This window comes from Lycium barbarum, chromosome 11 (genome assembly GCF_019175385.1).
Source record: "Lycium barbarum isolate Lr01 chromosome 11, ASM1917538v2, whole genome shotgun sequence".
In the NCBI taxonomy this organism is placed as follows: Eukaryota; Viridiplantae; Streptophyta; class Magnoliopsida; order Solanales; family Solanaceae; genus Lycium; species Lycium barbarum.
The window spans coordinates 40360979-40433067 of record NC_083347.1 but is presented as its reverse complement, the minus strand read 5'-3'; the positions used below and the strand labels follow the sequence as shown (position 1 = coordinate 40433067).

The window sequence follows — 72089 nt, the reverse complement described above, 5'->3', positions numbered from 1 at the left end:
GATCGGGCCGAACGTTCCTCGGCAATACTATAATACGTTTATGGATCGGGCTGCACGTTCCGCAGCAATACAATGTACGATGTTCCACGAGTATGCGTGCATGAATCTGTTATATGTATATATAGATGATATATGATGTCGGCATGATGTCCAAAGACCTATTTGATATGTTCCTGAATTGGCATTTAAGAGATAAGTGATATGATTAATGTCTTGATCTTCGAATGATAGCACGTCCGACTATTCCGTTAAGTTTTGATATACTTTGATATGTACGTACGGTTCCAAAAGCTATATTTGATTTTATCCATCACGAGATCCGAAAGGTACTTAACATGATTGCTCCAAAATCTGTTATATGTATATATGATGATTGCTTCGGTTTTCCAAAAATGGCTTCTGAAATGTCCGTAAAGGTTCTGTGGTAAAATATCCGTAACTTTCCTATACTAGCTCCGATTGGTTTGAAACTTGTTCTGAACCTTCAGGTGTCGATAAGTATACCTATCTATCGGGTCTAGATTTATGTGTATATGGTTTCGCACTACTCTGTTCATGCAGCTTCAGTATGTCCTTCACTGAGCCCGGGCCAGGATATGTTCTCGTGCGTACTCCTCTGCATTATTCACCGCGTCCTTCTCACTTGCGGACCGGGGCACGTTATATATGATATGTTGACATGATGATATGATGACGGGGTGGTGGCCAGGATGGCATATGATGACTCTATTCACCGCGTTCCGCAAAAGAGGGCCGGGGCACGTTACATGCATATATGATACATGATATTGACATACATGATATATGATTCACCGCGTCCCTCACGGGAGGGCCGGGGCACGTTATATGCATCTATGATATATGATTCTGTCATGCATGATCCGTGTCTGGAAAGTGAGCTCGTTTGGTACTCTGGAAGATCCACTTAGTTTCTGTACTTTTCTGACATATGACATCGGTATACGTGATTTGTGTCTAGAAGGTAAGTATCTTGGTATTCTGGACGGTGTACCTAGTTCTGTACTGTTATTCCGGTTATGATTCTGTTTTCTGTATTTCATGCCTTACATACTCAGTACATACTCCGCACTGACCCCCTTTCTTCGGGGGCTACGTTTCATGCCCGCAGGTACAGACGCTTATTGTGGTGATCCGCCAGCCTAGGGTGCCCATTCTGCCACTTGAGAGTGCTCCTTTGATTCGGAGCCCGCACTTTTGGTACCGATCTTTCCATTGTACATATTTATGTATATATGACTATTCAGGGGTTCGGCGGGGCCCTGTCCCGCCATATGATTCGGTTATCTTTGTTAGAGGCCTGTAGACATGTACGTGGGTCATGGGTCGTTATGATTCTGTTATGTCTGTGTAGTTTGCATCTAAGTGGCTCTAGTTGCGGTGACAGCCTTAATAGCTGGTGCGTGTATATATATATATATATATGTGTGTGTGTGTGTGTGTGTGTGTGTGTGTGTGTGTGTGCGTGTGTTTATACGATACGTTTGTTATCGGCGACCGCTTAAGACTATGTCCGATCTTAGCATCTATATGAACTAATATATGTTGGACAAGAATAAGTTATGGATCTGTCGATCGGTTGGGTAAGTGTGTATGGGTGTCCAGCTCGGGCACTAGTCACAGCCTACGGGGTTGGGTCGTGACACTCTACCTTGAAACTCATAAATTATACACATAGACATATATAGGCATACGTGCAAAGGATGACAACGCAGTCCGACATGACCACTACATGTACTGTACATAAAATAAGAAACTACAAAGCTACATGATGTTCCCACTATATACAACTGTCTACAGACCTCTAGGGGATATAAACTATAGAAAAGACAGGACAAGGCCCTGTCATACCCACACATCTACCTATCAAATTATCATACCAAAAAGGGCTACAGCTCCGGACCAATGGAGCGCACTGACTACGGCTGAGGGGAGATCCTACTGGTCTTGATCGTCTGGCTGCCTACCTGATCCTGCTGTCATAAACGCAGCGTCCCCAAGAAAGGACATCAGTACGAACAGTGTACTGAGTATGCAAGGCATGACTAACAACATAATAAGAGGTACGGAACATAACATGAGATGAGGATAACTTGTATGTCTGATTGTCTCTTAGGGCGAATATCATGCATGCTTAGTCTTTTCATAAAAATATTTTTCTCACTTATATAACATAATTGTGTTGCGGAACGTGCAGCCCGATCCGTAAATATTTATTATATTGCTACGAAACATGCAGCCCGATTCATATATATATATATATATATATGCATGAGCGCCCAAATAAAAATTACCACTTTATTGGAGTGACGTAAGGTCGGTAACCTCCGATTTATATTATGGAGCAATCATCATCACTTTAGCTCACCTTGAAGGAACAATGATTATATAGTGGGATAAACAACAATGAATAAAATCAAGGAAATCATGAAATAAGCTCAATAATCTCATCATATCATTTAAAATCATAAACTTTAAAACTTATAGAAATAGGATTATCATCCTCATCATCATTATCATCATGAAAACATAATCATCTTTAGCGTCATAAGAAACTTTAAGAATCATGAATCTCTAGATTGTGGGAATAAGGACATCATGAAAAATATGTATGAGTTCACAAGAAGGGAGTCATCATTTTCATCATGGTCATCATAGAAAACATCTTGTCATTAATATCATAAAAACCTTGAGAACCAGGAACTTCTAGCTTTTCGGGAACCAAGATGTTATGGAAGACATGTATGGAATCGTAACATAGGAATCATGCCTTTAGAAAGAACAAGGCTAGCCTTAACATATATTTTGGTCTCCTTGGCGATTCAAATTTTATCCTTCCAAGCCCGTAAATTTACGTATAAACCATTTGTACTATTGTTAGGCTCAAAGTCATACGCTTATCCTAAGTTTTTGATTTAATTCCGTTTAGGTGTTACACCTCAGAAAATTTCATGTCATCGCATAGTAGATAGACCAACGGAGGGTGAGGAGTTTATGATGTTTCTATAAGTAAGAATTAGTACTAAAGCGTTCTAATTAAGATTACAAAGACGGTTGAGGTAAGCGAAGAAAGTTCGTTGAAGAATGTAAAGTATAAGTCGTGTTTGAAAAAGGGTTTGCAAAGTACCGAGCTAATGCTGATTTAATAATGTCTTGTGGAAACGTTATAACACTCCTTAGATGGTTAATGAAGTGTTAAGCAAGTGTTGAGAAGGTTCCATAAGGATTGGAAATCAAACCAAACGACGGAAACAATTTCGGAAAAGTGGAGTTATACGACCAGTTATACGGTCCGTATAACATTATACGACCCGTATAAGAGTCCGTATAACCCAACAGGAAGGAGTTTTTCCATGATGGTGAACCACGGACACTTATACAGACCGTACAATGTTATACGGACCATATAAGTGGTCTGTATAAGTCCCGACGGGCTGAGTATTTCCATGTATTTAAATGTGTTCCCACTTCATTATTTTCATTCTCCTCACTTCTCCACTTCTCTCCAAGTCTCTATGTTATATCCCGTATTTTTATACATTGAGATATTTTAAGCTAAACGCGACAAGTTAAAGACAAGACTATTTTAAGGTACGAGGTAGAGGCTTTAACTTCCGATTTTGTTTCGGTGCACAAGTTGCCTATAAATTTCGTTTGGTATAAAAATATTAATGGGAATTTGGGATTAATCTACCATGATTAGATTATTAAGTGGGGTTAAAATTTAATCACCTCACTAATCAAGCCATGAGTGGCCGTGTGGGCCCCACCCGTGAGTCGGCCAAATGTGATTGGCTTAAACCTTGGGTGGGACACATGTCCAACCCGTGGAACTCATATATATAGTAAAGTGCTGAATCATTTACCACTAACCAAGTCATATTCCATCTTTCAACTTAAGAAAAGATAGAGATAGAAAGAGAGCATGGCTCTCGGCCATGACCAAGCTTTTGCAAGCTTGTGATTTTGATTCTAAAGTTAATTTGCAAGGTGTTCTAGCTGAATTAGAAGGACAATTGTGATGTGGAAGTATTCATTAAGACAACAAGAACAAGTGCTATCTCAATTATAGGTCCTAGCCGATTGAAGGATTGAGCATTCAAGGTAAGAATTGATCACTTCTTTTACGTTTTAGAATGAGTTTGGATGTATTGTGAACATGTATAGATGGTGAATTGAATGTATAAAAATTATGCATGTTGGTATTGGATTGTTGTTGTTGAAATCTAAGTGAGCCGTGTGATAAGCTTGTGTGAAGTAATGCTTAATCTTCTTGTACATGTATTGGGAATGAATTGAATGTGTTGTAGTATGGATAAATGGATGAAAATCATGAAGTTGTTGTAGTTGTGTTGAAGTCGTGTAGGGGACTGCTTTAGGAGAAGTTATGGATTGTTTTGTGTCATGTTTTAATTGTTGTTGTTATGGACATTGTGGTGAATTGTATGCATTATGGAAAGATGAATTGGGATGTAAAAGAAATGAATTATGTTGAAGTAGGAAAACAGTCCCAAACCGTGGACTGTTTTAATGATAGGAGTGGATTAGTGCGTTTTGAATGTTGATTGTTGTTATGAACGTATAGTGAAAGTGAAGCTTAATGATTGAAGTTGAAATTGAAATGGTTTGTGGGCTGTTGTAAGAATAAATATGATGCTAAAACAGTTCCAATAATCGTATAAGTAATGTTGTAAACGTGTTGTTGTCGTTGTAGTTGAAATTGGAAAACTGCGAATTGAAAATGGTAATGTTGTGCGTGCTGTTTGGCCGTGAATAGGGGACTGTTTTGAATGATGTACGGACTGTCCAAAGTTCCCTTAAGTCATGTTTAACCAAGTTCGGATTGATACTTGAAAGTATGATTAGCAATATTAGTTTGTAGGACTAGTTGGTTTGAATACGAACGAAACGTCCTCTAAATGTTAGAAAGGGATTGTTAACGTTAAAATATATATTGAATTCCCTCGTAGACTAATCGTAGCTCTTGATATCTTGATATAGGATAAGTACCATTGGGCAGCAAGTACAAGTTATAATACGACTAAACGCTAAAGGTATGTAAAGCCTATTCCTTCTTTTTCTTGGCATGTCCTAGACGTAAGTAAGAAATGATATGAACCTTGGGGTAAATTCTACTCTCTAGTTCCAAGCATGACTTATGATTCTATTCATTCCTTAATGTTATTATCACGAGCCTACTATATGATTGACTAACAAATGATGTATGGAAATTCCTACTCTTAAAGAATTGCATAATTAGAGTCATATTTGACTTTCAAAAGCCATGTCATGTTAGATTGATACAAGTATATGAATCCTGAAACGTTCCTTGCTATGGTTTGTAATAAGATTTAGAAAGAACTAAATATGATTATTATCCTAACACTTGAAAGCTGATTAGTTACTTATCTATTGAGTCTCCAAAGATGATTTGCATGTATGTGGTTGCTTATTATTCTGCTCATGCGTACCGTTACATCCTTCACTGAGTCCCGGGCCAGGACACGTTTTCGTGCGCATATTTATTACATTATTCACCGAGTCCCTTACTAGAGGGTCGGGACACGTTATATATATATGATGATATGATGATATGATGACATGATGATATGGGGATGGCGGCCAGGAGGGCATATGTTCATTATTCACCGAGTCCCTCACTAAAGGGCCGGGACACGTATATGTATATGTTTATGATGCTATGATTGTAATTACCGAGTCCCTCACTAAAGGGCCGGGACACGTTATATATGTTATATACAGAATGATTATTCATCTTTGATTACAAAACTCTATATTGATATTGATATGAGAACGATGCCGATGAAATATGTTCAAAGGCAAGTTTTATGAAATTCTGTTTGTTGCATTGGGTCCTACACACCTTGTCTCAGTATGAGTCTATTACTATAGTTCATGCTTTACATGCTCAGTACATATTTCGTACTGACCCCCTTTCTTCGGGGGGCTGCGTTCATGCCCGCAGGTGCAGACGTTCGTTTCGAAGATCCGCCAGCCTAGGATATCTATTCAGCTACTTTGAAGTGCTCCTTTGTTCCGGAGCCTAGCTTGTGGCATAACTCCCTTTTGTTGTATATGTATTTGTTTATTTGGGGTACGTCGGGGCCCTGTCCCGTCATATGATACTGTCTGTACTCTTAGAGGTCTGTGGACATTTGTGTGGGTCTGTATATAGTTGTTGTTGCGTTGTATGAATACGACTTATGTTTGGGGCGTACCCATTCGTAATGGCAGCCTTGTCGGCTTGCATATATATATATATATATATATATATATATATATATATATATATATATATATATATATATATATATATATATATATATATATATATGTTTGGGATGTTGCGTGTAGTGGCAGCCTTGTCGGCTTGCGTAGATATATATATATGTTGTTGTTGAAGATCGTAACTCCTCAGGAGACAGGTGCCTACAACATACAGAATTGTTACAGCTTTAAAATAACGTCCTGCCTTTGTATACAAATAAGTTCATAATATGCTGGTTATAAAAGATTATAGTTAACAGGGGATATGAGTGTCCAACTCGGGCACTAGTCACGGCCTACGGGGTTGGGTCGTGACACTCTAGAACATTCCATACATTTCATTTTCAAGAATACAAGGGAAATCAAAGGTTCATACCATAAATTCAAGTGAATCAAGTGCAAGGAAGCTATTGGGGTTACTAGAGTCAAGAAATCCGTTGAAAGTTAAAGCTAGGGTTTTTCTTCAAGTGAAGCATTTTCATCCAAAACTTGCTCCTACACAATCAAAGGTGAGTTTCATTATCATTACATGTTATTTAGCATATTGAATGGTTGAAAGACTTAGATTATGGAAGAAAGTGGAATATGGAGCTCCAATGTGAAATTATGGTATTCTTGAATAGTAGTTGACATGAATCATAATTCTTGAGATGTTTTGAGTATAATCTTGTTATAAATGATATTAAAAACATGGAAGAAACATTATATGAGGATAAATGTAATGTTGTATTATAACCATGGTTATGGATGCCCTTGAAATGGAAGTAGGAGAATTTAATAACGTATGGTTGATGAAGATTGTTGATTATGACATGATGAATGTTATTATTGACGTTGGGAGTTGATACATGTCATGGAGAAAGTTGTATGAACAAAGGAGATGTTGCCCAATTTTTTCTAGCTTTAGTTCAAGCATGCTTATGTTATCGATTATCTAATATTGGTACGAACTTTCTTGAAGGTAGAAACATGAATATTGGAGGGGAACGTTCAAGTGATAGAGTAGCTAAACGAAAATGTATGTAAGGCTAGTCCCTTATTTTCTAAGGCATGAATCTTATCCATGACTTTCGTGCATTCCGGAAATTATGAGTCTATGTTCATGAAGAGCCCCATATAAGATAAAGGTAAGAGATACGTTATGAGTAGGATAATGATAATGATTCGTTTAAGTCTAAAGATTCTAAAGTTCATGATATGGTATTTCTATGAAGCTAATGATCCTAATTACGATCATTTGATGTTGTTCATTGTGCTACACTCACCTTACAATGCTAGTTCTTTCAAGGTGAGGCAGAATGCTTATAAATAATCCATAAGGGAATCGGGGGCTCACGACCGTACATCACCCCGATAGAGTTATAGTCTGTCTTCAAGTTTTTACGCATGATTTATGATAAGTTTATGATGAGTATATGATGATACGATTCCACCATGCCTAGATGGTCGAACATGTCACCGCGAAGGCGGGCTGTATACGATTCCTCCGTGCCTAGATGGTCGGACCTGTCATCGCTAATGCGGGCTGCTTATGATTACACCGTGCCTAGAGGGTCGGACATGACACCACTAGTGGGCGCCGAGTGATGGTTGCCCGGAAGCGGGTTAACAATGGTAGTATATGTGATATGCATGACATGTGTTTCTTTTAAAGGTTAATCAGGTTATATCTTCATCTCATGCTTCATGATTTCTTTATTTTGCCAGTATTATTCATGCCTTACATACTCAGTACAATGTTCGTACTGACGTCCTTTCTTTTCGGACGCTGTGTTCATGCCCACAGGTGGACAGGGAGACGGTGCAGATCCGTAGGAGCTTATCAGCGGACTTACAGGAGCACTCCATTATTCCGGAGGTGCTACTTATGATCAAGTTCTTTTGTGTATATATTTTGGGCACGACGGGGTCCTGTCCCGTCCTTATGTCTAGTACTCTAGTAGAGGCTCGTAGATACATACGTGTGGGTAAATTATGTCCCATGACAATGTCAGTGTACATTTTTGTATATCATTTTTGTAGCCGTAAGGGCTTATGTATTTAGATATGGTTTGCTTTGGAGATTATATATATGTTCAGGTTGAGTATGATGAATAGTCTAATTAGCGGTGCTCGGTAGTCAGCTCCGGGTACCCGTCATTACCAATACCATTATGTTTCATAAAACATCCCACACGATTATGTTTCCAAATTTCTCAACAAAACAACTTGTAGTACGACTATTTAATAGTTTTACCTTTGGAACTAAACCGAAATTAAAATTAATGAGAAGAGATTCATACCTTACTCCCGCTAGTACCGTAATATCTTCACTTTTCACCTTGAATTTGAGCCAAGACTCGTCGCTATACAATTGTATAATCGCAACTATATGTTGTATGGACCAGAATCTAGGGATTATACTCGATTTGTGTTAAAATTTGATATGTGGAAGTTGGGAGAGGTTTCCAGAAGTTTAGGGTGATTTTCTAGGGTTGTTTGAAGGAAATAAGGGGGTAGACCCCTTTTTATAATATTCCAGGGTCGGGTTGCACTGACCTAAAAATTGCTCAGCTCGTTCGCTCCCACTAGTGGCGCGTTCGCTAGAGTCGTTTGCGCCACTCCCTGATGCGTTCGCGCAGACCATTTTCCTGGCCCGCTAGCCCGACTTGTAACGTCCATATCTCCTTACTCCGATACAGGATCGATGAGCGGTTTGTTGCGTTGAAAACTAGATTTCATAAACTTCACTTTAGGCTTTTGCTTCGCCTCAAAACTCATCATATTCCAAAAGATATTCTTCCTCCACATTGGACCAACAAACATAGTTTCCACAACTCACCTGTTCTCCGATCCTCTCACAACTTACTATATGAACTAAGCCTTCATAACCATAGGATAAACGCATGCAATCATATATACCCTTGAAGGCAAACCTAAAGTCCATACTTGAAATGACGAGCACTTACGAATTTCAACTTACAAAACTACGGGGTGTAACATCCTTCCCCCCTTAAAACATTCGTCCTCGAATGTTGTAGTTGCAAATCCACGACGTTTTCAATGATTTCTTGAAGTGATTGCCCTTCTCCTAGACTCCGATCGCCTTATCTTTAGAATATAAGTTAGTCAGCCTCTTCTTGTTCCCTCTTAGCTCTTTATTGAACTCTTTCATAAATTATATAGCCTTCTGTTCTTATGTATGCAATCAGGAATCAACTAATACTTGGTTATCGTTCTCCTTCCATTAAGGTAGTTCTGATCAGCAACTGCTATGGCTACCCGTTGACTTGCAAGTATCTATTCTTACTTGCTGATAGAAAATTCTCGTATTCAACTATGGCACCTTCCTTTGGTTGCTTCTTTGGTGCTAATTTGGGTTATCCCTTTTCATACTCGTTGATCCCGCATACGCACCACATCATCTCTTAAATACATACATACACAATGTTCCCTCACTATCTTTATTATTCCTCGTAGTAGGGTTACACTTATGATAAGCTAATAATCATAGTTCAAACTAATTCATGACTCAAAATATCCTCGAAATCATATTGGAACTTTTCCTTTACTTTCTTCTCCTTAAGTTTTGCAAGGTAGATCTATAAGTATGAGGCTAAGTTAAACTTCTACTTTACCACAGTTTTTTTCCAACACGAGTCTACTTATCCCTGATTCCCTTATACCTGTGATCACTTAATTAGCCTTTATTCTTCGTTGGCTTTCCCGCGTTGTCCTTACATCATTTTGTTGGGCAATTCCTTACGACGATTGTTCATATAGTTCTAAAATACATGCTCTCATATTCGGCATCGCTGACGACTTGTAAGATACTCTCTAATCCCTGGCAGTACTGCTATCTTGCTACCCATAAGCACACTACCTTACTCCTCTTTGGAGATCGCCGCACTGCCTATAATTATCTTTTTTGTTAATATTGTCACTTCTTCTGGCACTAAGATTCCCTTTCGCTGTAACCCAATCGTCCTTTGTATTCATTTCATTCTTTGTTTTTCTGGATGGCTTGCAAACCTTTCTTATCCTCTTTGTTACACTTCAGAGTATGTCACTGTGTTTTTAGATGTGGTCTAATTTCTCCGGTACGAGCGATTCAAACCACGGCCTAGAAACATCATATCTCACATCAATGAGAATCATTCTCTTTGACTCGTTAATCCCCTTACTTCCCTATTATACTTTCTCTCCCATACCTTCCCCATAAAATACTTATTGCCAATCCGTTTCTACTTTCTCCTAATACATTCTCGATATATCAGTACATCCCGAACTTTGGCTTCTTCAAGCTAATACATTTCTTTCTTTGGAATTTTGGGAATGTCATAATTCATTTCAGGACTAAATATGCTACTCTTCCCTTTTTTTAAGGATGTTCTTATACCCCAGTAACCTTTGAATAGTACTCGTCTTTGATAGTCACCTGGTCGACCTTAATGATCCTTCCACTTCGCGGTTCTTTATAATGCCAAAATTCCTTTCGTCACATGGTTTGACTTATTTCCCTTTCTACTAGTTGAAGTCTGGTGTTAAATCAAATGCTCATACATATCCGATCCAAAGCAGGTGCCTCCTTTATTGTCTTTCCACTTCTACCTTTTATGACTAGTAATTCCCTGGGCTAATGGATTAATGGGGACAGCGGAATTCATTAAGCCCCTTTATGGAGTGTTCGATTATACCTCGATCCTTCAACCCTAGTCTTTTTCCACGACCATCTTCTTAACACCCTTGAAATTCTTTTTGCTCTGGGTTCTCGATTTCGATTTACGTCTATATTATACCATTAAAGGTTAATATTCCACACCGTCCATTTCCACGATTCATCCCTTCATTCCCTTAGCTCGTTTGTCTGTAATTCTCCTTAACTACTTATTTGCATCACAGCTATACGTCATAGTCCTTCCAGTGTTCTGCCACTTCTTGTTCTTATCATGAAACCCTTACAAAATACACTTCATACATCTTTTTATTTCCTTTGTCGTTGAATTTCTATACTCCTTATCAGGGTTCTTATCCCATGTTACTAATGTCTTGCCTTTTGGCCGGATTTATTATCTTAATATCCTGCCTCCTGTCTTTGGTAACTGTCCGGCTTTCTTCAACCAACCCATTAGTGTACCTTTCTAACTTTCATCCCAGGGATTTTGAGTTCTTTTACTCCTAAGTGCTATTCTTCACTTGCCATTTTATAGCATTGGCCCTAGAGTTCGTAGAATTTCCTTTCAGAAGTGCAAATCCGTTCTATCTCTAAGTCATCTTTTGGAAAGGTTTCTTCATTTCCGAGGTACTGGTGGCGTGTTATTATGACTATGCATTCACCTCTTCGGATGCCCCTCAAAAATCAGAAACCCCTTAGCATCTTCGCAAAACCTGCTTATTCTTTTCCCATTCACATCCCTATTGATTGTTACTGCCTTTCAGTCCCACTTATCGAAACCTATTTTCGGGCCCTATACATTCGTCTTTTCATTCCACACTACCATACTCTATTCTTTTTGTATTCTTACTTTTGAAATTCGTCCAAATGGTCCTCTACCTCTATCGTCGTCCTAAACTCTCTCTCTCAGAAGCTTTACTTGACCCTCGTTAGCAACATACTTCCCTTGCTCACACTTCTCCTTTTCTCAGGGCATCCTAATCTTCTTACTCTTGTATACACACTTTCTTTTTTTCCCTGATGTTATTGCATCAGGCTTATCCAACTCTAACCTTTAGAGAAAATAATGTCAATTTGCCCTGTAGCACTTGCCACTTGAACTTCAATACTCTGTTCAATCAGTACCTTTAATATATCGCAACGTCGATTATCGAGGCACACATACTGGTTAACGTAACCACACATAAGATATTGTATATACCTTTACTAACACCTTACTTACAAAGTATCCCCAATGCTATTTAAATTTGTCGTAATTTTGTAGCTGTAATACGTATTCCCTCTCTTTGCCAAGCCGGTCCGCCTTATCTCTCACAACGATTTAGAATTTCCAAACGTGGCTTTCACACGCTTCTAATTTCCCTCAAGCTATTCTAGTTCCTCATCCTTCTCTTATGTCTGGATCTGTAGGACTTCTTAGCATACTTCCTAAATCCTTGATTATGAATTTCTGATAATATAGGCTTAGTAATTGACCCCCACTCGAACACCTATTCTCTTTTCATAAGCCGATATCACTCTATTTTTTTTCTTATTATTTTTTTTCTACTGCCAAATAAACTTTATCACCTTTGTCTAATAACTTGAGGTGCCCCTGCTAATAAGAATCGCATCCGTCCTGCTACGTGGCCTTTATCACATGACCTAAAAAAAGTTGAAGTTCTAACGGATCCCAATAAAATTCCTGTAATGCATCTCCCTCCGGATTGGAAAGGTCCCTTACTCTTCTAACCGAGTAAATGCTGGCTTAGCCTTCGGAACTCCCAATAATAACCATCAATCAACACACACGACTGTCTTCCATTCCTAATTTTAAGATTCCTAGTGGAGGCAAAAACATCTTAATCACAATTACCTATAAGTACTTAGGTCATTGGATCCTTTATAATTCTCATTGGTCAACTATTAATGATATCCTACAATAATTGTACACACATAAGAAATTTCAATGAAAGACTCACATACCTGTAGCTGGCCTGTCCTGATCTTAGCCTGGAGGGCTGTAAAGTAAAGTATCCTCCTCATCGTCCTCCTGCTATCTACTGGTCTAGTCCTCCTCATCTCCCCCATCCGAATCTGAGGGGTACGAATATCCTGGCAACTCCTGATTTACCGAAGGCCAAGATAAAGGGCTAGAATAATCGGTAACACTCACAGGCATGGCTGCCCTAACATAATGCTCCACTATAGGAGAAGCTGGAGGCGTCAACTCTAGTACAGCCTCGAGAGCCTCCTCCACCGGCGTCTCATACGAACCCTCAGACGGGTCCGTCTCATAACTATCTTCTGACGGGTCCTCCTCCATAGAAGTCACGAACTCTGGGGGGGATCGTCTCAATGCCCTCGGAAGGGTCTGTCTCAATAGAATAGCTAGGACTCCTCCTACTCGGTCCTGGGACCTGGGCTCCTGAATCCACCATGGAGGCCTTCCTGGCACCCCCACTATCTAAATTCGATCTCTTCATCTCTTATCAAGCTGCACCTACCTATAGGAAAAGAGGGTCAGAAACGATCATTCCTAGACTCTGGCTCTATCGCACGATCAAGGATAGAAGGAAAGGTCAATGATTCCTAAATGCCACGCAGCCTCCTGTTTATAAGTGTGGCCGGCTTCACACCCATAAACAGGACTCTACCGGACATGGTCCGTAGACAACTGTAGGATGAACTGCTCTGATACCACTTTGGTCACGACCCGAACTAATGGGCCGTGACGAGTGCCCGACCACTACTGACCAAGTACCTCTAAACTCATACTTGCCATATGCTGAGTAATATGCTGGCCCATTTCTAACTTATATGAAAAATTTATGCAATAAACTCTACCTCGAAACTCATAAATTATACATACAGACATATGTAGGCATACGTGCAATGGATGACAGCGCAGTCTGACATGGCCACTACGTGTACTGTACATAAAATAAGAAACCACAAAGCTACATGACGTTCGCACTATATACAACTATCTACAGACCTCTATGGGATATAAATTGTAGAAAAGACTGGACAAGGCCCTGTCATACCCACATATCTACCTATCAAAATAGCACACCAAAAAAGGTTGTAGCTTCGGACCAATAGAGCGCACTGACTGCTGCTGACGGGAGATTCTACTGGTCTGGATCGTTTTGCTGGCTACCTGATCCTGCGGGCATGAATGCAGCATCCACAAGAAAGGACGAAATTCGAACAGTGTGCTAAGTTTGGAAGGCATGAATAACAACATAATAAGAGGTACAGAACATAACATGAGATAAGGATAACATGTATGTCTGATTGCCTCTTAGGGCGAATATCATGCATGCTTAGTCTTTTCATAAAAACATTTCTCATACCTATATAACATAATAGTGTTGCGGAACGTGTAGCCCGATCCGTAAATATTTATTATATTGATGCGGAACATGCATCCCAATCCATATATATATATATATATATATATATATATATATATATATATATATATATATATATATATATATATATATATATATATATATATATATATTACATTGCTGCAGAATCTGCAACCCGATCCATACCCATATATCCCGCGTCCGGGATGATGTAATAATATACCAACTGATCAGGTGGTTATGCGTATATAACACCTCACCTTTCCCCATATCCCCTATATATATATATATATATATATATATATATATATAAGGTCGGTAACCTCCGATTTATATTATGGAACAATCATCATCGTTTTATCTCACCTTGAAGGAAGAATGATTATAAGGTGGGATCAACAACAATGAATAAAATCAAGAAAATCGTGAATAAGCTCAGTAATCTCATCATAGCATTTAAAATCATAAACTTTAAAACTTTTAGAAATAGGATTGCCATCATCATCATCATCATCATCATTATCATCATGAAAACATAATCATCTTTAGCGTCATAAGAAACTATAAGAATCATGAATCGCTAGCTTGTGGGAATAAGGACATCATGGAAAATATGTATGAATTCACAAGAAGGGAGTCATCATTGTCATCATGGTCATCATAGAAAACATCTTGTCATTAATATCATAAAAACCTTGAGAACCAGGAACTTCTAGCTTTTTGGGAACCAGGATGTTTTGGAAGACATGTATGAAATCGTAACGTAGGAATCATGCCTTTACAAAGAAAGGGGCTAGCCTTAACATACCTTTCGGTCTCCTTGGCGATTCAAAGTTTATCCTTCCAAGCCCGTAAATCTACATATAAATCATTCGTACTATTGTTAGGCTCAAAGTCATACGCTTATCCTAAGTCCTTGATTTAATTTCATTTAGGGTCTGCCGAAATTCGGACAGCATCTCCCCTGTTTATATGCCTAGATCGAAATCACAATTCAACAACCAACAACAACAACAACAATACCAATCATTAACAACATCATTACCAACACCATTATGTTTCATAAAACATCCCACACAATGTTTTCCAAATTTCTCAATTAAACAACTTGTAGTACGACTATTTAATAATTTTACCTTCGGAACTAAACCGAAATTAAAATTAATGAGAAGCGATTCATACCTTATCCCTCTAGTACCGCAACATCTTCACTTTCCACCTTGAATTTGAGCCAAGACTCGTCGCTATACGATTTTATAATCGCAACGATACGCTGTCTGGATCAGAATCTAGGGATTATACTCGATTTGCATTAAAATTTGATATGTGGAAGTTGGGAGAGCTTTCCAGAAGTTTGGGGTGATTTTCAGGGGTGGTTTGAAGGAAACAAGGGGGTAGACCCCTTTTTATAAGATTCCAGGGTCGGGTAGCACCGACCTAAAAATTGCTCAGCGCATTCGCACCCACTGGTGGCGCGTTTGCGCTGAGTTGGCCTTTGGTCCTCAGCGCGTTCAGTCCACTCCCTGATGCATTCGTGTAGACCATTTTCCTGGCCTGCCAGCACGAGTTGTGACATTCATATCTCCTTACTCCGATACCGGATCGATGAGCGGTTTGTTGCGTTAAGAACTAGACTTCATGAACTTCACTTTAGGCTTTTGCTTCGCCTCAAAACTCATCATATTCCAAAAGATATTCTTCCTCCAAATTGGACAAACAAACATAGTTTTCACAACTCACCTGCTCTCCAATCCTCTCACGACTTACTATATGAACTAAGCCTTCATAACCATAGGATAAACGCATGCAGTCATATATACCCTTGAAGGCAACTCCAAAGTCCTTACTTGAAATGACCAGCACTTATGAATTTCAACGTACAGAACTACAGGGTGTAACAACTTGGGTATCGTACCCCATCAAGGTAACTATGTAATACTGATAAATAAGTAAAGCAAGTGAATCACACATTATATCCAAACTTGAAGCATAGTATGCAGACACATAAGAATAGTGGAGCCTCGATTAAATAGTACCATAGTGGGATGATGGCAAAGAGATAATATCTTTGGTAACCGCATCGGAGGCATCTGCCTCAGGTTGCGTGGAAAAGCATAGTGATGATCACATTCACCCATGGTCTGAGTACCCTCTTGAACACCACCTCGTCTAGACTGAGTACCACCCCTACCTAGATGGGAACTACCTCTACTGCCTTGGAAACCGCCTCTGGATGGCTGTGCCGCTACTCTGGGTGTGGGAGTTTGAGAACTCTAGTGTTTCCCACTATGCCTGAGTTTGGGACAATCTCTCTTGAAGTGCCTGACATCACCACACTCATAACACCCTCTGGGATCCACAGATCACTGAGAAGGTCTAGCGCCCGAATGTCCACCATAGCCCGAAGGCCTATAAGAACTCTAGGACACCTGTCCCGAACCATAAGAAGTATATCCATACTAACCTCCCTCAGATATCAGCATGGTGACTCTTACCAAGATAATCATATTCTCCAGATGAGGTACCTCAATAACAACAGAAGCAGGGCTTCTTGCCCGCTGCTCCTCAAAATCTTCGCGCCTAATAAACTCGTCCTCCTTGACCGCATTCACTATCTTTTGAAAAGAAGCTCCGGAGGCAGGCATCTGAGCTCAACCAAACAAAGAGGACAAAACACCTCATTGGTAAAGCTTCTCTCTCTCTCTCTCTCTCTCTCTCTCTCTCTCTCTCTCTATCAACCTCATCTAGAAAAATCATCAAAGAATGTTGAGACAATGCATGGAACTGTGTCTCGTACTCGGCCATTGTCATACCTTTCTGGCATAGCCCTTAAAACTGAACTCTCATTTTCTCTCTCACACTATAGGGGAAGAACTTCTCCAAGAATGCCTCAGTGAATGAAGCCTAGGTAAAAGGAGGAAATCATGTTTGTCTGATCTCAACATACGGCCTCCACCACTGCTAGGTAGGTCCAATCATCTAGAAAGTAGTGTAGTCTACTCCATGAGACTCTACTAACCTGAGGTTGTGCAACCTCTGTTTGAAGCTAATGAAGAACTCATAAGCACTATCATCCGGGCCTCCACCATATCTAAAAGGAGCCATTTTCCTGAATCGGTCGAATATCTTTTGTTCCTCTATGGCATCGTAGGCTTATTAGCTGGGGATGAAGCAATACGAGGCGCCGAAATGCCCAAGAAATAGGGAGCCACAGCAAGTCCTAGCTGTGACCCTAGTGTCTGAAATCCAGGAGAAGTCATAGGATCAAGAGTTTGTTCCCCGACTCTGGTCTGAGAACCATCAGAAGTGACTAGTAGAATACCGTCTATGCCATACTTTGGAGAACCCCAACATGTGAACGAAAGTATTCTTAAGCACATTTGTATCAATAAAACTCGTAGGTGCATATGCCAGCCTAACCTCATGTTAGACCCCGTATTTTATACGTCGAATTATTCGCGAAGGAATCGACGCGAGTTAAAGACGGAACCCTTCCCGGACCCGAAATAGGAACCCTTAATCCTAAATTTCGAAATTAGGACTAGGTGTTTATAGATTTTTACTTAGTACAAAAATATTAGTGGAAGACTTATTACACATTTTAATATTGGCAAAGCATGCTAGTGATATACATTTTAATATTGGCAACTCATTATTATAAGAAGGCATGCTATTACATGTTGGAAGACTAATTACACACACTTAAATATTAATTCATCTAATGCACATGCAATTGTAAAATAGACAATTAAAAATTGAGAAGTGAGGAAGTGAGTCTCGGCCATGTAGCCGAGACTAGTGGGGAATATTTCTTGAAATTTTGGTCAAGACCATGTGATTGGCTCAAAGCCATGAGGGGGACATGTGGCCAACACATGTGCATCATATTTAAACCCATTTGTTGACCAAAAATCAGATTTACCCTCACTCCATCTTCAACACAACAAACTAGAGAGAGAGAGAGAGAGAGAGAGAGAGAGAGAGAGAGAGAGAGAGAGAAAGCACAAGCCATGGCATTCGGCCATGGCTAAGGAAAAATAGAAGCTTGAGTTGTTGATCCAAAAATCAGATTTTCAAGGTAATTCAACCCTTTAGAAGTCCCTAACAACGTGAAGGTGATCATTAGATAGCAAGAGCAAGAATTAAGTTCAAGACTCAAACCCTAGCCAAGTTGAGAAGTCAAAGTGCCAAGGTAAGGTTTAGCTTCTTTTGCATGTGTTGAGGGTGGTGTAAAACGTGTGTTTGAGGTGTAAATATAAGTCGCATGCATGAAACTATGTGTGTTGATATTGAAGTATGGTTGTAACTTGGTAAACATGAATTGCATGCATGAGATTTCGAATGTTGGTGTTGGAATGTTGTTGAACCGTGTGGACTGTTTTAGGATGAATTTTGAGGTGTTGTGAATATGTAAATGTACATTGCATGTATGAAATTATGAATGTTGGTGTTGAAATATGGTTATAGCCGAAGGGGCTGTTTTAGAGGTGATTTGGATGTGTTGTGCATGTGTAAATGTGAATTGCATGTATGAAATTGTGTGTGTGTTGATGTTGAGGCCTTGTAGAAGCCGTAGGGGACTGTTTGGTGTGGGATAATGGACTGATTTTATTTAGTAATTATGGTTGTGGCTATCCTAGATTGCATGGCAAAAAGAATGAAAATAATTGGAAGGTTAAAGGTGAAGTTGTGTTGATATGAACATGTTGTTGTTTTGTTGAATTATGGTCATGTAGTGGACTGTTTTTGTGGAAGATAGTGAACTGATTTTAATTGGTATTTTGATGGTTGTTGTCATGAATTTTATGATGGGAATGAAGGTATTTAATGGTTAGAGTTGGAACTAAAATTGTTTATAGGTTGTTGTAAGGTTATAGTGTCGACAATGTAGCTATTTGCGTACGAATTTGGTGATATATTTATCGTGTGACTGCTGGTCGTATTTTACTGAAATTATATGAAAAGAAGACATGAAATAATGTGTAATAATCATATGTGGTTTTCTTGGTATGTTCGTAAACGTTTGCAAGAATTCTGGGCACCTTTATGTTGTTGGTTAGGGACTGTTTTGGGCGTGTTGTTGATTAGGGACTGTTTTGGACGTGTTGTGGTTAGGAACTGTTTTGGACATGTTGTCTTCTTTAAATTGGAAAGACTAATGATAGTTAAGAATATATATTGTATTTACGTTGTTTGGGTTGTTGTAAAGTTGTTACACGAAAACGTTAAGGCTACGGATTATTAGGAGTAACTTGAGAATGTAGTAGCCGTATGTGAATCGTTATGGAATGTTGTGAATGTGGGCTATTTGGAATGTTATGTGGGCTGTCCGGGTTGGTATTGAACATATGATTATTGATGTTGGATTGGTTGTATGTAGTTGGTTTGCATATAAAGAAAACGTCGCCTAAACATCTAGAAAGGAGTTACTAACGTTAGAATACGTTTTAATCCCCCCGTAGCTTAACCGTAATTCTTAACGTCTTAATATAGGTTGAAACTTTGGGCAGCGTATACGTGTTGTGTTACGAATAAACGCCAAAGGTATGTAAAGCTGTCCCTTCCTTCTTTTGGCATGTCTTAGAGATAAGTGACATATGATATGAGCTTTGGGGTAATTCTATTCATAAGTTTCGAGTGTGATTCAAGATTCTTATTCACTTCTTGATATTAGAATTCTTAAGGTAATTGAGCTATTGCCTCTCAAGTCTTTTGTACGTTGGATAATAGTCGATATATATCAACTTCTATTTTTAGGAACTCTATGATGACTCATGTCTTGACTTCTATAAAATGTTTCATACTATATTGACAAGCAACGTTTTGTGACTTCACTACATATTCATATTGTATATCATATATATTGTTATTGTTCCACCTGATCAGCTGGATTATGATATTCTTAAGCCGGAAGCGGCTGCCTGAAGGGGCCATTATTATTAAGCCGGAAGCGGCTGCCCGAAGGTGCCATCATTAATAAGCCGGAAGCGGCTGCCCGAAGGGGCCATCATTATTATGCCGGAAGCGGCCGTCCGAAAGGACTATTGTATTATTAGCCGGAAGCGGCCGTCCGAAGGGACTATTGTATTATTAGCCGGAAGCGGCTACGAGTAGGATATTCTATATTTATATTGTGTATGCTAGAATTTGTGTAAGGGACCATATGACATGGTTCAAAATACTGTTCCAGGTTACTCCCGGGTTGCTTTCTAAACTTGTTTACTGTTACGCTTTTCCTTGTTTATGATTCAGTAATGCTTTACATATTCAGTACATATTTCGTACTGACCCCCTTTCTTCGGGGGCTGCGTTTCATGCCCGCAGGTTCAGGGACGCGGTTCGACAATCCAGCCACCTAGGAGGAGTCAGCACTGAGAGTCAGACAGCTCCACTTGCTTCGGAGACTGTTCCTGTCTTGGTATAATTTTGTGTATATATTGCGGGCACGACGGGGCCCTGTCCCGTCACTTATGCATGGTCATACTCTTCTAGTAGTCTGCGAACAGCGTGGGTGTCATGGTTACTGTTTGGCCTTGTCGGCCATTGTTTTGTTGTACAGAAGTATTGGTAGCCTCGTTGGTTTGCCTTGTCATACGTTACGTATATGTATCGATATGTTTTGGGATGTTTTAAGTTACATGTCGACTTTGTTATTCTATTTACAGCTTTCAAACATAGTTAAATAAACCCTATTGAATGCCATGAGTGAGTACAGGTAACATAAGTTGGGTATCGGGCAGGTTAAGCTCGGTCACTCGTCATAGCCCTAGGTTGGGTCGTGACACCTCATTGGACTGAACGTGCCAATCATCCTGAAATATACGGCTCAGGAGGTATTGCTTAGGACATCCCTAAGCAGCCACTTGTACTCTGCCCTCGGTTGGTGTTGCAACTTAAGCTCTACCGCCGCCTCACCCTCTACCCCCGGCTGGTGTTGCAACTTAAGCTCTACCACTGCCTCGCCCTCTGCCCCTGCCACGTACAGCAGCCCTAGCAATGGGTGTAGCCGTGGGCTCGTGCTTTCCAGCCGTTGTCGATCGAGTCCTCACCGTCTATGAAAAAAAGTGAAACAAGAGATTTAGAATCTAATAAATTCAAGATCGCACGATAAGAATGAAAGAATAGTAAATTTCTAAATGGCCTATAGCCTCTCGAAGATAGGTAAGGACATCATCATACCGATTTGCAAGACTCTACTAGAGATTGCTCTTGTACTCATGAGACTAATGAACAAAGTGCTCTGATACCAATTTGTCACGACCCTAAATCCCAAGTGGTCGTGAGGGCACCTACTATAACATGTAGGCAAACCCAAGTAAAATCCAAGTCTTTCAACGTTACATAAAAGTGGAAATGACGTAAAACAACCCATAAGTCAATAACCAAGTTCATAACTCATAAATACGAAAATCTAAGTCATACATCTCCCTAAAACTTAGGACCCATAAGTGCAAGAGCCACTAAATACATATGACAAATACTCTCCGAAAAGTAAAGACAAGAAAGTAATATAGAAATGCAGTCTAATACTGTAGAACAGCCAGCATCTCACCCTGAAAAACTCCAAAATTAAATACTTCAACGGTTGGCTAGAACTTGTCCACTACTCAAACTAGGAATAGAAACTGCACACCAAAAGGTACAGCAAGTATAGAGTGAGTATGTGGAAACACGAGTACTCAGTAGCATTGTTGTTCAACCCTAAACTGAAGCACGGATGAGGATTGATCCTTCCGATACTCACCTTCACACTTTGTTAGCAACCAATTAAACAATTTATAGTCAATTAAACAATTAAGAGTATGATTTCCATAAATCAAGTAAGTCACCAAAATTCGATTCTTTCCAAGAACACGCATAAAAGTTAAGAAATGAGAATGCAATCAAATAAGCATGGTATGCAATGCAATGGCTAATATGCATCAGTAGACACACGCTCCTTCACTAGGTTTCACACGACTAATGGGAGACTCATGAGGTTCGTATACTCACCCGGATTTCTCGATCCTCAAGATCACATCGAGTATCTAGCGGATAGGCTATAATGTCATCATCACTCTAACCAGTACCATATCCAATCGGGTCACCACCGACCATCCCATATGATTGATCAATAACATGCTAGTGATATCATATGAAGTATAAAGTGAATATGTGTACAACATGTAATTACATGATATCAAGCCAATGCCAAAAGATAATTCCCTTTTCATAATATAGAAGAGAAGTGAAGTGATGAATGCACAATAAGTGAATATCACAGAGATTAAGAAAGGATGGCTAACGTAAGCCCATTTCACCCAACAATCAAGTCAATCAAGTAGATTTAACAACTACCAGCTACTGCCCATATGCTTTGGGATTCTCTACTTCACATAATTATTCCTTTTTAATTAATTTATCCATAACATGGCATCGGTACCCACACAAGTGCTTGTCACCTCACGAGTACGTGACCCTTACTCTACTTAATTACATTAAGTCAACACAAACACTTCATAAAGAGTCTAGTAAGTCTCAATTTGCCTTAATTCTGAAGCCCTAATTGTCAATCCATGATCTTGTATTCCCTTTAAGCTTGTGAAAGATCCCAATCAATTCAAATATGGAATCTACTGAGAATACCAATCTGTACACACCCATATTGCTATCCTAATATTTTGTGTCCATAAGGTCAACCCAAAAACCAATCCCGAGCCTTGAAGGTCAAAACTATAATTTCGTCGCAAAATCAGCTCACCCATAGCCTAAATGTTAAGAAACCCAAAAATCATTGAAATCCGATCACAAATCGACCATCAATTTGATAATTTACTAAAGTAAAACCTCAATTCAATGGAACACCTCCATTTCTAAGATCAAGACATGGATGAAGTCGCTAAATAAAGGATGGAATCACGACAAAATATTTACATTAGGATTTGAAACTTACCCCCAAGCTAAAACTTGAAAATTGTCCTTGAAATCACTGAAATTCGAGCTCCCAAGCTCCAAAAATTTATTTATGAACAACGAGGTTCGAAATGGGAATTTAATTTTGTCGAGGAATCCTTCGCGCTTCATGAACACAGACACCTCACACGAACTCGACTGAACTCGGCCCAGCAAATCGCGAATGCGACGTGGCATCGTGATCGGGATGTGCCAGCGCGACCCAACTCAGACTCTTATTCCCCTCCGCGAATGTGAGCCACTAGTCACAATTGCGGTCTCCTGGACCCAGAGCTTCGCGAATGCGAAACGATCACATAAAAGTAAACCAGACACCAGGCATATGATTTTTTTGGTGCCTTCTGAATTTCGATCCAACACCCGAAACTCATCCGGACGCTCTCGAACACAAACTGAATAGGTATTTTAGTCATAAAACACACTACAAACCTGCTCGCACACTCAAAACACCTAAAAGAGGTCGTCTTGACACGATGTTCACTGTGGTCAGCTCCAATTCCTTAACTTAACTAGTTTATCAACTAATAACCCAAATCACACCCAAATCCCTCAAGATCTGAACCAACGACTCAACTCACGTTCTGGACCTAATGGAATCAACAAAACTCTGATACGGACCCATTTAATGCCGATGTTTATTTTGGTCAAACTTCTTCATTTCTTAACTTAAAATTTTCAATTTTGCTAAAAAAAGATCAGAAACTCGCTTGGTTGCCTTGGGAACCTCATCACCCATTCTGGAAAGTCATAAATATCAAGATGAAACTACTGAAAGGGTATTTTGAGAAAAAAAAAAAGTTCAAAAGCTCAAACCGACCAAAGAGGTTGTTACATAGAACTTAGTTAAATGAAAGACAGTGGTTTGTCTCTTTAATCGCCAAACAAAAGTACTAAAAATCGAAAGGAGTAATTGAAAATGTCCTTGTAAGAGTTCATAAATTTCTGTTCCCAGTAAATTTAATAGTACTTAAAATGGAATAAAACACTGAGGTTCCATTGATTTTAAGAAGGCATTTTCTCGTAATACGAAGAGCAAATATTAATGTCCATTAAAGACAATTGATACTATGAGTTGACGAGAAAAGAGTAATTTTGACATGCGTAAAATATTGAAATTTCCTGAGGATGAGTCATCGTCTTCTTATTTTCATATTGACTTGCTAAATGACCTTACAGAAGAACACAAAGACGATCAATTGATTACGAATTCATTAGAAAGATGTTTGACTAATTTAGTACCACACTTGATAATCCCACCATCAAAGAAGAAGCTGAAACACTAGAAAAAGGTTTAGAAAATGAGAAAGTGTCACTACGAGAAATTCAATAAAAATTTGAACTCAAAACTCTTCCTTCTCATTTAAAATATGCTTTTCTTGAACCTGAATCATTTCCAGTGATCATTTCATCTTCTTTGACTACAGATCAAGAAGGCATCCTGATTAGACTCTTAAAGGAACACAAAAAAGTCTTATGGTGGACTATAGCTGACACATAAGGAATTAGTTAAGATATTTGCATGCATAAGATCCTCAAGGAACATAATTACAACTCAATAGTCCAATCCTAAAAGATATTGAGCTCAACAATGCAAGAAGTTGTCAAGAATAAAGTGGTGAAATTTTTAGCTGCAAGTAACATTTACCCGATATCTGACAGTTCTTGGGTAAGTCCTGTGCAGGTAGTGCCAAAAAAGTAGGTATTACTGTAGTAAAAAATGAAAATAACAAACTCATACAACAATCTTAGTATGGAGAGTTTGTATTGATTACAGACGACTTAATGAGTTTACAAGAAAAAACCATCTTCCTCTGCATTTTATTGATCAAATGATTGAAAGAATAACAGGTCATGGTTTTTACTGCTTTCTTAATGGATATTCTAGGTATAATCAGGTACCAATTGCTCCAGAAGATCACGATAAGACCACATTCACATGCCCTATGGTACATACACTTACCAAAGAATGTTATTTGGACTATGTAATGCTTCGGCTACATTTCAGTGTTGCATGTCGGCTATTTTCTTAGACATAACTAAAAAATTCTTGAAATCTTCATGGATGATTTCATGCTTTTTGGTAAGACATTCAAAGATTGTCTCTATCATTTAACATTGGTGCTTAAAAGATGTGAAGAGACAAATCTGGTCCTTACTTGGGGAAAATGTCATTTTATGATAACAGAGGGAATTGTTTTAGAACATAAAATCACTGCTAAAGTAATAGAAATTTATAATGCTAAATTGATCTTATGGCAGGATATTGTTAAAGGCATTAGAAGTTTCTTCGGACATGCAGGTTTTTCTTGAAGCTTCATTAAAGATTTCAAAATCTCTAACTAACCTATTAATGAAAGATGTGAAGCTTAAATTTTTAGACAATTGCAAGAAAGCATTTGATATTCTCAACGAACAATTGACTAACGCTCCAATTGTTGTCAACCCTGACTAGAGTCAGCCGTTTGGAATTATGTGTGATGCAAGTGATATAGTAGTTGAAGTAGTTTTGGACAGAAAAATGATAAGATTTCCAGACCCATATGATATTCTAGTAGAACTCTCAATGAAGCTCAATTGGTTAAGCTACTGCTAAGAAAGAACTACTAGCACTAGTATTTGCCTTTGACAAATTACGATCATAACTTATCGGAGCTAAGGTCACAGTATTTATAGATGATACAACACTAGAATATCCCCTAACAAAAAAGGATACTAGACCTCGATTGCTAAGTGGATATTGTTTTTTACGAGAATTTGACCTTGAAAGTAAGGATCGGAAAAGGTCTGAAAATCAGGTGGCAGATCACTTGTCGAGATTGAAAAATCCTCTATTAGAGTATACTGACATTAGAGATGAATTCTCAGATGAGTAAATCTACTCAATGACACCACTAGGTGATCAATTTCCGTGGTTTATTGATATCGCCAAATACAGTTGATAAATGGGTACCTCAAGGATTTTCCTATCTATAACAACAACAACAAAAAAATTGTAGATGTTAATAACTATTTTTGATATGATCCTTACTATTTTTGATATGATCCTTACTTATTCAAATATTATACAGACAGTCTCATTAGATGGTATTTTTCCGAAGCAGAAATGATCAACAATTTGCACCATTGCCATGACGGTGTTGTTGGCGGTCAGTATGCGGCTAACAAGATTGACTCCAAAGTGTTGGAAGAGGGATTCTTTTGGCCAACCCCTTTCAAGGATGCTAGAATTTATTCACAAAATCTGATAAATGTCAACGAACATTCAAAAAAGATGAAATGCCCTTATAGTCTATTCGAGTATGTGATATATTTGATGTATGGGGCATCGATTTCATTGACCATTTTCTTCATGACGTTTTAGCTAACTCACACAATTTTCTCTTATTTGTGAAAAGAAGTTGACAATGCAACATTCCACCAAGGGGATATAGTCATAAATTTAACTAAGGTTAAGGGAGTTGAGGAGGGGGAATGATAATGGGAAAACAAGAATAACAATTCTATTATTTACTTATTGCAAATAAATGTATTTGTAAGTTGTAATATATGGATGTCCCTTAGCAAACGGTAATCTTACGCACCTTTTCAGGGTTCACATACATCACATGAGGCAAGTGTTGTATTTATAATCATATATTTGCACTCAATATTCTCTACTCTTCCTTTACTTTCTGAATCCACGCCCTACGTGGTTGTAGTCGTGTATATGTTTTTGAACTTGTATATTTTATTCGCTTCCTTATTTTTTTATCTTTTCGTTTCAAATTTAAATACGTACATTTGAATGTGTAGTTCCATACTTTAATTGAAATGTTTTTAGGGGATTTTCAAATAATATTATATAGAATGTTAAAAGAATCATCAAGCTATTTTCTGCTTTTTCAATCTAGTGGGACTAAAATTGATGTTGACTAATTTTTACATTTGATATTCTTGAAAAGAAAATTATTTAATCAGTTAAGGTCTATGTATATGTGATAAAGGAAAAGAAGTAGTTGATAGATAAATGTTCTGAGAATGACACTGATAACAAATCAATGATATACTAACAAATGCATTGCCAGATGTAAGAAGTCAGAAAAAATGACTTCAAATTTGATGTTTTGCTCAAGTTTAAAGAGCAATTTAGGATGCACCTCTTTAGAGAAGCATAACAAATACATATTACTTCCATATAAGCATAGGATTAGGAATGTTTTATGCTTGATATTACACGTTAAGATTCAAAAATAAGGTTTAAATATCTGAAAAAGAATGATAGACCTTGAGAAAAATATTTATTTCAAAGCTTAACTGACAGTGTTACGACTAAAGAATATACTAACAATATAGTTGGTCAATGAGTACCACCTTCGGCATCATAAATTTGAGATTTTAGAGATATTTGACAGTATAATTTTTTGTATATTTTACTTTTTATTGTGGAACACATGTAATTAAAATACACGTTTGCTGATATCTTATCTTCGTACGAAGCGTGACCAATTTCACTAGTACTAGTTTAAAGTAATGGACAACGACTAAAGCCATAAGTGAAGGAGAGCTTTAAAAAATAAATTTTCACAATCCTAATCTGATGATATGGATAACTTAAATAAGTCAAGCTGGCGACATTAAGCTCTGATTATCACTTATTCTATTAGTAAGTCTTTCATTAAGAGTAACTTTTCTTGTTGCAATTCGTTTTATCTATATAATATTCTAATATTCTTCTTTTAAGATAGAAATGTTAGTCTTTAATATTATGGTAAAAATGTTATATGTAGTTTAAGTTTGAACCTTTTAGTTTAATTTTCAATTATGTATGAGTAATTAGTGTCCAAAAAAATCTACTATTAGAAAATGTTTCCCTGCTAAAATGGATCTTACGTATCACACTTAAATAAATTTGGACCTCAATGCGGATACCGCATACTGGGTATATATATATATATATATATATATACAATATTTAGAAGCCAACAATGTTGCGTACGAACACAGCTCTAATGAGTTGTACAAAAAGTAGGCTTGAGAGAACATTTAAGGGTTTTAAAATTTTGGCCTTTTGTGGTCCAATTTAATCGGATGTTTAACACGTGGAAGGGCCTTATTTCCACATGTGTATAGCAGCAACAACATCGTTGTATAATTAAAGAGTCCAAGGACAGAGCTCATTTCAACCGACTAATTTTGAACTCAGTCTCTGTCTCAGTTTTTTTTTTTTCAAAAAAAAAAAAAAAACTCAACACTCTCAAGATAGAAACAGGTAAGTTTTTGCGCCTTCTTTTATCTCCTTTTTCTTCCACTGTTTCTTCTTCCTTTCTTCCATTTTATTAGTGTTTTTTCTCTAGTTTCAGTTGTTTATTTTTGGTCGGTTCTTTCTTCATTCCTTCTTTGTTTGTTTCATTGGTAATGAAAATTTGGTGTGTGGAAATTTGATGAATGTCTATTAGTTTTATATTTGTGCATGGCTGCATACAATAGTTGTGGAGATTTGGTGAATGTCCATTAGTTTTAGATTTCATGCTTGGCTGCATACAATAGTTTAATGCAGTAGTTTCTGATTTTGATTGTATAAGAAAGTACTTTTTTAGGGTGGATAGGTGCTTTGGTATTGGAATTGGTGTATAATTCTACTTTCATGTTTCTAATTTAGTTAGATATTCATTACCAAAAGTTAGGACATTAAGATGTTATCCTCAAAGAGGATGCTTAAACAATAGATTTTGTCAATTAACTTTTCAGAATGAGCTTATATCAATCAGCTCCTTCAATAAGATTAACTCATTGTTGATTAAAGTTCTTCTTACATATCATCTTTAGCTAAAATATTAAATTACGTACACAAAATATTACGCCAGAATTTTTAATGTTAAATATTACTCCAGTATTTGATAATGTTCTTGATTTTTAGCTACTATTAAAGAAAAAACCCAAGTGATCAATATTCTCTATTATATTCAACGTTATTCAGATATGAGGTAAAGGTACTGGTTTCTGTACCCAGTTTGTTATGCTAGTCCGATGTTTCAGTATGCAAGTCATGTGGTTTCAACTCTATCCTTGAAAGCCCGTACTATCCTATTACGTCCATGTTTATTCGTCTTACTGCCTGCTGATTTTGGTAGTTTTTGCCTCTATTTTGCAACAAATACATTTAGACAATCATGCATTAAAAGTGTAACTGGCCTATTAAGGATTACATATTAGCTGGTTCATTGTCTCCTTATTTTGAAGAGACATTCATAATGATAAATCTGGAATAGAATTATTGTTTTCAACGAGTCATTGTTGGTGGATTTTTTGGTAAAGGATGTCACGTTTTGAAATTGTTAGTAGCTCTAATTACTTGTATACCTCTTCTTGTTGATACTATTGTCAAGTTATATCTTTGGCAGACATATGGCACTAAGATTCAACATTGGCCGAATAACAACTGACAACCCAGATTAGACTTGCAAAGTCCAAATTATAGACATGACTCGCGAGCGAGAAAGCCTGGAGAAGAAACTCAGATTCCAAAATTTGATTTTCGAATATGCAGAGGTAATTTCATCTGTAGTAGTAACATCTAACTATCTTTACATAGAAATATAATCGCCTTCATCTCATACGCATATTGATGTCACGACCCAATTTAGGGTCGCGCGGGCACCTACCTTTCCCTCGTCGGTAGGCGAACCCTCAATCAACAACACATTAATCAAGTAAAGGCAATTTGAATATTCCAATAACTAAGTACAATTAACAGCGAAAATCAATTAATTACTAAATTTCAATATTGAAGATATTTACAACCGTTAAATAAATAAATACTCTTTTCAAGTTCTCATGATATGGTCTAGACTAGTACAAGAGCGACTAAATGACATGGATTACGACAACGTTATAAGACCCAACCTCCGTCCCGGAATGAAATGGGAGGAGGCCTTCAGATTAGGCACAGCGCATCTCTGAACATGTTGCAATCAATCACCTGAAATACTCTACACCCAAAAAGGGTGTAACAAGAGCAGTATCAGTACAATCAACGCGTACTGAGTAAGTATCATAGGCCGACAATGGTTAGTGACACATATCAGTAAAAGAATTCACAAATAAATATGATAGTAACTAAGTCAAGTCATAATCTATATACTGCTCGTTATAACAGCAAGATCCTTAAATCATTAACTTTCCTCTAATAATCACAAGACAAGTCCACAACTTTCTTTACAAAATCATATATCATTATACCTTTCGTTTTTGGTCTAGGAATCGACTCTTCACTATGATATCTTTAGTCTACATCCTTTTAGAGGTCCAACATACAACTGATCCTACAAACGATCCTCACAATAAGCTAACTAATAAAATCAAGATAATCGAAGACAAGTATACATCATTGCTTAAACAACATTTTAATCCCAATTCCGTTCCAAGTCTCAATGAATCAATCCGAATCAAACATTACAAGTAAACATCAAATCATCCCAGACAAACCATAATGCAATGCAATGCAATGATGTATCAATGCAATGCAATGTCATGCAAATGTTGTGTACACATATACTCCAGACGGAAATATCGACGTCTCGGTAGCACAACCCAGTGTGACTCGCGAAGTCTAAGTGCCACTCGTCCCAGATCTTTACCTAACAGACAGATGGGACCTCGGATCTTTGCCCACGGGGGGTTCTCACCGGTACCACTCTGGGAGACCCGCGAAGTCCATTTACTATCAACGATTCCGGAACTAATCATCGGATATCGGCCATGCAATCAACGATTCCGAAATTAATCATCGGACATCGGCCATCTCTCGTCACTCAAGTAAAAGAGTTTTATCATGTATCAATTTCACTCAATCAGCGATTCCAGGATGAACATCGGACATCGGCCATCTCACATCACTCAAGTAAAACTGAGCCCAACTCATCAAGTGTTTCATCAAATATCATCAATGTCTCAACAGTGTATCATGGAAATGAAAGTGCGTGCAATGCAAGAATCAACATCAATAATCATGCTTAATATCACAAGCACCAACAATGGGTACGCAAAAAATATATCCGAATAACAAATACCAGCAGTGGGTATGCCAATAATATAACCGAATCACAAGTACCAATGGTGGATACGCCAACAATATATCCGAGTCACAAATACCAACACAAGGTATGCCAATAATATAACCGAATCACAAGTACCAATAGTGGGTACGCCAACAGTATCGTAATCAAGATGATAAATTGAATCCACACAAATCAACAACTCATGGCATCAAGCCAACACAACAGAACAATCAAATCACAACATAACGGGGTGGCAAGCCCCAAACACAAAACAGGTTGATCGAGTCGATACACATTATTACCACTTTCCCTAACTCATCCTAATAGCTTAGAACAAGTAATTTCACCTTCTACTCACAATCATTCCTCACAACTCAATCTAGAACTCAGTCACAATCTTTGGTACATTTTATCCTGCCATTATCAACTAGGTTCGCTATTTATGGTATAACACAATTAACCACATATTACGGAATTTCCCATCGTGTGACATAAATAAAATATGTATCTTCCACTACTCCCAAGTCACTAAAATCCACCAATATTCAAGAAACCACACCAAACATCCTAAGGAGTCTACATGCCACAAGCCCGAACACACAAATCACACAACAATAACATCCTAGGATTCCATCCCAAATCTTCAATTCCTACACATGCATTCTCCGTTCCTTCTGATACACGAATATATGACACTAACCGGAGTCTACCGAAAGGGAAGCCGTAACCTACCTGGCAGCCGAACGGGTGCCACGAACCCACACGTTGCCTTGTCTTTTGAAGCGTCTCCAAATAATCAAACTCTATCACATAAGAATTCTATGTAAGAAACTATGAATAATGACACCCATATTGGCTACTTTCTATTTGGTTCAAATTTCAACCCTTAATTTAGGAAAATGGGTCTCAAGGCCAAAAAAGGGAATTTTATTGTCAAAATACCAAATTCAATACCAAAAGGTCAAAACCCGTTACTATAATCATAGGAATACTCAATTAATTCTCAGAATCATCAATATAATGGAAACCCCCAAATTTAGGTCAAAGAACCCTAACTTTAATTCATGAAATTCAACTCTAGCATGGAAGATTATTTGTTAACAAGCCTAGATCTATCATTATTTAGAATAAATAGCAACATTAACATCATTTATTCACAATCTAGGAAGCTAATTCATTTTGAGAACCTTTTCAAGAAAAACCCCTTAAACTCGCTTTGATTCTATGGGTTCTATGGTCATATTAACGATTAAAAGGTGAAACTAAGTAAGTATGAGGTAAGAACTTTACCTTAGGATGGAATTCAACTTTCTACCTTCAAAATGGCCTCTTCTATGACATAGAACGAACATAGAAAAGATGGGGAATGTTTAAGGGTTTATGAAATAAAAGGGTTATTCTGGTGCAGTTATGCCACTACAGCGGCTAAGGGTGTCAAATGGGCCGGGCCAGCCCGAACCCGGCCTAGACCCACTAAGAGGTGCAAGGGGCTGGGCTAGGTGGGCTTTATTAGGGGGCTGGGCCGGACAAGGTGGACAGCCCACCAGCCCGGCCCACCAGTAGCCAGGGTGATGGCCCACCGGGGCACCGGCTCGGCCCGGCCCACGTCAAATAAATTAAAAAAAAAGATAAGTACTACATTTATTACTAATAATAAGTATTTTAAAAACATTGTATCCCAATAAATTAGGAGTCTCTTTTTACGGAGCACTTTAGTTTTCTTTAAAATTGTATTTTAAAGTTAGACAATCTTGTTTTCTCAACAAATATACCTTTGATACATTTTCAGTATATAGTATTTATTAGATTGTGATAGTACTTATCTCAACAAATATACCTTTGATAAATCATTCAGTTCAATTTCATGCCTTTTCACAAGTGTCTACGCAATACACCGGTACCTCTCTCCACCCCCCCCCCCCCCCCTAATAGGCTAATACCTGACGCTCCGGACTTGTGGAGATATATGTCACCACAATGTTGACATTTAACATGTTCCTCATTTAGAGTCCGTTTGGATTGGCTTATAAGTTGCTTATAAGATGTTTTCAGCTTTTTTGAGTGTTTGGCTGGCCAGCTTAAAGTCATTAATAAGCTCAAACAAATAATTGGACTCATTTGACTTAGCTTATCTAAAGCAGCTTATAAGCTGAAAACAGCTTATAAGCAAAAAACAATAAGTTAGACTACCCCAACTTATTTTTTTTAGCTTATAAGCTACAAACAGCTTATAGGCATAAGCCCATCCAAACAGGCTCTTACTCGCTCAAAATGCATCCACACCGCACTTGAAGTTGATCTTCGAACTCGAGGAGAAGGTGGAGGTGAAGTAATGTACACTAGTTGAATAACAAATTTAGATAAAGAGAGAATTGTGGAAGAATTGTGTGAAAATGAAGAAGAATGGAGGGGTATTTATAGTTTGAAAATATGACCAAAGTGAAGTTATTCATAAATTTAGGGGTTCAAATAAAATTAGCAACGACTAGTTTTTTAAATTTACAACGGCTAGCTTTTTGAATTTGACAACGACTAAACTTTTTTTAATTTAGCAATTTTATCATTAGATGTAAATGTTAATTTTATTATTATTAGTAAATGTAAATGTCTATTTTTGTATTAGAACTTATATATAAAAAAAAAAAAGCCCGACCCACTAACTATAACTCGGCCCGGCCCGGTTAGCCCGAGGTGTAGCCCCTATCCGGGTGGGCTGGGCCAGACACCCTTTTCCCTCTCCAAGCCCGGCCCCCTGTGGCCCACGTTTAAATGGCCCGGCCCACTTGACACCCTTAACAGCGGCCATCGTACCGCCCCAGTAGTGCTCAGACCGCTATGGCGGTCTAGCCTTAACCCTTCGCAATGCCGCTGCAGCGGTCACCTCTCCGCCTTAGCGGTGCGGCTGCAGCGATCCTGGTGCTACTGTGGCGGACACTAGTAACCTGAACACCAGAAAAAGATTCCTAACTTTCGAACACTACTAAAAAACTGCTAAAAATCGACGGATCAAAAACCGACGCACTGGGTCGTTTAAAAAAACCGACAGAAAACCGACTCACAGAGTCGGTTTTTTGTATTTTTAATTATTTTAAATTATTTTAATCAGAAAACCGACGGACAACATCGGTTGTTTTGGCAGAATTTTGAAAATATAATTCCGCCAAAATAAACCGACGTCCCACGTCGGTTTATTTTAAAAAAAAATTAATATAAAACCGACGTCGCACGTCGGTTTTATTTTAAAAAATATTATAAATAATATACAATTCATTTTGTTTTTAAAAAAAATAATAAACATTTTGTTTTTAAAAAAAATAATAAACATTTTTTTTTTGAAGAAACCGACGGACAGTGTCGGTTTCGTTTTTTTAAAAAAAAAATTTTGGGGTCAAAATCCGGTCAAATGTGCGGAAAAAACCGACGGACAGAGTCGGTTTTGTCCGTCGGTTTTTCCTATATATTGGCAGTAACGAGATTCTTTCCCATATCAGCTATCCCTCTTCAAAATTAAACCCACCCTCCCCAAACCCTAGCCGCCGCCCCCCTCCCCTCCGCCCGACGCGCCTCCCATTTCGCCGCCGCCCAACGCCGCTGCCTGCGCAGCTCCTTCCCCCCTACCCCAAACCCATTTTGAAGGTTAGTTTCTCTTAAATTAGGGCATTTAAAATTCTTTTAATCTTAGTTTTATTTGTAGATTTTAGGCCTAATGCTCGTCTATTTAGCTTTGTTAAACATCATTTGCAATGTTATTAATGTTGAATTTGTGAAAAAAAAAGTAAACTTTATTTGCCTAGTTTAATTTACTTGTCATTTTTTTTTTTTGGGTTGAGATTGTGCTATATTTCATATTCTTTGTCAATGTATTTGTGTTAGCTTAGTTATCATTCTTTGTAATATTGTTGATGTTGAATATGTGCAAAAATATATACTTTAATTATTTGACTAGTTTTTTTTTTGTTGTTGGATTGTGCTTTTTGTTAGAAACCCATAAGTTATTAGAATTGTTATTGATCATTCTAAATTAGAATGGATTGAGATTGTGCTTTTCAAAGTTAGAATTGTTAAGTTATAGTGTTTCTATAACCTCAATACTAAAATGTAGATTTTATTTCTCTAGATTTACTTTTCAATTTTTAGAATTGGTTGGAATTGTGCTTTTCAAATTAAGTTAGAATTATTAAGTTATGTTAGAATTATTAAGTTATAATATTTCTATAACCTCAAAACTAAAATGTAGATTTTATTTGACTAGATTTACTTTTCAATTTTTAGAATTAAAGTTAGAATCCATAAGTTATTAAAGTTAGAATTGTTATTGAGAATTCAAAGTTAGAATTAGTTGGGATTGTGCTTTTCAAAATTATATTAAAGTTAGAATTTATAAATTATTAAAGTTAGAATTGTTATTGAGAATCCAAAGTTAGAAATGGTTGGGATTGTGTTTTCTTAAGTTATATTTTAAGTCAGAATTCTTAAGTTATAATATATTTCTATAACCTCAATAATTTGTGGGTATATTTTTGTAGATGGATCGTATGTGGATGTATAATATGAATAATAGTAATCGTGTGGGTGTACATGATGAATTTGTTGAAGGTGTTGATGGGTTTATCAAACATGCAATGACACTTTACCCTTTTCAAAATGAAGGGGTAATTAGGTGTCCTTGTTCTCATTGCCGGTGTATGAAGTATTTGAAACCGGAAGCGGTTAGGGTTCATTTATATAGTCGTGGGTTTAAGCAGAAATATTATGTTTGGACTGATCATGGAGAGACTGATGGGGTCAATGGTATATTTTACAATATGGTTGTCGGTGAAAGTAGTGTGTCGCAGGAATATAGTCACGTCCAATATGATAGAGTTAATGATATGGTTAATGATGCTTTTGGCGTACAGTCTGGGTTTGAACCTGAGCAAAATTTTGAGGAACCTCCTAATGAAGAAGCAATGCGCTTCTATCAAGAATTAGAAGAGGCTAGTCATCCACTTTGGGTAGGGAGTCAGCATTCTAAGTTGTCTATTGCAGTTAGAATGATTAACATCAAATCAGATTGGACTGTTGCTGAAGCTGCTATGGATTCAATGATTAAGCTTGTAGGGGAACTAGTTAGTCCGGAATTCGATATACCTAAGAGTTACTATGAAGCAAAGAGATTGGTTTCCAAATTAGGATTGTCGTATGATAGAATTCATTATTGTCCAAACGGTTGTATGTTGTTCTATAAGCAAGATGTTGATTTAAATGAATGTAAAATATGTGGACATGCGCGTTATAAGCGGACACCAAGTGGGAAGACGGTTCCAATTAAGGCGATGCATTATTTACCTATTATACCTAGGTTAAAGAGGTTGTTTGCATCGCCGAGTTCTGCTCCTCACATGAGATGGCACAGCGAAAATAGAAGGCCACCTGGTGTTATGTGTCATCCATCGGATGGAGAAGCGTGGAAACATTTTGATAGAACTTATCCTGATTTTGCTAGTGAATCAAGAAACATTCGTTTGGGTTTGTGTGCGGATGGTTTCACACCATACTCTGTTTCGGCTGCACCCTATTCTTGTTGGCCTGTATTTCTTACTCCATATAATCTACCGCCTGAGATGTGTATGACAAGTCCCTATATATTCCTAAATTGTGTTATCCCTGGTCCTCGTAATCCAAAAGTTTTGATTGATGTCTATCTACAACCTTTGATTGATGAGTTAAAACAATTGTGGTGTGAAGGTGTAGTGACATATGATATATCAACTAAGGCATATTGGCAAACTCCTGAGTTTATCGCCAAGTCTGAGCAGGCAAAGGCTGCCCGTGCATCCCAGAAAGGTGGCTCTTTGCACACTGCGGGTGCAAGAAGTCAGGGGCACGTGGCTAGGACAATGGTAAGTAATTTTATACTTTTAAAGTTACCTACGATCAATATATCATTATTAAGCTATTAATTTTATGTTTAACTTTTTTTTTTTTTTTTGCAGAAAAAAGCTACGGGACAGATGCCAACTCAGGATCAGCTATTCCTAAAGACCCATACAAAAAAGAAGAAGCACGAGTCGGATCCGACCTTATGGGTTGAGGACAGGGCTCATGATTCCTATGTAAGTGATAATTTTATTATTTAAGTAATTATATATAAGTTTAATTATGATAATATTCGTTATATACTAAGTTTCATTTTTTAATATACAGAGGCAATATATGGATCATGTGGACCAGTACAGCCAAACTCAGCCTGAGCATCCGAGCCGTCCTCCACCGGAATTAGAGATAGATTTTTGGTGTAGAACAGTTGGGGGAGTACAAAAGGGTAGAGCGTACGGTCTAGGCCCAAGGAACAACTTAAGTCGCCTTCGGTCAGGATTGCGAGGTGAAGGGTCTTCTCGACAAGCCGAGGGAGTTGATGATGTTCAGGTCGCAGCTATGGCGCAGCAAATTGCTGAACTTAATAGGAAATTAGCTGAACTGAGGCAAGAAGAGTTGAGGAAAGTAACACCATGAAAGCGAATATTGAATTGCTAATGGCACAAGTTAAAAGCCACATCGCATGTGGACGTTTTGGTGTGCCCCCTTCTCCCCCTCCCTCTGACCCAGAAGATGATGATGACGGTGATTTCGTAGCTCGAACACCGGATGATCAGTTGTAGTAGTTTGAATTTAATAATGGACTTATGTTAAAACTAGTTAATGGTACTTTTGGTTGGTCATTTAAATATTTCAGAACTTTGAAGGTTTATTTAGATCGTATTTGATGTGTTTTATAATTACTTAGGATGATTTTATGTGTTGTAGCTCTTTTAGAATTGATTTGGAGCATTTTAATGCTAGTTTTGAGCAGCTTTTGTTATTGGTTTCTGAGCAGATTTTGGTACTGGTTTTTGTGCAGGTGTGGTTGCAGAAAATGCATGATTTGCATGCTGAAATTTTTCCAGAAAACCGACGGAAAATCGACTCTGTCCGTCGGTTTTCTGGAAATTAATTTTGCAGATTTTCCAGAAAACCGACTCTGTCCATCGGTTTTCTGGAATTAATGCTTATATTTTACAAAAAACCGACTTGCTGTGTCGGTTTTATAATTAAAAATAAAAAAATTATATAAAAAAACCGACCCAGTGCGTCGTTTTTTCATAAAATATATATTATTTATATATAAGATAAAAAATCCGAATTTAATAAAACCGACCCTGTCCGTCGGTTTTTTATTTTTTTTTAATTTTTAAAAATATTTGAATAAAACCCGACAGACAACGTAACCGATGCTGTCCGTCGGTAAAAACCGACGTTGTCCGTCGTTTTTCTGAAAGCGAGGCTATTAAAACCGACGGACGTTAAAATGTCGGTTTCCCGTCAATTTGGTTAAAACAACCGACGCTAGACGTCGGTTTTTGTCAACGGTTTTTTCCGTTTTTTTAGTAGTGGTAAAATCAATTTCGAAACTCGATTATCATCCGAGACCCAAAACACACAAACAAAATATGTAGATATACATAAAAACGCGCTACAAACTCACCCGTGGCCTCGAATTTCCCAACAGAGGTTCCGCTGACCAAGTCAACTCTAGGTCAAACGATTTTTGCTTAAAGTCACTTTTCTAAAGGGTGTTCCAAGACTTAAAACGATGCCTAGGAAGTCTGTAACACCCCGTACCTTTAACGACAGTTTTGACCACGATCCTAGACTTAGAACATCAGATAAAGAATGTGGAAATTGAAATTTTTTTGTTCAGTTGTGATATGGTGGTTTACGCCCATGAACAGTGACCGTATTTCAATTTACGACCATGAACATTGCCCGTAAACTGAAACCAAGAATTTCTGAACATTCTGGAATTTGACATTTTGAGGTCATATGGTTAAATACGGACCGTATTTCCCTTTACGGCCCGTATTTCAAAACTTATTTCGAATTTGGGAAAACTTCCTTGATGAAAGTTGTAGAGCATTGAAATACCTTTCCAACGGTATCTTACGGGGGTCAAACGGACATCTGTGCAAGGAGTTATGGCCATTTTACTGAAGCGACACAGTGCAGTCCAAAGTGCAGAATACGGTCCGTAAATCAATTTACGGCCCGTAAACTGACTTTACGACCAGCAGTGTTCAGGTCGTAAATTTCACTTTCACAGAACAATATATATTCGTCCATATCAGTTCAACTCATTATTTTTCATTCCTTCAAACCCTAGAACGACCTCCTACTCTCCTCCAACATCAAGAACACCAAGGTAAGTCCATTCTAATTATTCCAACTCAATTCTAACATATATCCTTGTAATCTAAACAATAAATCATCATTCCTACTATAGGGTTTTCAAGAAAACCCATCTCAAGATTCAAGAATCAAGATTTGGGAAATCTTCTCCAAAATTCAAGTCTTTAATTCAGGTTTTGGAGCAATTAAGGGTTTGCAACATATTTCCTTCCAAAGTGATTCAAGCTAGGTTTTGGGTGTTCTTCAATAGAAAAGTGAATTGTTAAATCTTGTTTAACAAATTAAGGTATGCCTCTTTTGAACATACTCTTTTGATCGATTTTGTTTATAAACTCTTTGATTTTGATTCGTATGTCTCTTTTGAAAAATCTTATTTTGGAATGCATGACTTCTTTTCTTGAAGGTTCTTTATTGAATAGAAAGGGTGAACTTCTCATACAAAACCCTAATGTATGTCTAAGATTTTAATAATGTTCTTACCCTTATCATTGATAGATTTGACGGGTTAGAATAGAGAAAGTGGCATTGAAAGCTCGGTTATGATTTTTGGATATTAAATGATTTGTGGGCTGTTTTGGTATGATTAAATGGATAGAATTAGTTGGATATTGATATAAAATAATTGTTGTGATTGTTGTTGATGTTGTTGTTCTTGAATTTGGAAGTATAAATATTATTCAAGATCCTTTAATGAATGAAAGGAAAAGAAATCTTTTCATGTTCCTTGAACTCTAATTCATGTTTAAATGGTGGTTAATGTGTGTGAGGGGACAAACCCACATTAAACCTAGATTGTAACAAACCCTATATATGTATGTGATATTATGAATGTTTTCCTCTATAAGATATGTTTAATAATGATGGTTAAGGGTTGGTAATGATATTCTCATTGATGATTTAAGACATGGAAATCTTTCGTAAAGAAGTTATACGTTTTCAAACATTGGTCGGAATAACTTATCCTTTCAATATGGCATAATGCTCCGTAATGATAATTTGACTACAAACATGATTTCTTTTAGACAAGGTCATGCGTGTGTAGGGTCAAGCCCGCATCGAACCTTACACGAACTATACTACTTTGTGAAACTCGCTTTTCCCCATTATTGGATGATTGAACTTAAATCTTCTAAAGGTTAGACCTTCAACTTGTTTTGTTGTAAAATGGGTTTCTTAAACTTGAAATTTGAATAAGATATTTGAATAAGATTCTCAATCGGTGGTAACTTGAAATGCCTCTATTTGGGATGATGACTTGAGAAGTGAGGTTCGGCCCTAAGCCATAATTGATAATTTAGTAATATGACATTATTTGTATTTTTGTTTGTGTTTTTGTAACTGTATGGTAAAGTTGTGTTTGTCCAGAGGACGATTAGCCTCCGTGGTTTCCTAACCAGGAGTATCGATTGATTGATTAGTTTGCCTAGGAGTGGCTTGCTTTCTATCTTGTTTCCTGTGAGTGGCTTGTAGTGATATTGAATTCGTAAGTGAAATTCTTGGCATGGTAAATGGTAAAGAGTTAAATTGATATGTCCTTCGTTGATCGATATGTGTAATGAACTTAAATGTTATTGATGGTATGACTGCTTTGAGACAATTGGTGAATCGGCTTCTATGCCATGGACTTTATTGTTCTGTTTTCCTTGCTATTCGGGAGGAGGAGTAGCCACTATGGATCCTAGTGTATTAATTGCCTTGCCATTCGGGAGGAGGAGTGGCCACTCCCGGGCTCGCTACCTGGGGTGCATTAATGGCCTTGCTATTCGGGAGAAAGAGTAGCCACCGTGAATCTATATTTCGGTGTATTCCGCAGTGTGCCTAGCCATTCGGGAGGATGAGTGGTTACCGGGGATTTCATATCCCGGTGTGTTTATGCCTAGCCATTCGGGAGGATGAGTGGTCACCGAGACTTTATAATTCGGTGTGGTGAGTTGTGACAAGGGAACCCTACGGTCATTCCCTCAATGTGATTGATTCTTGGGCTTGTGTCAGTATGTAAAATATTCGTATATGTGTAATATTCGTAATCTCTCATGGAACCGTTGTTGACAATCATGATCAATTTGAAAGGCATAATTAAAAGTTGTAACTTAACAAAAGACTTCATAATCGATTTTTGATAATTCTTATGGAGATACACATGTTGAATACTTGTTTCTATATTGATTAATGGATTTGTAAACTATTTAACAAATGATATTGAGAATCACAAAGTGGAATGGCTGTTTTTATGCTATCTTTTTCAGAACTGATTTCTTTATATATTATTATGTTTTATTTTCATAATACTTGTTGTCCCCGAGGCACTCACTGGGTACAAAAGTACTCAGGCATACCATTGTTGTTTTTGATGGTATGTTAGGTAACGAAGAAGAGCAGGTTCGTGATACTTTCGACGCTTAATAGGACTTGCTACTGCTGTGGATTTGGTGAGCCCACATCCTTGTTCGTGGGACACTTTCCGTTTCATTTATTATTCTAGATTTCCGGGCTGCGTCCCGAAGTTTGACGATTGTTATGTCTCTTAGAAGCTCCATAGATAGTTGTCAGAATTGTTGGTAGATTGTCAAAAGTCTCGTACGACTTAATGGGTGTTTGCCACGTTGATGGCCATTGCTTATAAAGACTTCCGCTGATTTAATTCATGTGTTACATTTAATTTATAAATTGTTGGAGGCGAATATTGAACCTGGCGGGTTCAAGTATTATTATTATGTCGTTTAGGTTCTTCCGATGTTGTTCATGACGTCGGATGCCGGTCACGTCTAGGGTGGGTTTTGGGGCGTGACAAGCTTGGTATCAGAGCCTAGGTTTAAATGTGTCCTAGGAGTTTTCTGTGTCTGTGGAGCTGTGTCTAGTGGAGTCTTCCTTGTGCAGCCTGATCACCTGCATGATCGAAAGACTACCAGGGCATTTATAGGTGTTTCTCACTCCTCTTTATTCTAGATTGTGCTATAGAGCCTGAACTTCCTTTAGGATCATTCTGACGTGTCCAATAATTCGTGCCTCGCAGAAATGGCTTTAACTCCTGCGAGGACTGGTAATCAGGGAAACAATGGTGCTTCTAAATCATCGCGTGGCGGACGAGCCACCAGGGTCACTAACCATACCACTACTGGGGTCAAGAACGGTAATTCCTTGGTTGGGTTTGCCGAGCAACAAGAGAATTGGAAGGGAGTAGAGCGGCTAGACAGGGAACAAAGTAAGAAGGCCCGATCTGTGGGTGGTTTCACTGGTTCGTATGATGGAGGGCAATGAAAAGGAAATTATGCACCTCAACAGTTTGGTTCTCAGTCTAATATAGGCGTTCCATCTGGTGGACAAGGTCAGAGGAACAATGATCAGAACAGATATTCGCAAGGTAGTAACCGACAAACATTTATATGGGAGGATCGTGTTTGTCACCATTGTGGGATTAGGGGTCATATCAAGAAATATTGTAGGAAGTGGATTCGTGAAATGGGTAACTCTTCAGGCCAAAGGAATAATTCGTCTGATGGTAATGCTAACAACACCCCTAATGCTCGTGGTAATAGGGCTGGTAAAACGGTTTCTAACACCGCTAATAGGGGACAAGCTCGACATTACAGTTTGATTCGTAGGGATACGGCAGAAGATCCTGAAGCCGGGGCCACAGGTATTCTTACTATATGTTCTTTTAAAGCGTATTAGCTGATCAATTCGAGTTCGACTCTTTCTTATATAACTCAAAATCTTGCCCTTGATTTTGTGTGGAAGTCGAACAATGGTTGACACCCTTTTTCTATGAATACCCCTGCGTGCTTGTTATCGCTTTTATAATGTATAGAGACTGTGTCATTGTAGTTAAGGGTTGTGAGATTACTTTTAATGTGTTTGAATTAGAAATGATGAACTGTGATGTGATTTTTGGGGATGGACTAGCTTTCCGAGTGTTATGAAACTCTGGATTGTCAATCAGAAATGGTTAGGCTTGAATTTGCTGATGGACCCGTTATAGAGTGAAAAAGTGATATTGTTAAAAATTCGGAGTAGACTTATGTCGTATCTTAAGACTTGCGGGGTGAAATCAAAAAGGGCTTAGTTCTATCTAGTTGTTGTGGTATTACTCAAGCCGTGTTACCTTGAATATTATTCCCTACTATAGGTAAGTGTTGAACCTTTCGGATGTGTTTTCCTGTGAAAGTTTAGAGTGAAGTATAAATCTCACAATTGTGTTTAGGCCTTAATGATGCATTCGTTATATGGTTAGTCGTATGTTATCTCTAAGGATGTTTCACCTTGCTAGAAGAATTCTTGAAAATTTGAAATTTCAGGTTTAGTGAAGAATCTTAAGCCATGACTTTCATTCGAGGACGAATGATCTTAAGGGGGGGATAATGTAACACCCCGTACCTTTAACGACAGTTTTGACCACGATCCTAGACTTAGAACATCAGATAAAGAATGTGGAAATTGAAATTTTTCTGTTCAGTTGTGATATGGTGGTTTACGCCCATGAACAGTGACCGTATTTCAATTTACGACCATGAACAGTGCCCGTAAACTGAAACCAAGAATTTCTGAACATTCTGGAATTTGACATTTTGAGGTCATATGGTTAAAATCCCTTATCAGAATGGAGCCTTATCACAAACCCAGAATCTCCTCGAAACACAACCATGCCATTGCAACCCACTTTACTAGCTAGCAACAACCTCAAAACTCGAGTGTCCCTTATCAAATCCATGAAACTAATTTACTTGAGATCCATAAATTATCTTGGAGTTACAAACTCGATTTAACCATTTCCAATCAAACCGCATTGACTCACAATGAATGCACCATCTCAAAATATTAGCAAAACCATTCAAACTGATTCCAAGATTCAAAACCAATCACATCCTTACCTTGAGTAGCAACCATATTTTATCACTCTTGATTCTAAAAGCCGAATCTTATCCAAATTTTTCTCAAGGTACCAGATAACTAAATCATGCAAATGCAACCTCAAATTCCTTAACATTACCCAATATGCATACCTGGTACTGTTGACACCTAATTTTTGACCTTCCGAAATCTATTTTAAGTGCTCGAAGTCCTTGGACAATAAATAAAATCAGTTGCGCACCCCAAAGGGGTCTAGGTAATTTTTATGAAATTATTTGGGATAATATTTCACCCTTTTGAGTTGATAAAGAAACACCTGAGGTATTTTAAATTTTTTGTGGAAATTGATTTTTGAAGGATATTTTATTGTAATTAATCAAAGGGGCAAGAAAACCCTTTTTGGATAATTATTTGTTTAGTTAATTAAATCAAGGAAAATTAGAGTAATGAGTAATTTTATTCCAGTTTTATTGTCCAAGGCACTTTGAGTAATTAAAATAAATGACCATTTTACCCTTTAAATCCTGATTCTGTGTGCGTTTACGTAATCAATTAATTTTCTTTTATCTGGTTAATTAACTCAGAAAAATCGGTATTTGCAAAATGATTTTTACTTTTATTTATGGGTCGTATTCTTAAATTATTTAAGTCCTAACGGACTAGTAATTAGATTTTCATTTCTTTTTATGTATTAGTCTATTTTTCCGACCCCCTATATACATGTATGTGTATACACCATGTATATATTAATATACATTAAGCAGGTCCTTTTAAAAAACGGACAAGGGACCAGGCCCAGTCCAAAAGGACCGAACCCGGTCCATTAAGCAGCTAAAAGGGTGAGGGAGTCTTATACTCCTCCCCATTTATTTCATTTTTCCCTAAGGGCCTTTATGCAAAGAAAAGGAGAGGGAGGCGGCTAGGGGTAACCCTAGTGCCGCTCCTGCACACCACCACCTACCCACCACTGTTTCTCGGTCACGTCCCATCAATTTTGGAAGTGTATAAAGCGGAGGAGAGGACGAAGCATTAAAATCTTCGTCCTTCTCTCACCAAGAGACAGCCAAACAAGCTTTACAGGTATACCCACCCCCTATGTTATATATTTTTGTTAGGATTGAAGTGTTTGAAGTGTTTTAGACCTTTGATTTCATTTTGCTTCAGATCTGAGTCGTTAATTTAAGTTTGTGGTGACTTGCATAAAACTTACAAGTCCCACATCGATTGGTTGTAGTTTTAGAGCCTTTTTTGGGGGTTTCTATAAATATAAACCCTCATTCATGAAAGAAAGAGATTGGAAGATTAAGAAAAAAATATTAGGGATTTGAGATATTAGTCCTTAAAAAATAAATTTTGCTAAAAGGTTTTAAGGTTTCTTCGATTTGCTCGAAAACCTGGTTTATAAAATTTGTGTTCTTATTTATTTTTGGCATTTCTGGGCTTGAGTTTGGAGGAGGTAGCATCCAAGTTCAATTTTGGTCTAGGTCGTGCCCACAAAAGGTAATAATCATTCTTGTTGTTCCTTTGTTTTAATTTCAGTCTTTTAATACTTGTTTTAGTTATGTTCCAGAGTTTTTGTGGGTTTTGCTAGTTAACTATGATTATATGGTGGTTTATTTAAGTTCAGAGTTTAGTGTTTAATCATTTGATAATATTGTTAATTGATTTTTATTTTGTGTTCTTGCAGTTTAATCAAGTTTGACATAGGTATTGGTAGAACCTGTTTGAATCTAGACTATTGTGTTCCCTGGATTTGTTCTTATTTCCCTTTATAGATAAATGGATTTGATGAAGAAATGAATTAGTTTAAGTACATTTTCCTTTTTTTATTAGTTCACATAGGACTTGTGTTAAGTTAGTTAAGACAGCAGCTTAGTGGAGTTCACTTACTGATATTTGTTTAGTCTTATTTGTTCTTACTTGACTGAGGTGTAGATTAGACATAGGTTCATGTTTTGACTTGAGATATCCACTAAGTATTTTTATTTTTACTTTTTATCTTTAAACTTAATGGTCAATGGCTGGAGTAGTTGTTGTTACAGTCTATTTTGTCTAAGTGATTAATCCCTGTGAACTGATTCTTTGTTGATTAGCCTAGTCTGAATTCATGTGTGTTAAGCTTGGTCAATTTTATTAGTCATTTGTGATGATACTAAGTTTCTTATTCAGTTTGGTATAACTTGATCTATGTGAGGTTGATTTTAGCTAGCTGAGATTGGTTCTTTGTCTGATACAGGGGTTGCCCCTTTGCTTTCTTTCAAACTGCATTTAACACTTATCTGTTTCTTTTTTCTTTGATTTTGTCTGTTCATGATGGGGTTCTGGTCCCTCCCTCTTGAATCTGTTTGATCATATTAAGTGAATTTTGGGAACTTACTTAATGTAGGCCTGTAATTTGAACTGTTTAGGTGTACTTCATTAATAAATACTTCCTTGTTTTTTCCTTGTTGTCTAACAAATACTATTTCCCAAAATAATTTACTTAGAGTTCACTTAAGTGTATATGATTCATTCCTGACTTATTTTGGTTCTTCTAAGTGGCCTGGAATGTTTGCTTATAAGAAAAGACTATTTTCTATGTAAATTTACTCCACCTAGATATAGGATAAGATAAAACTGAGGAGAAGGGTTTGAAATATAGACTGAACTTTATTTGGCATCTGTTTTACCTATTTGATTGAACTACTCTTTTTGGCCAAAGGGTGAAGTGTCAAAACTGTTCTAGAATCATCTTTTTTTACCAAGTGTTGAGGAGTTTTGCAAAGTTAGTATAATTTTGGTCCTTAGTCTTTTCATTTGTCTAGACCAGTAGTGTAAAGTGGTAGTTGACCTTAAAAGAGGAAGGTCTTTGCTCATATGTGTTATGATCACTTAAGGCAGGCATTCTTCTTAAAAGATCAAGTTATATGTGTGGTCTGGGCTACTGCTTTAATGTTGTCTTGCTTGTACCCCCCCCCCCCCCCCCCCCAATCTATCTGATTTTGATGAAGTCTCTCATTTGGCACAGTCACTTAGTACATTGTAAATCTGTAAGCAACTTAGAATTAAGTGAGGTCTTATTTCACTTTGCTTGGTTCTCCTTGTGTGATCATCTAGCTAATGAAATACTAGAAATTAAGAAAATTGACAGTTTGTGTCATGGCTGTTTCACTATCTATTCTTGTATTCTCCTTTGTGTCCTTCCATTTGAGTTTGTACTTATAATATGATCATGTTTTTTAAGCCAAAAAGTTTTTGATCAAGTTTGAAAATTACAAGAACCAGTCCTAGATGCTTGCTTTGTCACTGAACATTCAAAAGAATTTGTTTCTTTGAACTTATGTTTGGTTTACAGACCCTCTTGTGATGTCTGTGTTCAGTGAACCTACATGTGGATTGACCTTAAGTTACAAAATTGTTTTACATCAAACCCTCCTTTCCTGTAGAATTTTAAAAAAGAAAATAAATAAGTCTTCAGTGTCGTAGGCTTAACATAGACCATGATTTTTCCTTTTCTCTGAAAACCTGCAAGTGTAGCGTGTCATATTTTTTCCGATTCGTATTTGCACTTGCCTCATTTAAAAAGAAAAGTGTTCCGGGGAAGTACGGTTATCAATTGTACCGGGAAAAAGGAAAAAATATACATTTATGTAATGGTGCTCTAAATGGACTTATTTTTTAGAGTCGCCACCTAATTTTTAGGAAATTAGGAAAAACCGAGTCGAAAAGGGTTCAATTAAAATAATTATTTTAAAAGAAACCTAATCTACACAGAGTCTAGGTAAGGGTTCTGGTGATTCCCGAGGAATGTGTTAGGCACCCCGGTATTAAGGATCCGCTCAATTGCGGTTTACCTGCAGGTTCTAATAATATGTCCATATAGATATAAATTGGTTGTGATAAAAATAATTTTGCTTTATACTTCCGCAAATAGATATTAGTCATTTATGCACAAATACCGCATTTCAAGAATCAAAAGAGGTAAAATTTTGCCTAAAATTGGGCATTTAGGGTGTCGGACTAGAACACTTAGGCTAATACCCGAAGGCTCTTAGCCTAAGTAGGACCTTACGTAAGTCCACCCAAAAACCGTTTTGAAAAAATCGTTAAAGTATAGGAAAATAGTTTTAGGAAAATAGGTTAAGTATATAGTTTATATAGCATTTTACATATATATATATATATAGTCAATTTTTTATTTCTACCTTTTTCTAAGTTTGAATCAAATTTTGTCTTTTAGCCTAAGTCCACCAATCGTAATTAGTCCTACAAATTTGAATATTGTTTCAAATCAGTTTGTATGTCATCAGCCCACAAGTTTCACAAATGTTCAAATCAATCCTTAATGTCTCGAAAATTGGCAGTTTTAGTCCTTCTAATAAAATCAGTCCCAATTAGCATTAACGTCTCAAAGTTTGTAGCATATTCATTTTTAGCGACTTTTAAAATATGACAATCCATTAAGGGTTCCAATAGGCATGGTAATTCGCACAAATAATAATTTGAAGCACTTAATTTAAAGGAGATAGGGTATTTGGGTCGACCAAGCCCAAGAGAGAAAATGTTTATGCACTTGGGTTCATTGGATCCAACGTATGCTCCATTTTGCTCCGAATTGGGTTGACTCGATCTAAAAGTGTTGGTGAACCCCGTTGGGGCCCACCAACGGGTTTGAATGGGCAAAGATACAAATGGGTATGCACAATATTAGTGTACATTCATGAATAAGACTAAGTACAAAATTAAGACTACAATGATTATTTACAAAGCCAAAAATGAATTTACAATTTAATGGGCCTGGCCCACTTAATATTTTGGAACGGTAGACTACCAAAACAGCCTAAATGTGAATTAAGCCCACAACAATAATGTTAATGAACCACACACAGGTAAAGGGCCCAAGTGTCCAGCCCAGGTCAATATTTGCTAAATATTAAGAGGAAATATATATGATATACCATAGCTATACTATTCAGTTTTTTCTCAAATTTTTCTAAGTGTCAAGAGGTGATATACATAATATACTGCTGGTATGCTACTCATTTTTTCTCAGATTTTCTTAAGTGTAAAAAGGTGATATACATGATATACTATCAGTGTATCACTTATATAGGGAGAGCAAAACCCTTTAAAGGGCATACCCTCCATATACACTTGATATACACCATATATTAAGTTTAAACTTGACTCTAAACACCATATTCGAGTCATGCACAAAACACAAATTCCCCAAAAATCCACACAATTGCAAACATCAAGTTCTAGCTACTGCCCAAAGCTTAAACAATCAAACACACAAGCAAAATACCACTGAGTGGTTCATCAGACACGAGGGGAAGGAAATACCCAGTTTTAGGCAATGCAAAAGTAACTTAAGGTAAGGCACAACAAATATTTGAGACTCATGAGATGATCATGGCATAACTAAGAACAACATGAAGGTTTAACATGAATACAAAGTTCTACAAAACTCAATTGTGGCATATAGAATGGCCAAGACAAGATTAACAAATTTCTGAGAGGGTGAAACCAACATGAGTGCAAACATAGTTCAACTGTGGGCCTGACAAGCCACAAATAACCAGAGACTTTCATGGGAGCAATTACAGATTCATTTAGTCCTAACTGTGGCAAAAAGGGGTTCATGACACTATCCTGGGCTCAAGATACTATAATAAGATTATTATTGGCACCAAACAACAAGCAGGAAGTAGGAATTCATGTGCATGAACCATAGAAATTCACAAATCAGCTATAGGGGAAAATGTGCAAGTATTCTATTTACTCTAGTAATAGTAGTTTTGGTCTCGGTTTTAACATGACATTGTGTATCAAAATTCAGAACCACACATAGCATAGGTAAGGAAGCCATGGCACACTTTTTAGAAGACTAGACAAGCAATGTTGATAATAGGAAGGCAGGGAAGTGAGCAGTTCAAAGTTGTAGCAAATGAGGCACAAAATAGGCCAGGGACGGGTCTTCTTTTCTAATTTTTTTAGGGAGAGGTTAGAACTTATTCTAGTTAAGATAGATGGAGTGATTCTGTTGTGGTTCATTCAAATTATAAGTGGTAAATTAAGTCATTGTTCTTCTCAAACAACAAGCACAGCTAGGGTAATGTCATATAAGCCAAGAGTTGATCAAGCAAATGGCAAAGAAGATAAAGACAACTGCACAGACTAATTTTAACCCTTTCCTCCTATGCCCATTCTTCTATATTGAAACACTAGGCACCACAATTCCCAGAAAACTACATTCAAGAACCAACTTGAAAGAACACAGTTTTATAAGAAAAATAGACTGCAGAACATTCTAGGTAAATAACAGGTAAAAAGGGACAGACAAGTCACACAATAGTCTCAAGAACATAGTTTAGACTTTTATACTTAGTTTTAACAGGAAACTAACCTCCAACCTCCCTACACTTTTACCTTTCCAAAATAAGTTAACATAATAGGCATTGACAGGCACACACAATGTTCAAAATGTCACTTATACTATTCTAGGATCAAAGATTAACTACAAATCTTACAATTTCCAATTTCTACTAACTTTCCATCTAGGCAGTCAAATATGTTCAACAGGTTACAGGAAGGATCCCCTTTATCTTCACATAATTTAGCAAGGTTCAGAAATGGCAAAGCAAGGTAAGCAGGCAAGCAAAACAAGCAATTAGCTCTGGCCTCAATCATAACAAACAAACGCCACATGATTTCCAAGAATTGCATTTTTTATCACCTCTCAGACAACTAAATAGTAGTGAGTTACTTAGTTTTATTTATATCATAACAAGATACCACTAGATCAAGCAGCAAGTTTAAGGTCATGGCTTCTAAATTTCTAATCTTAACCTGTTTTAAGTCATAGAGGCCTTAACTATTTACTAAAGTCATTTTAGACCCAAGCCAACTTCATGAAACATCAACAGAATTCTACATTTGATTTTATTTAAATTTTACACAAAAGAAAAGTCCAAAACAAAGCAAAGAAGACAACAAAGGTCTCACTCAGTTATAAAGGGTGATCAGAACCAGATTAAACAAGTCATAAGAGTCATGGATGCATGAACCTACCCTAAGTTGAGTAAAGGTTAGATAAGGTCACAGTAATCACAAACAGAGAAGAATTTACATAGAATTACTCACAACCAACTAAACCTTAGGCATAGGGGATCATGATTCTATTCTTAGGTCACCAACACCATACTTAGACAGAACAGTAAAAAAGAGGATGAAGAAACATGTGAGCATACAAGTCTAAGATTACAAACAATTAGCAAACACCCTATTTATCCCTCTAAAAGCAAATTTTGTCCTCCACTTTATCATGACAGTAAGTTTAACCAAGTTTAACCTTTAGTCAACTCATGACACAGTTTTTAGAAGAGAAATTTCCATTAAAGAACAAGCTTCAAAAAATAAGGCACATAAAAGGAAAGGAACAAAAGACTGAACTAATACTAAGTTTTACCCTTGCTTCCTAGGTTTAATTTAAACTCTTTTGTACTCCTATTTATTCAAGTAACAAAGATGTATAAAGTCTGCCTACTTAACATTTCAAAGTCCAAATTAAAACATAATAGCATTCCATGGTAGTTTAGGTAACTAACTAAAGAAAGAAACCTGTGGTATTAAGAATGAGATCCGCACACCATAGTCTCAACAAAAGCAACCCCTTTTTTCTAAAAAAAAACATATTCTAGATAATCATTTGCAATTCACACAGATTCAGGAGTAAGATTTAAGACTTCATAAAATTCAACTAACAGTGATACTTCAAAACCTTAAGTTATCCTTTTTAAAGGAAGTTAAACCATTAGGTGTGATTCAAAACAAACAAATGCTAGGAAAGGATCAGTTTTGACTTCTAAAACTTAATCTTTAACAGGCTTATGCAGGAAAAAACTTAAACTTTTTATAGCAGAATCAATCTGAGACCATGTCTAGGATTAAAACCACATCAAATAACTAAACTAGTAGGTGAAGTTGATCCATTATTATTAGACATGACCATATTCATATCATAAGGAACAAAAGTCACAAGAGAAGGATCAAATACTCAAACCCAATGAACAACATCATATAACAAAGGAACTGGAACTTTAAATAACTTCATATAAATGATATTGAGCAAAACCCTCTAAATCCCATTTCTTAGTTCTAAATCCCAGAAGGGGAAACAACAAAACATACCTCAATCATGGTTCAAAACATGCTCAATCACATTATATCAGCCTTAAACAACATCAACACTTCACTATTGACTAAACTAGGCTGAAATGTATCCAAACAAGTGAAACAAAAACTTCAAACACATTTAGACAATAATATAGTCATTCAAACTCATATAAAAACTGAAATTGATTTAAATAAGGGGATAGGGATATTACCTCTTGCAAAGGCAACCTAAAGGTCAAACGAGGCGACTGAATCATAACCTCAGCAACAAAACACTTCAAAAACCTTTATCAAACCTTTTTCTCTCCATTTTTGTATTGTTTTTCAAAGTAATCCCTCTATATTGGAGTAGTATCTCTATATCTATATTTTTTAGTAATATTTCTATATATGTAGTATATATTTTAGTGGAATATCAAAGAAATTCAAACCCTTCTAACCCTCCCTTTTTCAGCGAAAAACAGAAAGACCCCTCTATGTCACCCCCCTACCCCCCCCCCCCCTAATATTTGTTTATAGCCGGGGAAAAGTTTAACCTAGGGACAAAAATAGAAGATTCTAGACCTTTTCAAATGAATTTTCCCACATGCACAAAAATAAAAATTTAAAATCAAGTAAAACAAATGGGATCTTATCCTAATTGTACTAATGGCAAAACAAATTCTAAATTCATACGAAAATAGTACACCCAAGGACAAAAGACTCCCAATAATCACAAAACAGAAACCACGAATGCACATATTCACACACAAAGACAAAAATTGTACCAGAATCGGTCCAACAGGATCGTTGGAAAACAATCTCACCCTTACACGTCGGTGTATCAGTACAATGGGGTAAAACAATCACACACCATTCCCTATTGTGGTATGGTGGCACAAGTTGGCTAGAGCCTTTTAGGCTCGCCCATGGCGTCCCATACCACGGGAAATGATGGGGAAATGCATCATAGGGTCGAAAAATAGGGGTTTTAACGGTGGAACTACGGCGGTGGAGCAGTGGTTAGGGGATAAACCCTAGCGCCGCCTCCATTTTCTCTTAAGAGGGAGGAGGGAAAACATTTAGGGCAAACCATAACAGACGGAACCATTGAGGAAAATAAATTGGGGGGGGGGGGGGGGGGGGGGGATATTGTTTTACTCATCCCTTTTTTAAAATATACCACATATACACATTTTTTAAGATATAGTATTAATTAACTTAAAATGACTTCGTAAAATAATATTTTTCCAAAATAAAAATTATAATACTTTGTTTTAAAATACGAGCTTCAAAATGAGCCCAATATTGATATACTTTTGAGCGATATTTAAAAAATGGAAACAAATGAGGTAAGAATGAGCGGTAATTTATACGTCGTCTGTAATCAACAATTTTCCTGACTTAGACGGAGCAGGATATGTATCGTATTTTCAAATTATGTTGGTGACAATAAATAACTTGTAATTTCTTGTAATTGTTAATTTTTATAAATAATAATAATTAAACTTCAAGTTTTGCAATTTTCACGGGATTTTTAAATTTTAAATTTTAAAGGTGCATCCTTGCTCCATCTTTGACTAGAGAATTTTGGAAATTAAAATATGCGTCTTATGCGGTGGAAATTAGGTGTCAACAGCAAGTCCTGCAGCTTGTAATTTGATTCAAGTTGGTTTTGCGTCATGAAAGTCTTGTGTTCTTTCTTTATACTTGTTTGACCTTACTGTGTGATCAACTAGCCAATTCAGCTGAGGTCTCCTGATGATTTATCTTGTTTGGAATTTGATGAAGTCCCATGGATGTGTTTGTGCGTGCATTTTAGACGTGGAAGCCATTTGGCCTCAGAAAAGGGTGCTTTAGTCCTTACATTTCCTAGAAATGCAACTATGTGCTTTGACCTGTGCCTTCTCCTACTTTGCTTGTTCTCATTTTGAAACTTCTCTTGTGTTACATGGATTTACATTTTTTAACTGGGAGGTTTCTTTCTTTGTTTGGGTCCTTTTGTCTTCAAATATTCATTTCAAATTGTCTTGTGGCCTCCATGTTCACTTGGTGTTGCAATTTGCATACTTTCTTTTTCTTTCTTTTAAAAAACATAGGAACTAAACTGTCTAGGATTAGAAATCCCAACACCTGTTGGTTCTCTTCCTTGAAAATGTGCTAAAAACTTATTTGGATTCATTACTCCTCCTTTTACCTGGCATGTCTTTGCCTCACCTCTAGACCACATTTGTGACAAGGGACCTCTGCATACCCCTTTCTAAAGGCATACATTACAAACTAGTCATGACTGAATTTTTTGGGTTCAGTTTAAAGATGTCAGGGATGGTTAGTTTGTTCCCACCTACTGTGTGCCTATGAAAATTCTTGTTCCTAGTATTTGCATTTGCATTTGGATTTGATGTCAAAGGTCTCTGAAACCTTAACCTAGTCCTCATGAACCAGTTAGTTGGCTACTGCTTGATGTGTGTTTCTGGGAGGCTTGTCCCCAGCATTTACAACTAACTTTAACCCCCTGGAGTCTTTAAACCTGGACCGACCACTGGGTCTATTAGTAGGAAGTTATGACAGGATTGAATGTTTGTAAATCATGCCTAAGGCCTCTGGTATTGCTATTGGATGATTAGGGTGAGGAAATTAGGATGGGGGAAAAGATCTTAGGAAAGGAAAAGGTAAGCCTGGGCATGAACTGGAGGAAGAGACCAGTGAGGCCCAGGATCGTTTTTTGCTGAAAGGAGACTCAGGAGAAGGAGATGGGGAGGTAATGACCCCACCCTATCCTGTTTCCCTTTCAGGGGCCTGAAACTCTTACTTCCATTTTTCGTGGACCTTCCCTTATGATCCTGGGACTCACAAAGGTTTCAAGTAGGGGAGAATAGTCTAATCATGTCTAAAAGGGAAGGAAAGATGTACCTAGAACCAAATCAATTATTGCAAATGTCTGCCTAGTCTGAGTGCTATGTGATCCTTACTAGTCTCTTTTCTTTCTTAAAGTTCTTTGGTCTGAAGGATCTGTAGGTTTTCTGACCTGGTTTTGTTTGAAATTGGTCTGAAATATTTGTTGAATCCCCACTTGTCCATGACCGTGTGTGATGCATCTTTACTGATATCTTGCCTTAACCCCTCCCATGGCATAGAGTTAGAATCAAACGGTTGTGAGTCTTTTGAAGTTCCCAGCTTTGTGTCTTACTTGCCCTATACCTATGTGACATTTCCATTAACACTTTCCTATTTTGCATATGCGGAGTGAAACCTTCCTTTACAATCATGCATTGATCTTGTCTTGGCTGCTGCATCTGTGTGTGTGATTCCTGGCCCCAGGACCTACATCTATTTTCTGCCTATTAGCTTCCCTTGTGGCCTTGTCTCTATTCCCTTTCACCTCTAGTGTCATGAGCTGCCTCCCCACACCACTCTGTGTCACTGTTTTCCTTGTGGTTTTTGCAGGACACTCCTGTCCCCTTGACTTATTTTTTTCTTTTATTATGTGCTTCCCTCCCTTTCCTACTCCTTCTTCTAGTTGGAACACTTTGAATGCTTGCTTGTGTGTGATCACATAACCTCCATTTCATTTTGCTTAATCATTGTTGCCTGCATTTGAGCGTGCACACTTCTCTCCACTTTAGTCTGCATACTGGATATGCCAGCAAAGTCTAGTCATGTTAAGTTTTACTTTTTTAAGGTTGGCTGTCACCTAACTGGACTTTTGAGCCCATACAAGTATTTGGGTTTGTTGTATTTACCCTTGGCAACTACTTGTTTCCTTCCCTTGTGTCTTTGTTCACAACTGCTGGTGCTGCTTGCCTTTGCCCCTTCAAAAGAAGTTGTATTTTGATTGGTCAAATGTCATTTTGTGATATCAAGTTTCTCTACGAAGATTGTTTCAGTGTATATACTTGTATAGTGCCCATGACTGTTCATTGAAGCTACTAGCACATTACTTGTATGTCCATAGCATTTTGGTTCTGTAGGAGTAAGGTCTGCGTACACCCTACCCTCCTTAGACCCCACATTGTGGGATTTATTGGGTATGTTGTTGTTGTTGTTGCTGCTGCTTCTCTCTTTGTTTACTCTCAATAAGGCCCAAATAAATCTAAGGCCAAGGGTGGTAATTCGGGGTTGTCTTAATCTCCCGGTGTTAACCATGCCCGGGGTTCCTCGAAACCCCTTGAAACTTGTGCAACATCGGAAATACGGGATCCAGACCTTGTCCCATACCATGCCTAAGTCTTAGGATAGTTTGAGTTTTATTGGAGTAGGCAGAGGGGTAAGTATGGAACAAGTGTAGGTTGCCTTTCATATATATATATATATATATATGTGTGTGTGTGTGTGTGTATACTTTATCTTATACATGTATGTCTGTTTATAACTTTAGCTATTTACCCTCGTGATAAGTTCAGCGATTATAAACTAATAGGTGTTTTTCTTTCTTTTCTCCCTCCTCCTCCTATCACGCGACCACTCGGGTCACAAATGTATGAAACCACCCCCTTGGGCCTTTAGGCCCAAGTAGGAATACTACTTCAAAATAGAGTCCGGGAAGACAAGGGAAGATAGCAAGGCGCGCAGAAGGCCCAGCCATGGGTGAAAATGGCCAACTAGGGGCTTGGTACGCCCCTAGTCTAACTTAGTCTCTTTACATTTGGTTAACTTATTTCCAACTTGATGTTCTTGTAAAGATGTGTATTCAAACTCATATTATAGTGGAAAATCCTTATGATTGGAACTAGACGTCTTAGGACAACGGTTCTTATGCCGTTTAGTCGACTTTAGGTCCCCGTACGCGTTTTTTTTAAAACCACGGACTTGAATATAACGTTTTATAATGACTAAGTATGTAAATGGCATAACTCAAAATTGTTTCTTTTAAGTACAAATTAAGGATAAAGTTTTTTTCTCTAAACCTGAAACAAGGATATCCTCTTTAAACAAGGGGTTTCAAGAAACAAAGTTTCTAATTTAGTCAAATGCGAACTAGTTTTTCTTTCAAATCAAATAAGTATTTTTCGATAAAATAGGCTCATCCTAGGAAGATGACTTCTAAATCTTTTCAAACTTTCCTTTTTTCATAAATGGTAATGTTGTTTTTTTTTTTTTTTTGACAAAAAACGCACCAAACAGATTTGTATAAAAGCAGATTTTCAAGTTACAGCATTTATTTTGAAAGAGTTTAAAACAAATAAAGGGATTTTTACTTATATGTTGTTTTGGCTCGGAATGGGCCTAACTTAATGCATGTTTTCAGGCGAGATACACTCGATCAAATATAAAATGCCTTTATAAACGATTAAAGAGCCTACGCGTAATATAAAGTTCCGGATAAGACTGAAACGCACTAATACGAGTCAACCCGAACCTCGGTGTATGAGTATAAAAATAACTTATAAACAACGTTTACTTCATAACTTACACTTATTCCTCATACATAAAAGGATGCTATTTGTACTTGGATAATATAAATCTGAAATTACGATACCTCTATAAATAAATGGGATATATTCTTCCAAAATACATGATATGCATGACAGTTCCTTTTTAAGGGAAAATAAAAACGAAAATGAGCAGTTTAAGCAGATACTCATACACTGGAATTCGAAGGTCAACCGTATAGTACGGATCCTTAATACTGAGGTGCCTAACACCTTCCCTAGGGGATCATCAGAACCCTTACCTAGAACTCTGGATTATGAAGGCTTTTTCACGGTGTTTAAATAAACCCTTCAAAACAGGTTTTCCTAATCTCCTAAAAATTAGGTGGCGACTCTTTTTTCAAAACAAGTCCGAAAAAGTGTCAATGCGCTAGTAGTAGCCTTTCTCCGCCCTAAACCCGTGCACGAAAAAGCGAACCATCACAGGTACCACTCGCATCTTCCGACACTAAAGATAGGTATCCTCATAAATCAATCTTCTAACCATCGAACTTTCCTCTGTAATACTTTGATAACCTATAACACTTCCATAAGAACCAAATCTCACAATCTCTTATGCTAACTGACAAAACTACTTCAGGTCCATAGTGTCCGAATTCATTCCATCAATATCACTCATACATAGATCACTTAGCACAACTCAGTCCCTTTTTGAGAATACAATGCTAGCCTTATCATACTAGGACTTCTACAAATCTTTTCTCTTAAACTCACGCTAACTCTTCCACCATAAGGTACTGCGAAACTATCCAAGGGGTACACACAAGGCACTTCCGATAAACTCAACCTCTCGATTACCTGAAATCTTACTTCTCACTTAGCCACTGGTCACAACTTCTTATCACTTACCTATTCTGTAGACTACTTCCTCAAAATCACGCAACAATCACAAGCTCTTTTATTCCATGCTAGACCACAATACCACAATTTAAGTAGGCTCAAGTACTTCCAAGAATGTACCTCATTCTTGCCAACACTCAACCAACACTAACCAATTCTCGAATCCACTAAATCAATTACCGCAAAATCCTAGGTCTTGCACTCTACCGAACCAACCTTGGAGATAGAATCAGACCACACACTTTACACATTAGAGTTTCCTTTCAACGCATCGAAGTCTAATCCAACTAACCTCTAAATCCAACGAAGCACATACTTGGCCTACAATGACCCACTTTCCTCTACCAAGGTTCCCTTATTTTGAATTCCAAAATGATTCCTATAACTCGAATGAGTTTTAAGCCTCATCTCTGATCCACCAAATTAGAACGTCTCCATTGTCGAACAGAAACACATCCAACCATTCAAGCGACTATACCATCAACTCAACCAGATAATAATACTGATAAATAACAAAAACTCACCGAAGCTAACACAACAAGTACAAAGGCTCTTAGCCTAAATCCAATACTGGACATAACTCTTAACAGTTACTTGGCTACTAGAATCTCACTCTCGTACAACCCTAAACTCATCCCTTCAAATTAACCATCAATCCTCACAGGCCCACGGCGTAACCACTTTCATAAATCTCGACACTGAATCTTTTTACACATCTACCATGCCTATTCGTAACATCACCTTCAAACTACTAAACCTTCATTCCATCAAATCTTTATCATTTCTCTAAACGCGGAAGTCCAAAGTCACACCTTTATCCGAAAAGAATTACGAACCACTTAACATACAATCACGTTGGAACTCAACTCGGTTCATCGCACTAGAATACGGAATCCACTCTCATAACAGTCACAACGCATTCTCATAAGCATGCCAGATACCAATTATTCCTTCTTACTGCTCAAGAATTTTCTATCCAAATCCTCTTTATCACCACTCAATCCCATGTACGCAACAAGTACCAATACCAATCCCCTTAAGAATTTGGATTCTCTATGCTCTCTCATAATATCGTCCTTTAAGTACTTACTCTCAACTTCTCTAATCTACCATATGCAATCACTATACTCGTCGAATCTAGTAACCCCTAGCGAACTCACACTCGTCCTCGCATACTATCAAAAACCTTATCGAAGTCGAAACCCTCTTCCCAAGCTAGAACTGAACTAGGCCACATATATGAACCGAGATGACACCTCTCATACCATACAATCACATAATGCACGAGATCAAACGCATGAGAACGAGCGTTCGCCATTTGAGGGAGGATAAAATAAGGATACACAGATAACAATTGGAATCACCTAGACACTAATTGGATCGAAGCAGCACGATTAGAAAGAATGAAGGGAGTTTTTCCTAAGATGTCTAATAGCCTCTCGCAGATGGGTACATACGTTTTCGTACAATACCACGAGACTCTACTACACATTCGCTCTTGTACCTAGTAGACCGGTAACCTAAGCTCTGATACGAACTTGTCACGACCCAATTTAGGGTCGTGCGGGCACCTACCTATCCCTTCTCGATAGGCGTACCCTCAATCAACAACACATTAATCAAGTAAAGACAATTTGAATATTCCAATAACTAAGTACGATTAACAGCAGAAATTAATTAATTACTAAATTTCAATATTGAAGATATTTACAACCGTTAAATAAATAAAGACTCTTTTCAAGTTCCCACAACCTGGTCTAGACTAGTACAAGAGCGACTAAATGACATGGATTACAACAACGCTATAAGACCCAACCTCCGTCCCGGAATGAAATAGGAGGAGGCCTTCAGATTAGGAACCGCGCATCTCCGAACATGTTGCAATCAATTACCTGAAACACTCTACACCCAAAAAAGGTGTAGAAAGAGAAGTATCAGTACAATCAATGTGTACTGAGTAAGTATCATAGGCCGACAATGGTTAGTCACACATATTAGTATAAGAATTCACGAATAAACATGACAGTAACTAAGTCAAGTCATAATTTGTGCACTGCTCATTATAACATCAAGATCCTTAAATCATTAACTTTCCTCTAATAATCACAGGACAAATCCACAACTTTCTTTACAAAATCATATATCATTATACCTTTCGTTTTTGTTCTAGGAATCGACTTTTCACTATGATATCTTTAGTCTACATCATTTTAGAGGCCCAACATACAACTGATCCTACGAACGATCCTCACAATAAGCCAACCAATAAAATTAAGATAATCGAAGACAAGTATACATCATCGCTTAAATAGCATTTTAATCCCAATTCCGTTCCAAGTCTCAATGAATCAATCCGAATCAAACATTACAAGTAAACATCAAATCATCTCAGACAAACCATAATGCAATGCAATGCAATGATGTATGAATGTAATGCAATGCCATGCAAAAGCTGTGTACACATGTACTCCAGACGGAAATATCGACGTCTCGGTAGCAAAACCCAGTGTGACTCGCGAAGTCTAAGTGCTACCCGTCCCGGATCTTTGCCCAACAGAAAAACAGAACCCCGAATCTTTGCCCACGGGGGGTTCTCACCAGCACCACTCTAGGGAACCCACGGAGTCCATACACTATCAATGATTCCGGAACTAATCATCGGATATCGGCCATACAATCAAAATTCCAGAATTAATCATCGGACATCGGCTATCTCACGTCACATAAGTAAAAGAGTTTTATCAAGTATCAATTTCACTCAATCAATGATTCCGGGATGAACATCAGACATCATCCATCTCACGTCACTCAAGTAAAACTGAGCCCAGCTCATCTAGTGTTTCATCAAATATCATCAATGTCTCAACAGTGTATCATGGAAATGAAAGTGCGTGCAATGCAAGAATCAACATCAATAATCATGCTCAATATCACAAGCACCAACAATAGGTACGCCAAAAATATATCCGATTAACAAATACCAGCAGTGGGTATGCCAATAATATAACCGAATCACAAGTACCAATGGTGGATACGCCAACAATATATCCGAGTCACAAATACCAACACAAGGTATGCCAATAATATAACCGAATCACAAGTACCAACAGTGGGTATGCCAACAGTATTGTAATTAAGATGATAAACAGAATCCACACCAAAAACTCATGGCATCAAGCCAACATAACAGAACAATCAAATCACAACACAACGGGGAGTCTAGCCCCAAATACACAACAGGTTGATCGAGTCGATACACATTATTACCACTTCCCTTAACTCAGCCTAATGGCTTAAAACAAGTAATTTCACCTTCTACTCACAATCATTCCTCACAACTCAATATAGAACTTAGTCACAATCTTTGGTACATTTTATCCTTCCATTATCAACTAGGTTCGTTATTTATGGTATAACACAATTAACCACATATTACGGAATTTCCCATCGTGAGACATAAATAAACTATGTATCATCCACTACTCCCAAGTCACATAAAATCCACCAATATTCAAGAAACCACACTAAACATCCTAAGGAGTCTACAGGCCACAAGCCCGAACACACAAATCACACAACAACACCATCATAGGATTCCATCCCAAATATCCAATTCCTACATATACATTCTACGTTCCTTCTAATACATGAATAAATGAAACTAATCGGAGTCTACCGAAAGGGAAGCCGTAACCTACCTGGAAGCCGAACAGGTGCCACGAACCCACATGTTGCCTTGCCTTTCAAAGCATTTCCAAATAATCAAAATCTATAACATAAGAATTCTATGTAAGAAACCATGAATAATGATACCCATATTGGCTACTTTCTATTTGGTTCAAATTCCAACCCTTAAATTAGGAAAAACGGGTCTCAAGGCCAAAATGGGAATTTTATTGTCAAAATACCAAATTTAATATCAAAAGGTCAAAACCCATTATTATAATCATACGAATACTCAATTAATTCTCACAATCATCAATATAACGGAAACCCCCAAATTTGGGTCTAAGAACCCTGACTTTAATTCATGAAATTCAACTCTAGCATGGAAGATTATTGGTTAACAAGCCTAGATATATCATTAACTAGCATAAATAGTAACATTAACATCATTTATTCACGATCTAGGAAGCCAATTAATTGAGAACCTTTTCGAGAAAAACCCCATAAACCCTCTTTGATTCTATGGGTTCTATGGTCATATTAACGATTAGAAGGTGAAACTAAGTAAGTATGAGGTTAAGAACTTTACCTTAAGATGGAATTCACCTTTCTACCTTCAAAGTCGCCTCTTCTATGCCTTAGAAAGAACTTAGAATAGATGGGAAATGTTTAAGGGTTTATGAAAATAAAGGGTTATTCTGGTGCAGTTATGCCGCTACAGCGGCCATCGTGCCGCCCCAGCGGTACCGCACTAGCGGTGCTCAGACCGCTATGGCAGTCGATCCTTAACCCTTCGCAATGTCGCTGCAATGGTCACCTCACCGTACCAGCAGTAGCATTGCAACGGTCCTGGTGCCACTACGGTGAACACCAGTAACCTGAACACCAGAAACAGGTTCCTAACTTTCGTAAAATCAATTTCGAAACTCGATTATCATCTGAGACCCAAAACACACAAACAATATATGTAGACATACATAAAAATGCGCTACAAACTCACCCGTGGCTTCGGATTTCCCAACAGAGGTTCTGTTGACCAAGTCAACTCTAGGTCAAACGGTTTTCACTTAAAGTCACATTCCTAAAGGGTGTTGCAAGACTCAAAACAACACCTAGGAAGCCATGGAAATTATTTTCTCGAGTCCAAATAGTTCTAACGAGACTCAGGGATGGGTCAACGAGGGCAAAAAGGGATAATCACGGTAACGACAAAACGGGTCGTTACAATTGAACTTTAAAGGAGCAACAAATCAAGGTAGTTGTGTACGGTGATGATATTGGACATTATGTCGACAAACTGATACTCTCTAACACATATCTGATGTCTGCCGCAAGAGTGAGAGTATCATCCAATTCATACGACGGATCCATGCATAAATTTTATTAGGTACTCGACAACACAACTATAGTCGAATGTGTCGAGCCAACTGATGAGCATGAGAAACCACTCTCACCATCGACCAAACTGAATATCACAACTTTTGACTGCATCGTTCATACGACTCCTAATCCTGCTGTAGAAATTGGCAAACTGCTCCAACTAAGTATTGGTTTTTCCTGGTACGATTGACGACCGTAATTCCCCGGGACACTTTTCTTTTTAAATGAGGAAAGTGCAAATACGAATCAGAAAAAATATCAACCCGCTACAACATATAGCGGGTCAATATTTTTTTCAATTCGTATTTGCACTTGCCTCATTTAAAAAGGAAAGTGTCCCGGGGAAGTACGGTTGTCAATCGTACCGGGAAAAAGGAAAAATATACCTCTACGGGATGGTGCTCTAAATGGACTTTATTTTTAGAGTCGACACCTAATTTTTAGGAAATTAGGAGAACCGATTCGAAAAGGGTTCATTTATAATGGCTAAATTTTAAAAGAAACCTAATCTAACCAAAGTATGGGTAAGGGTTCTGGTGGTCCCCCGGGGAAGGTGTTAGGCACCCCGATATTAAGGATCCGTAAAATACAGTTGACCTACGGGTTCTAATAGTGTGCTTTAATGTTATGAATTGTTTTTGATAAAAATTGCTTAAGTTTTCATATTTCCGCAGTAAAGAGTCAGTTTTTACGCAAATACACACTTTTGAAAAATAAAAGTGGCATAGTTTTGCCCGAAATTGGGCATCGGGTGTCGGACTAGAACACTTAGGCTAGCCTAAGTAGGACTCTACGTAAGTCCACCCAAAAAATAGTTTTGAAAAATATTTCGGAATATAAGAAAATAGCTTTAAGAAAATAATTTAGATACACTATTATAGTCCATATATATAGTCCATTTTTTATTCTATCCTTCGCTAAGTTTTAGTCAAATTTTATTTTTTAAACTTAAGTCTAAATAATCATATTAGTCTCACAAGTTTTGTCTAAATCAGTCCACACATCCAAGTCCATAGGGTTTTATAAATGTTCAAATCAGTCCCACATTTTACAAAGCCGGCAGTTTTGGTCCTTTAATCAAATCAGTCCCAATTTGCATTTAAAATCTCAAAATTAATCTTGATTTTTGTAGTAAACTCATTTTGGCGACTTTAAAATACGAAAATCTCATAAGGGTTCCAATTGACATAATAATTGCACAAATAATAACTTAAAATGCGTAGTTAAAAGAGATAGAGAATCTGGGCCGACCAAGCCCAAACAGAGAAGTAAATATGCAATTTTGGTTCCTTGGGTCCAACGTTTGCTCCAGATTGTGCTCCATTTTGTAGACTCGATCTATACACATTGTTGGGCCTCGTGGACACCCACCAATGGATTTTGAGAGGTATAAGATGCAAAGGGTATGTTTAACATTAGTATACATCCAACAATTAAAATTAGATACGAAAATTAAACTAAATAACTTATTACAAAGCCAAAATATGAATTACAACTTTCTGGGCCAAGCCTAATAATAAATGATGCTAATGAGAACGTATGGAAGCCCAAATAGAGATATAATCAGCAATAATAATCAACTGAAATAGCCCAACAAAGTGACAGGCCTAACTAATGGCCCAACTACCTTTTGTCTTCAAAATTCTAAGTGTAGGAACCTCATATACACAATATACCCCCTTGATATACCCTTTTATTTCTTCAAAAAAATTCTAAGTGTGAAAACTGTGGTATACCCCAGATACTCCACTAGTGTACCCTGATTTTAACTATGTGTTAACTAAGTATAAACCTGATTATACAAAGTATACCTCTCATACATCCAAGGATCAAGAGGGCAAAACCACCAAGAAGGGGCATACCCATTTTTTACCTTAGTAATCTCACATGTAGCATGCTTTTATATCTCAAATTTTAACTCTCAAACTCCTCAAGAACACAGACAAGCAAACACACATATTCAGAACTTAACAAAAGAATAGCATAGTCAAATGAAGGAACACTGGGTTTTCAAATAGTAAGAGAGTACAATACAGAGTGTATGACATATATAGAAGCAGGTACAGCAATGTGACAACATAATGAAGGTGTAAGACTTGAAAACTAATGTCGTACATGATAAGTTAACCAGAGAAAAACACCAAATACACAGCAAGTAATCAACATGAAACCAATGCCTAGCTCTTCATTCACTAAGGCAGTTCTTGAAATTGGTTCAATAGGTTCTAAATTCCAAGTTGACACTGCATTAAGTTCATTTTATCAAGGTTTTCACAACAAACAGTTTCCAACAACAGTGTCTAGTGTCAAATTCACATTTAGCAGGTTTAAGGAGTCAAATTGGTCAAGTTTTAGGATGCCAATTGCAAGTTAACATCTCGGCAAATATGGGGTATCAAAGGTCAAGTTGAAATGCAATGTGCATATGATCACATAGATAGACAAATAGCATGTTCTATAGCCTAATTTAAGTCACAAATCCAATTTCTTAGTAGTCGGTTTCAGGAAAGAATGTCACAGAATGCAGGTGCTTGTTTTCAAAGCTAGTTCCCATCAAGTCTAGTTAGAAGTAATGCAATCATATGGTGTATTTAAGGTCACAGGCTCATATATACTATGCAAGTTTCCAAGGATCACACTTAAGCCCAAAAGTGGATCTGGATGATCAACTAAAACCAGTGAGTGCAAGTAATTTTTAGAAATCGTTTTTTCAGGTTTTAAGACTCAGGCAGCCATCATACTTGAATAGTTAATCAAGATATCAGCCAATATTCAAGAGACTAGGACAAAGGAAATAGACATAAATGTAGGTGGTCAACTTAAACAAATAGAAACAGCTAGGTTTAAGGAAGAACAAAGAACACATATCAAGCCAGCAGCATATTAGGTGTAGGGAAAGGATAGTATAAATTTGTTTTAAGGGAATTAAGTAACATGGTCACAGGCTCAGGGTTCTATTGAACTTAAATATACAAAGAATCTAGACTAAGCACCCAACACTACTATATTTTAGCACTCAAACATGGATAGTGACTCTGATAGGTAAAACAAATAGAGAACAGACTAGACAAAGGGGAATAGAGGTGAGTTCATGCAAGTTTTAGGCATGTTAAAGCTATTTTGGAATCAAGCAGCATTGGAGAGTCAACTCGTGGCCATAGATCCAGTAAAACTTCATTTCTAGACTAAGGTTTCAATTAAGGAACCATTAGTCCATTCTTTACAGTTTAGGATTATAAGTTAAGTGATCAATACCACATTTTCATCCTAAACAACTTAAGCATGATACTAAGGAAATGACACAGGTAAGTCAATTCAGCAGTGATCAAAGACACAAAGAAGTAGGCTTCAATGCAATCATTTAGAAACACAGAAACACAAGATATTTAGAAATAGCAATCAGACAATAATAAGACCACAAAATACCACTTCAAAACTTTCAACACAAATAATGAGGACTAGTGATCAACCAAGACCCCTTCTACTTATTTCAAACTCATTTTTTGACCCTAAGCACACTATGAACCATTAGAGATCCCCTAAACCTTACCATGCTTTACTTCTACACCAGCACTACCTAGAAAGTCTTTTAGTCAAAGCAGTAAAGAGGAAAATTAGCATTAGCAACACTTTATTCCCATTTTAGACTTTATTATCTTTCAGAAACATCAAATAGAATCTCAGAATCAAATCTTACCCTTTTCAAAAAATAGGAACAGCAGTGGGACAACGTCTAAGCACAAGGCACAATTATCCAGTTACTTAGAGTCAAAAACCAGTGACACAAGCATTAAACACCCTGTATAGCCATACTTTGCCTTTTAGATCTATTTAGAACTCCATTAGTGAACTATCAGTCATTAGAGTGCCACTAATCCATTTATAACAATTAGAAGGAGCCTTAGACAAGTTCAAAACAGACCTTCAATCATTTTTAGACTAATTAGAAATCATATCCGGAGACAGCACCAAAACAAATTCCAAACAGGCCTTGTAAACACAAAAGGATCAAACTTGGATAATTTTAAAGGAAAGCAATACAAGATAAACTTCTGAACCATAAGCAAAACATTCTTTTTTATTTTTTAAAAGCCATTTCTATATGCACAGGTCCTCATAAAATCAACAGATCCAACACACACTTAAAACACAATGACATACGAAACAATTCAAAATTTCCCAAATGACTCAATGTAACAGTAGGTTTAAGCTAAAGAACTATTTTTCTTTTCCTTTTTTAGACCAGTTTAGCCATCATTCTCCATTTAACATCACTAAACTGACAGAAAACACTACATTAACATAGCAGAGACAGTACAAACATCAAAACAAGTACATTTTAACAACAACAATTAGACACTAACATAGAATAACTTGAAAACAAAGCAATGTAGGGTGGACATTAGAAATTACCTTTCTTAGGGGCAACCTAAAGATCAAAAGGGAGATTGGATCCAAAGCTTCAACATCAAACAAGACCTTAAACCTTTTCTTCAACTTTCCATAAAATAACTTCTATTTTTAGTAGTACAGGCTATACAGTAATGTATATTAGTATTCTTTATAGTATTATATACTGTATATTATAGTATATCCATGGTGTATTGTAGGAATATAGTGATATATAGGCTAGTATACTTAGTATTTTCTAGGGTATATACAATGAACAAAAACTTGCTATTTATAGGCAAATTCAGTGAGCTAGGGGTAAAAATGATAGGGAAGATACCTCAAAACAGAATTTCCCCTCATATTCAAAAGATTTCGAAATTTAGGATAGGATAAGCGATTTTTGTTGCAAAATTGTACAGTTAGTACTATTATCCACTCAAATATTGTACACATCATACAAACAAACAAAAATCTAGCCAATTCGTACTACACCCTAATTCAAAATCCCTAAATTTTAGGGGAATAACCGAATAGTACGACTAGTCATTATATAGGACAAACAAATAACAAATTGACGCTAACACAGTACTAAAAATGGATAGAAACCCCAAAATTGTACCCAAATTCAAACGGGTTTTTACCCTAGGCCCTTGCTTTTGGGGTCTTTGGTGCACAAGATGGCTAAAGGTTTTAAACCTCGACCATGGCAACCAAAAACCCACAAGGACCCGAACAACAACCCGAGTCATAATTGAATTTAGGTTAAAAATAACAAATTAGGTTAAATTAAACTTGATAATCAGTAGAGGGAACGATGGGGACAACCCCCCCCCCCCAATGAAATCGCACCAAAAATGTCCATGGAAGTGGCTGAATTAGAATCGCGATGAAACCCTAAACCCAAGTCGCCATTGATGATGAAACAAGACGATGAGTTCTTCAGTTTTCCAAATAAGACGAGGTGGGGCAGAAGTTATCAAAGGATAATTTTGGTCCTTCCGCTTTATATACCCGTCCCCCTCATGTTTTTTGAAAAGTTAAAAACGGCCCCTTATGTTTTAAATTAAAAAAATAAAACTAAGTATTAAAATATGCGTAAAACTTAAATAAAAATAGTTATTTAGGCTGATTAAACTTTAAAACTCGTAAATTTAAAATATTAGCTTCAAGAAAAGCCTAATATTGATATAGTTTCGGAAAATATTTAAAAATGTGAAAAAATGCAGTCAAAACGAGTCGTAACTCGTACGTCGTTTGAATTACCGAGTTTCCCGAACTAGACAGAGCGGGATACGTATTTTCTCTTTTTGAATTATATTTATGAAAGTAAATAACTTATAATTTACTTGCAATTATCAATTTTTAGGGAATAATAATTAAACGTCAATTTTTGCAATTTTCTCAGAATTTTGAAATTTTAATTTTGAAGGTGAATCCTCGTTTCGTCTTTGACTCGGGAATTTTGAGAATTAAAATACGCGTCCTATGCGGTGAAAATTAGGTGTCAACATATATATATATATATATATTCCTTATTAATTACTGGCAGATATACTAGGAGTCGTTCTCCGTTGAGGCTCACCAAGATATGCAGCTCGCGATCAGAACAAGTGCCGAGAGGTTACCGTTGTTCACAATCAGTAAGTACACCATTTTAGCTTATATGTCCTTACTTTCCTTTTGAAAACGTACATATAACCTTACAATGGATGCTCAAAAATTAGTATTATATTCTCCGTATGATGTTCGGCCAAAATGCATATATTTTAGTCATTGTTACCTCACATTTTAGAAATTTTAATCATCTTTTGAGTATTAATTATAGTGGTTTGGACTAATATTATATTTTTACTATGTAGGCATAAAGCGGTATAAAGATGAAGAGATTTGGAGCAAAATTGAATAAAAAATAGAAGGAAAATGGGCTTTAAATAAACAAAAGGCTGATCGTTGAAGACATGAAAATGGAACAGAAAACAAGTTTGTCTATGTGGCATCTCAATAAGTAAAAGTGTGGACCTACTGATTTGGTAATGCTCGAGTGGATATAGGAGTATTAAAATTTTCAAGGAAGGATATTTGGTCAAAGCCAGCAAAACAAGGAAAAAAAGCATAATTTGATTGAGAGCAGCGACGCGTTTCCTGTAGCGTCCAACTTTGATGCTTTACACAATGCGACGAGTCCAAATTATTTCGGACCAGAAATTTTCCCAATTTATTTTGGACTCAGTTATTTTGTTTGGACTTTTTTCTACGCCTGTAAATATTTCATAAGCCACAATTCTTAGACATCTTTGGCATAAAACACAAGTTTGGAGGCTAGGGTTCCTACGTATATTTTATTTCTTTTATTCAAACCTTGTTTATGGGAATTTCTTGGTGACAATTAAGATTGAAAATCTTGTTGTGCTTATTTATTGATCGACATTATTTTTAATCAAGTAAGTCATTGTTATTTTAATTATTCTTGTTCTTCAATGTTTCTCAAGGGAGTAGCTAACCCTAGGACTCACCCGTTTACTTTGTTTGAAACTCGGAAGAGGAAGAACGGGGTCGGGATAGAATAATTAACATGAATTTGGAGCGTTAACCCTCATCTAATGGAAATTGACCTAGGAATAGGCGATACCACTTGTAGTCATAGTCGGGTGTTCTTAATGCTCCTAATTGCTTTAGGGATATTCAATTAGGTAGTTTAGTTAATCTTCGAGAGGAGTTAATTTAGAGTCATTAACCGCGGCTAATTAACATAATATTACTATTATCTCTAATTCGTGAAATACATTGGATCGTTACTTGAGAAGTAGTTTCCTTTATTCCATTCTTGGGGTCATTAATCAATTTACTTGCTTTCTAGATTAGATTTTATATTTTCGTATTTTATCAAAACCATATTTAAAAACCACCACTGATGTGTTCGGCCTAGTTGTTGTTGGTGATAATTCCTAATATTCTTAAACGCCTATATATTGTTCTCTATGGGATTCGACCCAACCTCGTTGGGTTACTATATTTGACAACGTCCGCGTTATGCCATTAAAAGGTGTAATTTGAGCGTATCAAATTTTGGCGTTGTTGCCGGGGAACAATTGACGTATTTTGGCTAATTTCGAAAATAAGCGAACTTGCTTTGAACCGAACCTGTGAATATTTGTATAGTTATTTTTTGTGTTTTATTTTATTTTTAGAAAAAAATGGCATCTTTCCATCAAAACTTGTTAGTAGTGATTTTTGTTGTGAGCATGGCCAAATTGATGAGTTCAAACTCATGATGGAGTGCCTGCTAGGTGAGGGTAACAAAAATCAAAAAGCCTTAGAAGAATACTTGGAAACTAGTCTCCAACTTGGTTTGATGACAGAAGAAAATCCGCCATGGGCATTCGATCCAGATCAGAATCAATATGAACTCCCTAATGCTCAATTTGAAAAGGTAATCCCTTTGTTGAGGGTCAATCATGAAGATGTGTTTATTGGGAATGCCAAAGACAAATATAAATTGGAGTCAACCATTGTTCTGAAATATATGGTTGTTTTTTACTCCAATCCGGGGGAAAAAGATGATGTCGAAATTCAAGAAGTTCAAACGCCATATATCGTGTAATTTGAAAACTCAAGAAGGCAGAACGACATTCCTCACTTGAAATACAAGAAGTGTAAGATGAAAAATATTATGCTTGGCTTGATCATCTACTTACCACCCCCCACTGCTCGTGGTCACAAACTTGAATCCAAGTTGGATGCCCAATTCATCAGCTCCAAATGGCGAGAAAAGCGATTAGGGGAAGTTTGAGTACCCAAAGTTGAAAGCTGAGGAGCGTGTGGGGTCATGCCAACCTTAATGTGGAGAATTATGCTGCTAGCTAGGCCCTATAGGGTCTCACGG

At 37.2% G+C, this 72089-nt stretch overlaps 1 protein-coding gene and 1 long non-coding RNA gene across 2 annotated transcripts; both read left to right on the top strand.

Annotated features, from left to right (window-relative positions):
- Positions 1 to 35579: 35579 nt before the first annotated feature.
- On the top strand, positions 35580 to 38027 carry LOC132618798 (uncharacterized). Its single transcript, XM_060333804.1, has 3 exons — positions 35580 to 37189; positions 37283 to 37402; positions 37494 to 38027. The coding sequence occupies exons 1-3, from the start codon at positions 35834 to 35836 to the stop codon at positions 37800 to 37802; spliced, it is 1785 nt and encodes a 594-aa protein (XP_060189787.1). The 5' UTR covers positions 35580 to 35833; the 3' UTR covers positions 37803 to 38027.
- Positions 38028 to 39186: 1159 nt separating this feature from the next.
- LOC132618835 (uncharacterized) lies at positions 39187 to 42286 on the top strand. The gene is made up of 3 exons (XR_009574351.1): positions 39187 to 39525; positions 39607 to 39798; positions 41875 to 42286. It is a non-coding gene; the product is annotated as an uncharacterized LOC132618835 (long non-coding RNA).
- The last annotated feature ends 29803 nt before the right edge of the window (positions 42287 to 72089 follow it).

What these genes read in the sequence shown, in the direction of transcription:
- LOC132618798 (XM_060333804.1), top strand. Translation starts at nt 35,834, where the DNA reads ATGGATCGTATGTGGATGTATAATATGAATAATAGTAATCGTGTGGGT. An exon ending in GGCACGTGGCTAGGACAATG is followed by an intron (nt 37,190 to 37,282) that starts GTAAGTAATTTT and finishes TTTTTTTTGCAG; the next exon opens with AAAAAAGCTACGGGACAGAT. An exon ending in ACAGGGCTCATGATTCCTAT is followed by an intron (nt 37,403 to 37,493) that starts GTAAGTGATAAT and finishes TTTAATATACAG; the next exon opens with AGGCAATATATGGATCATGT.